This window comes from Triturus cristatus, chromosome 1_2 (genome assembly GCF_964204655.1).
Source record: "Triturus cristatus chromosome 1_2, aTriCri1.1, whole genome shotgun sequence".
NCBI classification, from domain to species: Eukaryota; Metazoa; Chordata; class Amphibia; order Caudata; family Salamandridae; genus Triturus; species Triturus cristatus.
Genome location: NC_140580.1, coordinates 373121418 through 373193506, shown reverse-complemented (window position 1 = coordinate 373193506; position 72089 = coordinate 373121418).

Genomic DNA, 72089 nt, shown 5'->3' with positions numbered 1-72089 from the left:
CTTGTGATAATCACTCGGTCCAATCTACTATTCATCTAGTTTTATTTTGTAAATTGTATATGGGGTTAAGGAAGGTGTGGCTAGTACCACTTTTAAAAGTTCTGGAATTGAGGCAATATCGCCTGGCATTAATTAAACACCAGTTTTTAGAAAATGAGCACACAGCCTGGAGGATATCTATGTTTTTGAAGAAAGTGCTGTATCAAAGGAAGAGTATAGTGATCTAAGGAGTGAGACTGTTTGGGCGCATTGTCTTTTTAATATCGCCTCATTTTAATTATGCTGGATTTTATATCAAACTTTAAGAAGTTTCATGTTTATTTTATATTTATCTTTGTGTAAATTTTTGAGTAACAGCATTGTGTGTTTTATGTGCTTTTATGATTGTAAAAAAAAAAAGCAATCGAATAAAGCTTTCCCTGACCTGACTATGTAAGTGGATGTATAGGTGAGTAAATGGGTGTGTGAATGGTTTTAGGAGTGTGTGACTGAGTGTGTCAGTCAATGTCTGGCTATATGAGTGGTGGGTACATAAGACCTTTTTTGGGAGAGTAACTGGGTGAGTAAGTGTCCGCTTGACTTTGTGAGTGGGTGCAAATTACATACTATTACATTTCATACTGTAAGCAAGCACCCACATCTAATTTCTAACGCCTTCATTCATACTGGTTTAATAAAATAACTATATTTTCAGTATAGCAATTCCTCTTCCTCCTTTGCCACTCACTTACTTTTAATTAATGTTGTCATCTAAGCTCCCTTCTAGTTTGCCTTTTACTGTAGTGTCTAGAACCTACACATTTTTTTCAGCTTATATACACTAACAGTTTTTATTTTAAACATACTTTTTTATAGTACAAACTAATTAACATGCCTGTAAAATCTCTTTGCTGTTGTCCAAACATCTGTTTCCCACTGCAAATCTCAAGTCAGAACTATGGCATTCCTCTTCCACTCAGTAGAAAAGCACCTAAAATGGCTACCCTTCCCAATGTGCTCTTACTTATACTCCTGTACTTAGCAAATCACAAACTTCCTTTCATCTTTGATTTTTGTTATAACACTCCTAAATGCTCACTATTTTATAAGCCTTTCTATGTTTCCTAAAAAGAAGCCCAATTTGGTAGGCTTTTCACCAGTGGTGGTTCCTCAGTTTAGGCGTTGGGGTGTGGCCCCAATTATTATTTTGCCACAGGGATCCGTCCACCGCAGCACTCATAATAAAATAGGTTTCAGCCCGCGGCGGCACACCGGTGCGGCAGCAGGCATGCCATGTGATGTCACTTGGGGGAGGAGGTGTTAGAGCAACTGAACTAAGTAAAGTTGCGACATTCCCCGCCTGGGCCAGTGCAGCGAAATGCACATGTCAAGTTGGCCGGGTGCCTTTCCCTGGCCAGCCTGATATGCGCAGTCTTGAGGGTCTCTGAGTCTCGCCTGTGCAAATTGAGGAGGGGGGCATGGGTAGAAGCCGCAGCCCCACGGCCTCCTAAGGAGCAGTGAGGTCTCCTGCCCTAGGCCAATCCAAGCGCTGCTTTAGCAGTGCCTGTATTGGCTGCTTTAGTCTCTAGGCAGTGGCAGTCTCCAGAACATGGCAGAGCCTGTGTGACTCACTGGGCTGGGCATGTCCAGGAGCATGGGGGCATTTTGATCAATCACTGCATGGCTTTATTGTAAAGCCGTGCAGGGATTTGCTGCCCAGCCCTGCCCTGCCTCCTCAAGCCCAGCCCCGCCGCTCTCTGCTCCAGGTGTGCTCCCCTCCCCTCCATGCGTGATGCGTGCCATTTGCACACACAGGAGAAGGTAGTGGCCGAGAGAGAGAGAGAGAGAGTCAGGACTCAGGAGCACTTGCGCTCCGCCTGACCTCCTCGTTGCCCTGGGACTTGGAGGCCTAGTACTTTCAGCAGAGCAGCTCAGGCCACTAGGCTAGTGCAAACGCTGCTGCATGTGAGCTCGCTGAGCTGCCAGTGCCATCGAAGTCGGTCTAACTCGTGGAAAAAGGATCGATCGATTCGACACACAGTGAGTACTGCTACTGAGTGACCTGACCAGTAAGACCACTACTACTACACTAATAATAGCTGTGTCGAGCCTGCCACCTGCCATGTGTGCAAAAAAATCAAAATGGTCAAAATGGTGTGCTGCATATTTACTCTAGTTTTAGTGCTTGCAACTGAATCACTAAGTATACTATATATATGTGGCCCCAGAGCAGAGCACAGTAAGCAGCTGCTGCTGACTTTAGTTTGGAGAGGTGAGACTGCTGCGTCACGTCACTGCACTGGTTGAGGGCCAGGCCCTGGCCTGGGCCTGCATAATGGAGACGTGAGAGTGCTGTTTCACGTCACTGGGTTGAGGGTCTGGGCCTGCATTCATCGACGGCGCGGCTGAGACCTGAGTGAGTCAGTTGCCCAATTTAACTAAGTGAAAATACCCAATTAGTCCGAGTCGGCACTCGGCAGTCTGTGTTCTGCACTTCTGACGCAGCACCACAGTCATGGCAGTAATGATGGCCAGGGCAGATTTACAAACTCGACAACAACCTGCCTGCGTGAGCCTCTGCCACTGCCAGAGACTTTATCACCTATCCAACTTTCCTGCTTTCCACTGCGCTTCAAACTTATTGTCGGTGATTTTTAATAATGATTGCATCCTAGTTAGTTAATTATTTGAGGGTCCTGCCTCCAGTGAGGAATAGTAGTTAAATCTAGCATCGTCGGTCGAACACAGGCGAGCACTGAGGATCGGAGCGCACTGGCAGTAAGCGCTAAGTGCTATACTTTTAATGAAACGAAGGCACCCATTTGCTTTGTGCAACTGTCCTGGCTTCAATTGTTCTAATTGTCTCCTCTGACCATCAGAGGCAATTGGAACAATTAAAGGACAGTTGCACAGAGCAAATGTGCGCTTTCGCTTCATCAAAAGCAGTTCTTCAAGTTCTGCATTGCCTTCTCGGTTCGCGTTCCCACTCTATATAAATACTAAGTCTAACACTCTTTGAAGTGCAGTCTAGAGTGACTCAATCTGCACTTCAAAGAGCGTTAGTGTTTATAGAGCGAGAACCCAAACTGGTGCCGGGGCAGTATGGTTCTCAGCATTGTATCTTGAAGTCTGTTATGAAGCTCTGTGGTTGTACTGAATAAGCAGCTACCAGGTTGTTGTTATATGACATCCCTTTATTAATGTAATAACTGCACTTTCACAATTGCTTTATTAACCTTCTTGCTTCTCAAATTTGCTTGAACATGCACCATTTACCCTCTCTTTTTTCAAAATTCTCTTGGGGGAGAACCCCCCCGAACCCCCCTTTAATTGTTCAGGCTCGCTGCGCTTGTTCGCCACGGTGCTCTCCCACAAAGTTCACGCCCACCACTTTCAAATGTCACCAGCCACCACTGCTTTTGCCGACCTACTGCGGCGCTCATTGCGGCCCCTTCTGTGAATCAAGGGTCGAGTCACGGATCCATATGGAATCCCTTAAAAGCATTCAACAATCTGCTGTTAATGCTATTAATTTATATTTCATTTTGTCAAACATTGTCAATCACAAGACATACACTACCGACAATATTGGTACACTAGTCTGCTTTTCACTTTCACACTGCAGTCTCTTTTGTTCCCTTCCCCCACACTCTTTTAGCCTTGTTTCCATAGTAACTATGTTTATTTTTCTAAAGCAAATCACAGAGGTAATTACTTTTTTTCTTAAAGTCACTACCTAATTTTAGTTCCCTACACACTAACCATCTAATCAATATGTTATTTTATATTTTACTTACTGCCCTCCATATTAGCTGCCTTTTCTCTTCAAAACTGCTTCATTCTGCTGAATCCTTTTCCTTTGTGCTACTCCTGCCAGTCTCCAAAATAGTCATAGTCTGGATTGTGGGCCATAGTTTTGTGTTTGGGGCCAGAGCGAGTGCTAGAAGAGTAGCATTGGCAGGTGCCTAGGTTTATCAAATGTAGACATTACTTGGGTTGGACAGGGAGGGTTAAAGCGGCATCAATTTGGTTGAAAGCATTGCAGATTGCCAAAATCCAGACCTCAGAATTGTGCACTGTGGTGGCAATAACCTAGGCACAATTACTGAGGTAGGACAGGAAATCCTAATGAAGGATACCTTTGGTAAATTAAAGACACTTTTCCCAGATACTGCCTTGGTGTTCTACAGCGTTTGCCAAAGACAGATGTGGCAGTGGTCAACCCATTTTGTACGCCGATAGAGAAAACCAGGAAACATGTTGAAAACGCAATTTCTGAATTTCTCCAAGACCACAACATGGGCTCTATATACCATAACAACTTACGCTTCGACATGGACAGAATATATCAAAAAGACGGAGTCCATTTCACAGACACAGGCAACAGGGTGTTCCTCATAAACTTAAAAGACTACATCCTGTTTTATGTGTAATTATCATCGACGCGCCATAAACACAAAGGCTCTTTTAGAGCCAACCGTTTTCCCAAACACTGTTTGTTTTTGTTTTCAAATCCTTTTTTCAAATTTCTCACTCAGATCCACCATTGATCCTCTACCAAATAAGGGGTCTCCTGGCTATGTTGCAGGCGGATCCACAATGGATCTGTGGATCTGTTCCCAAACAAAAGCACATTCAATACAAAACAACAACACATTTAATCCAGTCGATGAGTGGGTGGGTATGTGAGTGGGTATGTAAGTGGGCATATTAGTGTGTGAGTGGGTGTGTGGGTGTGTAAGTAGGCATGTGAGTGGGTGTGTGAGTGCATGTGTAGATCTGTAGTATGTGTGTGAGTGGTTCTCTGAGTCTCTAAGTGGATGTATTGGTGACTGTATAGGTGTGCGAGTGGCTGTATGGATATGAGGCTGGGTGTGTCAGTGTCTGAGTGACTGGTTCTCTGAGCTAGTGTGTGAGTACCTGTATGGGTGTGTGTTGGTATGTAGTGGCCGTGTGGGTCTCTTAGTGATGAGTGAGTGGCTGAATGGTTATGTGAATGGGCATGTCAGTGGTTCCGCTGTATGGGTGTGTGAGTGGATGTGTAAGTAGCTATGTTTCTTTTGGAAAAGCATTTTTTGACTTGCTTATGTCCTTGGCGTCAGTTGACAAATCTTCACAAACTTTTCTAACAAAAAAGCCCTAGTGATTCTTATCGTGCATGGAAAATTTCGGGGTGATTCGTCTAGTGGGGCCAGAGAAAAATAGGGGGTCAAAAAAGTGCCTTTTCCGTGTTAATTCCCATGGAAATGTTAGTCGCCACTACAGCTCAAACCGCTGGGAAGAATTGCACCAAATGTTGAAGAAAAGTAGCTCTTGGTCCAGAAAGAACCTTATATGTTATTTGGTGTAAATCCTTTTAGTAGTATCCTTTTAGTAGTTTTGAGATATTAAATTAAATGTATATTTGAAGGGACGTTGATCCTCCAAAGACCAAACAGTACCCATGCTGAAATGTGAATGGCTGCCAATACTTCAACCAGGAAGGCTTCAGCCGAGTCCCCACAAAAAAGTTTTTAAAAATGAGAAAGGGGCAGGGCAGAAACACCCCGACCCCCAAGGCCTCTTAGAGGGGTCCCACAGGGATCCCACCTGGGGCAAAAAAAAAATTATTTTTAGGCTGGAGTCGCGCTGACCCACGGCTCCTCTACTATTGGTGGGCCAGGTCGCGGGGGCATGTGGGCTTACATAAAATTTAAAGGAGGGGCACGCGCCCCCCCTCCTTTGACATTATTATACCTCAGGGACCAACACCCACCTCGGGGCTTATATTGTGTAACAAGGGCTGCACAGATCTCCCATGCCCCGGGGACCATCACCTTCTTGGAGCTAAATTGTATGTAATGGGGACCCCTCGGACTCCCCAGGGACAACCATCTCCCTGTGGCCAAAATACTATTTTAAAAATGAGATGGGGCCATACCCACCAGGCCATATATGGCCCCAGTGACCACAACATCCCCGGGATCGGCCCGTGATATACTAAGGATGGGGGCTGCGTGGCCCACCTCCAAGAGTCATACATTGCCGTGGGGACCACCACCTCTCAGGGCTGGCTCCTGCTATGTCACCCAGGACATAGCTGTTTGCTGTGACTTGGTGGGAGCTTTGACAGCTCCCGCCAAATCACAGCAACCACTATGCTTCAGCAAGCGAGAGCTGAAAAATGCTCTTGCTTGCTGGAAGCAGAGCTTTCATCTGTTTCCCTGCCCACTGTCACACGGGCAGGGACACAGATGAAAGGATTGCTCCTGCATGGAGGGAGCGGCCTGTCAGCAGCTTCCTCCATGCAGGAGCAATGCCGACTCCTGCAGGAGGAGGGAAGCTGGCAGGGACCTCAGGTGCCTTAAGGCTCCTAGTGCTGTCCCATTGCACACTGGGTGCCCTGGGGCACCCAGGAGAGATGGCCAGGCCCTGGAGAATGGGGTCCCCGGGGCCAAAATCGGCCCGGGGAGGGTGCTGCATGGCTGACCTCCCTCATTTGTATATAGCCAGGCCAAGGGGAAGGGGTCCCCAGGGCCAAATTCAGCCCTGGGAAGGGGGACGCATGACCCCTCTCCCATTAAAAATAAATAAAATTAATTCTGGGCCCCGGGGTATGGGGTTCCTAGGGCTGAAAATGTCCCAGAGAGGGGGGTGGCCCCCTCCCCATATGTTTATGGCTGGGCCCGGGGGGATGGGGTGAGTGATGTATGGGTGAGTGAGTGGGTATGTGAGAGGCTTATGGGTGAGTGATGAGGTGTGTGAGTGGCTGTATGGGTAAGTGAGAGAGTGCATAAGTGGTGCACGGGTTGGTGCATGGGTGTGTGAGTGACTGTATGGGTGAGTGAATGTGAGAGTGGCTGTATGGGTGAATGTGTGCTTGTGTCAGTGACTGTAGGTGAGCGAGTACATGTTTTAGTATCTGTATGAGTGAGTGGAAGTGTGAGTAACTGTATGGGTGAGATAGTGACTGCATGATTGGCTGTATGGTTGAGTGAGTAGGTGTGTGAGTAGCTGTATGGCTGAGTGACACTGTGGCTATATGGGTGTATGAGTGACATGTTAGTGTCTGTATGTCTGTTTGCCTGGATGTATGAGTGATTGGATGTGTGAGTGGCTCTATGAATCAGTGAATGAGTGTGTGAGTACTTGTATGGTTCTGTCAATAGGTTTGTGAGTGGGTGTATGTGGGTTTGTGTAGGGGCATGAGAGGGTGTGTGAGTGGTTCAGTAGATGATGCCATCAGTGATGTCACTATCCACATCTAAATACAAGTCCTTGATTATAGAAGAAAAATCAACCAATTTTACACAAAAAATAGAACTGGCCAGAAACTCCATCAAAGAGCTATTTAATACAGTAAAAATCTTATCAAATCCGCTTACCTCTGACAACTCTAATAGGAATCAATCCTTCTGTGATACACTTGCATAACTTTTCAATCAAAAGTGTTAAGTGTCTTTTCGGCATTCCCTTCTGGGGCGCCATGATCAATCGGGGTCGCAAGTCAATGTCAGCTAAACGAAAAACCAGGTCTTCTACATAAATTTTCCCCACTCACCACCGAACAAGTACTCCCTCTGCTTCTTAGCACCAAATCAGGGTCACCAGACGACCCCTGCTCCCCCAAAACTCTTCATCAAATTGCAGAGGTAATCACTACTCATCTGACTCCCATCTTTAATGAAATTGCTCCTGCACACAGGTGCAGGAGCAATCCTATTGCCTGTTTCCCTTCACGCTTTACAATGGGCAAGGTAACAGACGAAAGCTCTGCTTCCAGCAAGCGACAGCATTTATCAGCTCTCTCTTGCTGAAAGCAGAATGCTTGCTGGGTCTTGGTGGGAGCTGTTAAAGCTTCTACCAAGTCACAGCAAACAGCTATGTCAAGGGGTTAGGCACCCTGGGACATAGCAGGAGCTGTCCCTAGGGGCTGGTGGTCCCCAGGGCCATGTATGGCTCTATGAGAGGGGCTTTGTGGCCCCCTCCTTTGTAGTTAAAAGGCCAGCCCCAGAGAGGTGGTGGTCCCCGGGGTTGTATTTGGCCCGGGTAGCGGTCCACACTCCCCCCTCTCATTTTAAAAATAGTATTTAAACCCCAGGAAGTGGTGCTCCCCGGAGCACGAAGATTTACGAGGCCCACCTCAATTTATTTAGAATTAGCCCGCTGTGAGGTTGTGGAGCCATGGATCCAGGGCGACTCCAACAGAACAATAAAACAAAAATGCTTTTTTGCTGTAGTCAGGGTGCCTGCAGAACCCCTCCAAGAGGTCTGTGGGATCAGGGTATTCCTACCCTGACCCCTTCTCTTTTTTAACATGTTTTTTTGGGACTTAGCTGAAGCCGGGTCCCACGATGGGTGCCAAAACTTCCTGCTTAAATTGTTGGCAGCCAATCACATTTCAGCACGGGGACTGTTGGATTTTTGGAGGATCCGCGTCCCTAGATATACAAATTTGGATTTTCTTTATTTCTTGACAACTACCTAATGGAATTACACCAAATAACAAAAAGTGTGATCTGTTGAACAAAATCTATCTTTCTGCCAAATTTAGTGTAGTTCAGTCCAGCGGTTCGGGCGATTAAAATCTCTATGGAAAATAATATGGGGAAAACATTTTTTTACCCCCCTTTTTTGCATGACCCTAACTTGATGGATCACCCTGAAACTTTCCATACACAATCACCGGGGCACTTTTTGGGGAAGTTTCATGAAGATCCATCAACCAATGCCAAAGATATAGGCAAAACTAGGTTCTAACTGTAACTACATACTGGCGACCACCAGTAGTGATGTATGTGTGTATATATATATATATATATTCACTGAAAAAACCATAGGTTTCAGGGGCGTTATAGTTAGCTGAACTTTTCACTCGTACAAAACCATAGAAATTCCCCCGTTATAGTTAGTTCAGCTAACTATAACTCGCGCGCCCGCAATGCACTGCTGTTGACGTCACATATTACATCACTCATGACATGGTCAGTGACATCACTCATGACATCACTGATGACATCTCAAATGACATCACTGATGACATCACTGATGACATCATCCAGTGAATGTGTGTTTTTCTGAAAATGACATATGTTTTATATATGTATATCTCAAGGTCGATGGAAGAATAAATGGGTATATAAGTGTCTAAATGGATGATTTGTTTTTGAAAAATTGATTGTATAACTGACTGATTAAGTGTATCTTAGTGAATACATGGCTTAGTGAGTAATGTTTAAATATGTAAATATCTGTATCAGTCTCTCACTTTGTGTATAAGTGGCTGCATGGGTTGGTGAGTAGCTACATGAGTGTCTATATAGGTTATTAGTTGGTTTTTTGAGTATCAGTATAAGTGTCTGATGTCTGTATGGTTCGGTGGGGGGTATTATGTAGTGCATAGGTGCATGAATGAGTGACTCACTGTTTGTATGTGTTGAAGACAGCATGTGTGCAGGACTGTATGGGTGGATGAGTGTGTGCATGGGTGTGTTAGTGAGTGAATGACTGTCTCAATAGTGTCTTTATGAGTAACTACATATGTTTTAAACTAGTATATGTGACTATTGGTGTATATAAGTGAGTATATGTGAGAGTGAGAGATTGAAAGAGTTCCTTTATGAATAAGTATGTGTTTCTATAAGTGATTGTTAAAAAGACTAAGTATGTGTAAGTTTCTGTAGAAGTAAGTGTGGTGGTGTGTGTATAACTGTATATGCAGGTAAACGGATGTTTGATTCTTTATTAGCATGAGTGACTATGTGTGTGAGTAACTTTATGGATGAGTGGCATTGTGTAACAGGATGTATAGGTGTATGAGTACATATGATGAGTGAGTACATGTATGAGTGACTGTATAGGACTGTTGGTGAATGAGTGGATGTGGATGTGGATCTTACAATTACTGAATAGGTTGTTGTAACTGGTATTGGTATGTCCATTGTTTTGAAAATTTTAATTTCTATTTTTGAATGTGTGTATCAAAGGTTATATTAGGGGGAGAGGAGGTCTGCCACTCTATCACAAGGATGATGTCATCAGTGATGTCATCAGTGATGTCATGAGTGATGTCACTGACCATGTCATGAGTGATGTAATATGTGACGTCATCAGCAGTGCATTGCGGGCGTGCAAGTTATAGTTAGCTGAACTAACTATAACGGGGGAATTTCTATGGTTTTGTACGAGTGAAAAGTCCAGCTAACTATAACGCCCCTGAAACCTATGGGTTTTTCAGTGAATTTCTAAGGTTTTTTAAATGCTAATTTCTAGCTATGCCTACAGAGATAGGACATGTGAAGAAAGAAGGAAAAACGCAGAGAAAGAAAAAAAAGAAATGCAGAAAGAAGCAACAGAAGTCCTCAAAGACGAAGAAAAGTGCAGGAAGAAGTATAACGTGCAGAAAGAACAAACAGAAGAGCAGAAACAAGCCTTGTTGCAAAATCATCCTGTACCCTCAACTTTTTCAGACGGATACTGGTGGTAACTGAGTCTGACTAACCAGTCCTAGAGCCAGTGCTATGTTAAAAGACACTCAGAATACAGTGAAAACACCTACATACACTAGGGAACACTATGCGTTGGGGTCCCCCTGTGATTAGCATGACCTCTTCTGTAAGCCCCTAGTATATAATAGGGCAGGGGATTAAAACTACCTCTTAAAACACACCACAGGGCGTGTTTGAACACGTCACCTCATGCCCCGTCCCCTCCCTTCCCCACTGTGTAAACACGCCCTGTAGCCGTTTTAAGTTGGGAGATTAAGTCTCCTTGAATCCTGAGGGTCCCTAGGGTCCAACTAGACCACTAGGTACCTCCAGTAAGCGCCACAGAGCTGCGTTGCAGAGAGGTGTAAAAAGTGGCACGGCCTGCACCACCTCTCTGAAACGCAGAGCAGTGGTGCTTACTGGAAGCACCTGGTGGGCTAGTTGGACCCCAGGGTCCCTCAGGATTGAAAGGGAATTATTCCCCCAACTTAAAAACGCGCCACAGGGCCTTTGGGCGTTCTGAGTTGGGAGATTAAGTCCCCTTGTATCCTAAGGGTCCCTAGGGTCAAACTAGCCCACTAGGTACTTCCAGTAAGCGCCACAGAGCTGCGTTGCATGGAGGTGTAAAAAGCGGCGTGGCCTCAGAACACCTGTCTGCAACGCAGCTCCCTGGCGCATACTGGAGATACCTGTTGGGCTAGTTGGCCCTCAGGGACCCTCAGTATTGAAGGGGAATTAATTCCTCAACTTACAACTGGCCAGGAGGCGTGTTTGCAGAGTGCTGCAAGGAGGGGGTGTGGCCTCCGGCGCGATGCCGGTCTTTTATTTATTTATTTTTAAGAAGGAGAGCTGTGTGGCCCCCTTTCTTTTTCCAAGTTATTAGCCCTGGGGACCCCATCCCCCAGAGCCTGCACCCTAATTTTTTTTGTTGAAAAAAATTAATTTGGCCCTCCCAAGGCCTTAATCGGCCCCGGGGACCCCAACCCCCAGGTCATGGCCTTTTTTTAATTTTTTTATTCTTTAGGAGGGGGGGCTGTGTTGCCCCCCTCCTCAGGCCACTTATGGCCCCGGGGACCCCATCCCCCGGGGCCGGCCTTTGTTTTTTATTTTTAAAAAATATATATATATTTATAGAAACACCTAGGACATGCTGGACAAACCGTATGTACCTATCACCATGACGATTTGCGTGATATTCATTAAAAGGCGACTATTCATACAATGAATCCAAGTAGAATGTATTCACACCGCTAGTGAAGCTCTGACATATCTGACACCCTACCGTGCCTAATCCCGGCGCCCCCGCTGGTGGGTACTCTCCAAGTAGACACCCTTGTCGTTTATTTATACAAACATGGGTAGCTATTGACGGGCACATTTAATACACATGCACACCAAGCCATTCAAAGGGGATTCGACAAAAATTCGACCAAACTATGCAAGAAACCCCCTCACGGTTAATAAAACACACATCCACCGCCGGATGTGTAATACTTTTTATTTTACTCTCTGGAAAGGAGACAAACCTCACTTGAGAGTCACAGCGTGCTCCTGGCTGAGCCCAATGCTGTGTTACACCCACCAGTGCCCGCCGAGTGCCACACACCTCTGTGTTGTATTCCACCAGCTAGTGCGTATGCTATGACACTCTCTAGCCCATGTGCACTGTAACACCACCCCGTGAATATGTCATGCCACACTTGCCTTCGCACGGGTTATATTGCCCCATCTAACGTGCCTTCCTCGATGCCTATGTTATAAAGCATAGCGCTATGCCATACATATTACAATCTGGGATCCATATCTTTGTCACAGTGCATATGCAATGTTACACTACACAGCACATATTTTATATTACAACTTTAGAGACTACTTAGGTTACACAACACTGCCCTGTGCATATTACACTCCAAGGCACATATCACATAGAAAGCGCTAGTGCCTGTGCTATCTCGCGCTCTCCAATGAATCTGTCATTGCGCACAATGTATTGCATATTATATTTCACGCCACGGTTCATCTTATATCACACTTTTTGGTGCATAGTTTATTCCATATACTATATCTAGTTTTCATTTTCAATCGTGCTCTCAGGACTATGTTCTATATAACACTGCGTCCACCTACCCTTTTCACAGGCATTACATTTTGCGATGGGGGGTGGAGGGTCAGGGGATGTTTCTGCCAAGTGAGCCCAGAGTCACAGTCCCAAACGTCCTCTTCTTTCTGAATAAAGGTGAGATTATGCTGCATACTTGTCCATATTTTAAGTAGTTCGCACAGACACACATTTTAAAAACAATAAAGTTCCTAATACCCACCTTCTATGAACAGTTAGCTTGCTGCCCCATCCACCTCCTCCCTATCCTCTGTTGTCTGAATCCATGGACTAGCCTCCTCCCTCCTGCCATGCATGGTCTGATGTGCTGCCACTGCCCTGCATTTGACATGATGTACCAGTCCACTCATCCTGCCCTCCATTGCCCAATTCTATGGCCCATCATTGACCTCCTGCTTAGCCTCTGTGCTTTGCTTGCTGCCCCTATTCTCCTTCCCCCTGCCCTCCGATGTCTTTGTGCATGCCCCTGCTTCATCCTTTTTGACCACCATGTTCCATGGACCTGCCACTCCTATCTACTCTGAGTGTTCTGTTGAGCTGCCACTCCCCTACCACCTGCCTAGCATTGTCAGATGACTGTAACCTCTCCCTGCCACCTCCACCCTGCCTGTCCACATGCCATGCCCCTATCCCCTTCCTCCTATCCTCCATGGTCCATTTTACTGCCACACCCTCCTGCCCTCCCTGGTCTGTTGTGCTGCAACTGCTCCTCCTGCCTGCCCCGCGCGGTCTGTTGTGAGGCCCCTTCCCCTGAACTCTCTTGTCTGTGCCCAGGTCCTGACCCTCCCTTCTATCCTCCATGGTCCTTTGTGCATGCCCCTGCACCCTCCTTCTTGCCCATCATAGCCATTGTGCTGCCACTAACCCTCCCGCTTGCCATGCATGGTCTTCTGTGCTGCCATGGCCCCTCCCACCTTCCCTGTGTGGTCAGCTAGCTGCTCCTGACCCCCTCCCACCTTCCCTCCATGTTCTGTGTGTATGCCATCATAGTCTCACTGTTGCTCTCCATGGTGTGTCTTGTTTCAAGTGCCCATCCTGCCTGACCTCCATGGTCATCTTGCTGCTCCTGCCCTGCCCCCTTGCCCCCAGCCCTCTGTTTCCATGTGCAGACCCCTATTCCCTCCCTCCTGGCTTGTCGGTTCCATTGTAATGCCCCTGATCCGTCCCTCCTACCCTTTATGGTCTGTTATGCTGCAGCTTTCTCTCCTGTCTGTCCATTATGGTCAGCTAGCTACCATTGCCTCTTTCCCCTCTGTTGTCTGTTGTCCATGTGCATGGTCCTGTCCCCTCCCTATTGCTTTCTATGGATTGTTGTGCTGCACTCCCGTCCCGCATGCCCTGTGTGGTGTATTGTGCTGCTGCAAACCCTGATGCCTGCCCTGTAAGGTCAGTTTGGTGCACCTCTCAATGTCCCTCCTGTCCTCTGTTATCCGAGTCCATGTCTCTACCCCAATTCCTCCTGCCTACCATGATCCAATGTACCATACTTGCGAACATTTTGAACTTGGTAAGAGGCAGATTTTGAAATAAAACTGGGGTATTGATTTTCCCCTTTGAGTTACATTGAAAAAGAGAAAATTGTAGACAGGAAACAGATCAAGTAAAGCCCATTTGAGTTTAAAAACATTGGACGTTTCCTGGCTGAAACGGGTCTGTTGGCATGTATGGTTGTATGACCACTGCCTCTTCCTTCTGCCCACAATGGTCTATTATATTGCCACAGCCTCTCTTGCCAGTCCTGTATTGTTGGTTTGTTGCCCCTGCCCCCCTTTCCACTGCCCTCCATAGTCTGTTTTGCTGCCACTGCCCTTCCTGCCTGCCTAGTGTGGTCAAATTGTTGCCTCTGCACTCTCCTACCTGCCTTCAATTTTCAGAGTCCGTGCCCCTGGCCTCTGCCTCTCAACAGTATCCCAATGAACAACTAGATTGCTAACATTCTATATTTATTACAAAAGTGTGGAATGCCTGAAGTCATCTTGATGTAATCAAAACTGTAATGCCTAGAGCATTTCCTTTAGAAATTACATATATGAGAGGGTCTTATTTGCATCAAAATTATGGTTAGTGCTCTAAAAAACTAAAATGAGGACATATTTTCTGAGTTTTCAAATAGCGACAAATAACTTTTAAATTATTTGTAATCTTAGTTTTTTTATCCAGTTGACCACTTGATCAAATGTTGCATCCAAGGGGAGAGGGTGTGGTGTTACTTCCAGAGCTGCAGACTTTGCAACTGGGGAACCAGGTTGGAGTTTCTGCTTCAGCTCAACATTCTGTGATTCTGGTCAAATCACTTAATCTCCCCAGGTCTACAACCAAAATGAATTTGATCTTGTGTGATGTAACCAATGTTCATGTAAACCACTCCAATACCTGACAAGTCTCCACTATATAAAACTGCAAATACACAAAAAATAAGTGTTTTGCACACTTCTGTCATTGGGCTACATTTGGGCTACAGCTGGGTGATATTTGGGCTACATTTGGGCTCTTTTGTCTCTGGTGGCCATTTTAGGAGATTTATTTGTTATGAAGTTTCCTAATTTCCTCATTTACTGCAGTCTCCTCAGTAGGAAATGCTTTCAGTTTTTTACTTTGATTCCATCAAGAAGGTATTCAGATATGTCACACATTTGACATAAATTCTGAATGTTAGCACTCTAGTTGCTCATTAGATCACTGTAGTAAAGCTACTGCTCACCACGGAAGTCTGGTACTAGTATTAGAAGTGCATGTTTCAGTCTGCATATCAGAATTTTTTAATGAAATAGAAGAGGATTTGAGAAGTCACTCAAAATGTGCCCTAATTTTTCTTTCTTCAGCACTAATCATAATTTCTATGGCAAAATGAACCCCCTCATTGTGTTCCTTTTTAAATTAAATGTTTTAAGTGATATCAGTTTATTCCAATCAAGATGGCTTCAGGTGTGCCATACTTTTGTCATAATTAAGACAGTAAGCGCTCTAGTTGTTCTTAAGAACACTCTGGGACATTCTGTCATTGGGCTATACTTGGGCTACATCTGGGTGATATTTGGGCTACATTTGGGCTATTTTGTCTCTGGTGGCCATCTTGGGAGATTTATTTGTTATGAAGTTTCCTAATTTCCTCATTTACTCCAGTCTCCTCAGTAGGAAATACTTTCATTTTTTTACTTTGATTCCATCAAGAAGGCATTCAGATGTGTCACACATTTTCCATAAATTCTGAATGTTAGCACTCTAGTTGCTCATTAGCTCACTGTAGTAAAGCTACTGCTCACCAGGCAAGTCTGCTGCTGGTATTCAAAGTGCATGTTTCAGTCTGCATGTCAGAATGTTTTTATGAACTAAAAGAGGATTTCAGAATTCAAAATGTGCCCTAGTTTTTCTTTCTGCAGCACTAATCATAATTTATATGGCAAAATGAACCCCCTCATTTTGTTCCTTTGTAAATTAAATGTTTTAAGTGTTACCACTTTATTCCAATCAAGATGGCTTCAGGTGTGCCATACTTTTGTCATAAGTAAGACTGTTAGCGCTCTAGTTGTTCTTTAGAGCACTCTGGGAACCTGCAGTAGAACACAAAGGAATCAACTGACAGTCTCTGCCCTTGTTGGATGTACATGTTTTACTGAGAATGTCAGACTTCATTCTTACATGACTGAGAAAGATAATGTGAATTTACAGAAAATATGCTCTCAGTTTAGCTTATAGATCACCTTCCAAACCTCTGTGGGAAAAGTATGACAAAATAGTTTTCTCTCAAACATGGTTCGTGATATCACAGCAGAAGGCTTTTTCACATGGTAAAATCACCTTAGAACACACCACAATTCCTAAAATGAGTATGGTACCATCAACAAATGATTTATAATGTAACTAAAGTCTTAAAACCTTCTATTAACTGCAATGCTTTTTAATGAGGTGCTATCATGTATATTGGTCCCAAGATGGCTGCCAACACTTCTTGGATGAAGTACTGACAGCCAATCAGATCTCACGATGAGATGTGTGGTTAGGCTCCGCCCAGATATGTATGTGATTTTACTTTTGATTTTCTCAGGAACTACTGAACAGATTGACACCATATATGCAAAAGGCACATGCCTGACCTGAGGACTACCTCTTTGCCAAATTTCAAGTAATTCTGTTCAGCCGTTCGGGCTGTACCTTGGACTAAAGGTCCCTATGGAAAATTGCATGGGGAAAACGCGTTTTGGGCCCCCCCTTTTTTCTCAGCCCCCGCTTGACGAATCCCCCCGAGACTTTCAGGGTAGGAGCGGAGCGGAGCGCCCCACCTATTTTGAAATTGTCGCGAGGATTTGTCAACCGGCGCCAAAGTTATTCCAAATAGAATGTTGCGGATTTCCTATGGAGACACGGTCCTAACTATAACTATCTACTGGCGACCGCCAGTAGATAATATATATATATATATTTCACTGAAAAAAACATAGGTTAATGTACCATTATGTTAGGTGAATTTCTCAGTGAGAAGATTGCGGGCTTTAACCAAACAAAACACAGAAATTCAACAGTTATAGTTACTGCACTAACTATAGCTTGCGCCCCCGCCAGCACTACTTATGACCTCAGATAAGACATCACTAATGACATGTTCTATGACGTAATTTATGACATCACTCATAACATTTCAAATGACATCAATGATGACAGCACTGATGGCATCATCCAATGAGTGTGCTAGTTTGTTTTATAGTTTACGTAGTGGCGAGTAGCTGTCATATTACTTTTCCAAATAATTTTGTACACCTCGGATTCAGCAAATGTAAGTGTTTACAAAATGCATGTGCTCCTAATGCACCATAGCTGTGTAGACGTACTGAACATATTATACATTTTTTATTCAAGAATAACTCTGTGCAAGTGACAGCTGACTTGTATTAATTATTCTTCAGACAAGTTTTTTGGTTCTACAGAAAATGTTTCATAGAAGACTGACTCTACCTGAAAGGAAGATATGCATGTGTGCTAGTTTTGCTGAAATAGATGAGCTATCTGTAAAGTTTTAACCAGCTAGGATGTTCTTTAGCACCTTCAGATTGCTGTTATTTTTAGCAAATAGTGTTTTTTTACAATTGTTTCATCGAGTGTACACTGTTCTTAGTAGTTATTTTTTAAATACTCTGTGGAGCATTTTTCATGAGAGTTTCACTGTCTGCAAATAGTATGATAGAGTAAACTCTTGTCATAGAAAAAACACTGTTTACAGTACATACTATGCGACTCTCTTTTTTTGTTGGAGTGAATTTGAAGTACAGCAAATTGGAAAATATTATAAATTATATAAACCAGAAAAAAGAGGGGGGGGACAAAGAGGAGCAGTTCTTATCCCTGGGGAGGATATGCAACAAATAAAGCTTAAAGTGTAAAAGCTTAAAGTCCAGGTTGCGTCATAAGTGACCAACTATCCTGAATAAAAGTAAAGAATATTACAGCAATACCTAATCATGACCACCCTGAGCCCAGCTCACCACCCCCTCAAAGGGTCCCAGATCCTCTTTAGCCTGGTTCTGTGTACATCATTATCTAGTAGAGACATTTCTAGAGAGCACTTATTCAAGGCTTTGTCGCACCAGAGCACAGGGTTAGGAGCCTCTCTTAATAGCCAATGTCTAGTCTGGACTAATCTTGCGAAAAAGATGGCAAAAAATATATCCCTGCAAGATGTGGTGAGGTAGCAGGAGAGTACCCTAATATTATCAGCTTAGGCCTCCATACAAACTTGACCTGAAAGATGTGTTCAAGCCTCCCCATAATATTCTAGCAGTACTTGCTTGTAGACAGATAAGCAGCAAATATGTACACAGCTTCCGCTCCCTTGGCCTCACATCGGAAACATTCCCGTCTTGTCTAATCTTCATAATATCAATGCAATAAGGCGTGAAATAGAAAACATTAATAAACTTGATGTGATGTACCTTGACCCAGTAGACATTAAGGACACTCAGCAAAGGAAAGCTAGTGCATGTAATGTCCTCAAGAGTCGCTCCTACCCCGAGGTGCCCACTCCACCTGTCAGCCCGCAGTTAAAACTGGTCAGCCCTCCGCTTGACCTCTGCCGAGGTGATCATTTTGTAGGCCAACCTGATACTCCCTTCGTGAGGGCTGCTCTTCAGAAGCTCCAGGAATGTACTCTGAGAACAGCAAATATCACCTGTCTGGAGACCGCCTAAAAAATATTGGAGCTGTAGATATCTAAAAAATCCCATTCAAGAAAGAGAGAACCTTTTCTGCCAAGTTTCCTATGGAAGAAGTATACCACCCTCATATAGTTGTCCAAGTGTGGGAAGTTTAGAGCACTCCCAGCACTCAAGAGAGCTATCATGAACAAACCGGGACATATAGGGTTATAGCCCAAATGGGTATATGTGTTGAAAAGAGTGGTCTGGACAATTCTTTTTGAGATAAGTACAGATCAAGTAGAACATCATCAAGGTCATGAACCAAGTCCTTTTAAAGTACACCGTATCAATAATGCCTGTGCCCGGCACAATAGCCTCCCCCACGGTAGATAATCCAAGAACATATGCCCCAGAAACCATGGTTCTCTACCAAGGACCTTAATTAGTTGTGACATAAAAGTGGCCAGATAGTAGACTCGTAAGCCTGGTAAGAAAAGACCATCTCTACCTTGCGATATTTGAAGTAACTGTATTAGCCCTAAGTTTCTTCAGATAACATTTTGCCAGCACACCTAGATTTTGCTAAAGAAGACTTTGTTATCTTTACCTCTTCAGGTTTCTACCCCTCTATCTTCATGAGGATGAGGTAGGATGATCATTTTGATAAGGTTATCCCTCCTAATCAGATGTTGTTGATTCCGCTTATTGAAAACGTCAACTGTCTGATTAAAGATTTGACAGCAATTAAACTTGATGATCTCCTCTATCTGTAATGACAATTCAGCATCTAGGTATGTTGCCAAGTGTACCCAGTGCCTGCATTGGACAGGAGCAGAGACATTTGTTAGGATCTGAGTTTTGTTGAGATTCAGCTTCTATCCTGATACGGTGCTCTCGATTCTACTGGGGATAGAGCTGCAGCTGGAGCAGGAGTAAAAATAGCGACGGCATCTGCATAGGCTAGAACTTTAAGCTCCAGATGATGTATTCTCAGAGGATGTATGGCCTCTGCCATTCTGAGAGCTTGGATATAAGGCTTGATGTAAAGAACAAAAAGCTGAGGTGAAAGAGGACAACCCCGTCAGGTGCCTCTAGTAATTGTTATGGGGTCTGAAAGAATACTTGAGCAGACAACCCAAGCTATAAGCCCTTCATACCATTGCTGAGCCTGAGATATAAACTGTGGGCTGAATCCCGAGGCGTTTGTAACTGCCCTGAGGAATGACCAGGAGATCCGGTCAAATGCTTTTTCAGCATCAAGCATTATCATTCTGACTGGGCCCCTATCCACGGGCCCAGCCTCCAAAGCAGTAATTGCCGTGTTGATATGTGCAGTTGTACCCCGTACGGGTATAAATCCATGCTGATCCTCATCAACCAAGCTAGAAATCGCTGAAGATAATCTGTTTGACAAGATCCGAGTTTGCATCTTGAAGTCAGCATTTATTAATTAGATGAGCTGATAATAGTCACATTTTGTGGGGTCTTTCCCGTTTTTAGGGAACATTAGGATATTAGTCTCACCCCAAGATCCAGGCACCTAACCTGAATATTTGAAGGAGCTCAAAAGATCACGCAGGACTGGTGTTAAAGAGCCTGAAAAACAGTGTAAAATTCAAGAGGGGTTTGATCTTGGTCAGCGACTTCACCCTTAGCCAATTGGCTCACTGCGGCCTCAACTTCAATCAAGGTTATTGCCTCTTCCAGACTTGACCGCTGTGACCTAGTCAGCTCATGATGGTGTTGTGCCTTGATGAACTGATTGATCACATCAATCGGAGCAACACAGTCCTCCCGATAAAGCATTTGATAGAACTGGCGCAATTCTTCCCTGAAGTGCTCATGATCAGTAACCTACTTTCCTTTGTCATTGACAATCTTCTGAATGGCATTAGTGCTAACTCTAGCCTTGACCTAAAAAGAAAGTAATTGGTCCATCTGCTCTTTGTTTTCGAAGCTAAGCAGTTGCTTTGACTGCATCCTCTTAATCGACCTATCCAATAACCTCACCCTAAGCGCAGCTTGAGAGATTAAAAGTTGTTCTGAGAGTGATGGAAACCTCTGCCAGTCTGGGTTAATTGCACACTGCAACATACTATGTTCAATAGAACTGAGAGATGAGTGGATTCGAGCCTCCACCTTGCCAGACTCCTTACACTGATACGGGGAGTAGTTTAAAGTGTGCCCCTCACAAAAAGCTTTAAGCGTACCCTATACCAAGTTAATTGGGACAGAGCCAAAGTTTAAATCTGGATAATGCTTCACATGATTATTCATAAATTGGATGTATTTGTCATCGAGAAGAAGTCTCTTATCAAAGGTCCAAGTACAAAGTCCATTAGCTTGGAAAGTTTGTTCAGCTCGGAAAAACAAAGATAATGAATTGTGATCCAATATTAGTCTTGGATTTACATGGATATTAAGATGTGGTAAGAGAAAATGGCTGGCAAAAAACTTATCAATCCATTAAAATGAATTATGGAGAGCAGAGTAGCAGGTAAATCCAAGCTCCCTGGGATGACAGCAGTGCCAAACATCGAAAAGGGTATAGGAGGCCTATAGTTGTTTCATGGTGTCCCCAAGATGGGGCTTCCTATTCGTAGCTGAGCTTGGTGCCCCGAGAAAAAATAGTCAATACCAGGGTGAAGAAAAACATTGAGATCGCCTCATAGTATCGCAGGCTCAGGCCATTGGTGTAGTTCAGCCAACAAGCAATCAAAGACCTTTGGGTCATCCCCATTAGGGCCATAAACTACACATATAGTAATTTGAACGTTCTCTCTAGCAATAAAAGCGATCACACATTGGCTGCTCAACTCTGACAATTCGTATCCCGCACGAAGAGAGCGATTCCCCACTGAGTGGAAGTAAAACTAGCGATACACAAGACATAGTAGTGCAGATCATGCTTGATTCACAATGTGGCAGGTTCCATGAGCGAGATGGTTGCACCAAGTGTTTGCAGGGCTGGAATGTGCTTGTGGAGCTGCCACAACCGAACAACTGTTCCATGATAGAAATCAGAACGTACAAAAACTCAACTTCACACAGTCTGAACAGTGACCTTGGGCAAGCCACCCGAAGGTTCTCCTGCCGCAGTATGAAATATCCAACGAAGATAAGTATGGCCCGTGGATAGCGAGCCAATACACCCATACTGGATGGATGAAATGGGAAGCAGTGAACCCTTTGGATCATGCTATAGAGCAGGAAATGACTCTCTGAAGAGACAAACAACTTACCCTCTGAGGTCATCCCCCTCAGCCACCTTGGGGATACCAAGAACCCTGATATTATTCCTTTGAGATCTATTCTCCAGGTCAAGGGTTTATCCAGATAAAAGCTGTCCATAGTAGGGAATTTGTTTTTGAACTGGCATTCACTATTTTGGTTTTCTGTCAACAATTTATAGATATTGAACACTGCAGTCAATGAGTGTTTCTCATATATCTGTGGTCGATTGTTAATTTGATCCATGCTACCTGTAAAGTGAATGCTACAGGGTCAATGTTGTATATATTGCTTGTTTTCAACATCCAAGTGAGTTGTTTGTGTGGTGGCAGTTGTAATGGCTGATTTTCTCCTGAACTACTTTATACTTACCATCATGTCTCTGTAACAGTAATTTATTGAGCAATATGTGTGAAAGTGAAGTTTGAATATGATATCAGTGGTGTCATAGATGATGTCATAGAACATGTCATGAGTGATGTCATATTTGAGGTCATAAGCAATGCATGGCAGGGTGCGAGTAATAGTTAGCGCTGCTACCTATGACTGGTGAATTTACAAACTCACCTCACTATAACGTTACTTTAATCGTTGGTTGAAGCCCATGGAACTCCTGTACAGCTAAAGAGAGACAATTGGCCTGCATTTTAAGATGACCATTGTTCAATACCTATGCATTTATACCTCAAATATTGATTCATTTCCTCTCACAGGCTACAGGGGCATCATTTCGCACAATCAGCCAAAAATACAAAGAAAACTGGGGTGAAGCAGAAGGTTGTATAGTTGAGTAGATCAATGACTGCAAGGCTAACTTGATGGTATGCTGATTCAGCATTGAGGGTGACAATCCCACCAATAGCCATGCCATTATGGCTCTTGATGCAAGAAGTGGTCAGGCTGTGTGTGTAGGCCAAGTGAGATACAAGCTTCAGCCTAATCCTTGTATTTCACAAAGACTATGAGACTATGAACATGAATGACTACTCATCTTGCCAATGTATACTAATTCTTGTCTCTTTGATTTTTTGTTGCTAATGAAATATTCTGCATACTGTGTCAATGCAGTCACACCATTAGACTATCTCAGCAGCTGGCTTAAATGAAAGTCTCATTGTGGCCACTCTCCTACAAAGGGGCCAAGAGGAATATTCTGCTTGCATGCCTCTCAGAAACTTCAGCCATAAAAATATTTTCTCAAAACATCTGTGTGGTTGAAGAGAGAAAAAGAGGAGCAGAGAGGTTGGGATTTAGAGGGTGAAATTTGAAAAGAAAAAAAAGAAAGCTCAGAGATGACTGGAGGAGGGTGTTTCCATTGAGTTTGTATGGGTGAAACGAGGTAGATGGGATTTAATTAAAGTTGGTAGCTTTTTTTAAGGGAAAAGGGAAGTAGGAAGAGGAGAGGAGAAAACCTGGAAATAGGGAATGGGAAGAGGAACGGGAGGTGGGGAGAGGAGGGGGAGTAGAGGAAATTGGGGTAGGGAAAGAGAACTGATGGGCATTGGCAAATCTGGGGATTGGAAGGAATGGGAGGGGTGAGAAGAGGAGAGAAGGGGTTGGTAAGGGACTGTAGGGGAAGAGAATGTAAAGAGAGGAGTGGGGAAGGGAAAAGAAAAGAAAAGTGAATGGTAGTGAATGAACTGGGAAGGAAGGGGAAAGGGAAGGAAAGACGAGGGATGGGGATGGGGAAGGGAAGGGAAGAGAAGGTGAGGGTGATGGAGAAGGGAAGACAAAGGAAGAGAAGAGAAGAGAAGAGAAGAGAAGAGAAGAGAAGAGAAGAGAAGAGAAGAGAAGAGAAGAGAAGAGAAGAGAAGAGAAGAGAAGAGAAGAGAAGAGAAGAGAAGAGAAGAGAAGAGAAGAGAAGAGAACTGGGAAAGCATAATGGAAGTAAAGGAGGTTGACAAGGTAATGGAATGGAAGAGAATGTGAAGGTCAAAGAAGTAGACAAGAAAGAGCAGGAGAGGGGAAAGGGAACGGTTAGAGAAGGTGAATGTAAGGTATGCAAAAGAGAGGATAAAGAGTAGATGTGGAAGGGTATATAATGAAATATAATGGAATGGTGAGGTAAGGGAAGGGAAGGAGATGTCAGGGAGATAGGTCTTCCTGGAGATGGAACCGAAGTGGGTAAAGGTGTAAGGGAGTCAAGACACGGTTAAGGAGAGAAAGGAATGAATTGGTTTAAAAACGTGAAATATAAGATTGAGAAGATAAGCATAGAGGAGTGGGGGGATGCGGGTTTCAACAATGGGGTGAAAGAATGAGGTAAAGAAATCTAATATTAAGGTAAATTGGAATTTCATGTTAGTTTTCAGCTTTGTTTCAAGTTCAGTTTTCGGTTCTGTTTGGTTTCAGGGAAGGGAAAGCGTTCGGAATTTCAAGTCAGTTTCAAGTTAGTTTTCTGTTTAGTATCTAATTTAGTTTAGCTTTCAGTCTAGTTTTCGTTTCCTTTACTCACTGTTGTATCCCGCATTGTTACTAGTATAACAACCAATCAGATTACTAAAAGGTCACTGTAATCTGATTGGTTAAACATGTTCGCGTCAGATGGAATGTAGGGGTGGTATTTATTCAACGTCATGTTATGGGCGTTACCTTTTCCCCGGGGCAAGCGTACGAGCCGGTTCCTATGAGTTCCGATGATTTCTCTTCAGCTGTACTGAATAAATATATAATATACAACGAGCTGTTGCGGTTCAAGAAGTCTTCCTTTGCGTCACACTACAAATGGCGACGAGTGCGGGATGCCGATCATTCATGAAGTATCGGGTGAAATTCGTGTGAAGAGGAAATCGTCAAAAGTTTATTTCAAGCAAGTTACGATAGCATGTTTAAAACTGCATGTTAATTGGTTGCTAATCGTCCTATATTCTACTATTTCGTAGCGATATTCTGCTGACTACTATTTCGTGGTGCGGCTACCTGATTCGTGTGAGGAAAACTGGAGTGTTGTTTTCTGCCTGCAGATTTACGCTTAAAGGCAAGTTTCTGCATACATTTATTTCGTGGAAATCTGCATAGAATTGAAGACGGCGTTTTTGTTTATTTTATCAGGCATCGTCTATAAAAGGAGTGTAGAGAAATCTTCATGAAGCGTGTGGGTAATCGTAACGGTATTCAACCGTCAGTTTCAACCGCCGCATTGCTCGTTGATGTTTGACAGTTCAACGTCAGCTGTTTCGTCAGTTTCAACCGCCGCATTGCTCGTTGACGTTTGACAGTTCAACGTCAGCTGTTCTTCAAGTAAGGTGACGCATGTAAACGCGTCGGTTTCACGTTACGTGACGCCATTTTTTTTATTTTTTTTTATTCTTTGTTTTGTTAGTAATTCAGAGTTTACGGCCAAAGTCCACAGGATTGACAGATACTATTTGAAGTGAGCTAAACGCTCAGAATTCATTTCTCAATTTAAGGAAAGAGAAATAGGATATACAGTTGAAATATATTTCTCTTGTGCAAGCAATGATATGAACTTATATTATAATACTATTCTAGTGTGACTAATACATAAATAATTTTTTCAAGATAATTTTATATTTTCCGAAAGTCAAGCTTGTTTTGTGAATAACATGGCAAACAATTCAAATATCAGTGCGCCGGCTGCATTTTTGAGTGAACCAGGAAAACCGGTTAGGAGGTGGAAAAATTGGTTCCGGGCATTTGAGAACTACCTGGTGGCCATTGATGGTAAAAAATATGAACCTGAAAGGAAAAAAGCAATTATGTTCGGTTTATTAGGGGCAGCAGGTCAAGAAATTTTTGACAGTTTGCCAGAATATGAGGCTCAACCTGGTCAATTTATTCCGCTTGATGAATTTCAGGAAGCAACTAAAAGATTGGAAAAGCAATTTGGGGAAGAACCAAATATTATGGTTGGCAGACATCGTTTTGCTATGCGCAAGCAATCTGAAAATGAAACAATAGAAGAATATATTGCGTGTTTAAGAGTTTTAGCAACTAAGTGTGACTTTAATGATATGGTTGATGTGTATATTCGCGACCAGTTTGTTTTCCATTGTTTTGAAAAGAAAATACAAGAAAGGTTATTGGCATGTAAAAACCCAACTTTAGAAGAAGCAATTGATATAGCAAAGGGCATTGAACGATCACTTGAAAGTTCGAAAGTATTATCTGCAGAAAATGGTACCAAAACTAGTGTGTATTATCTGCAGGACAATAAGAGAGTTTCAAATGTACCAGACAGAAGAAATAAGTTTGCGTCCAGTTCAGAAAATAACACATTTGTTTGTTTTAGGTGTGGTTCGAGAAATCATAAAGCAGATTACACAGGATGCCCAGCACAGGGGAAGAAGTGCACGAAGTGTTTCAAGGTAGGGCATTTTGCAGGTGTATGTAAGAATTTCAGGGTGCAAAAGTTTTCAAAAGTAAAAGTCAATGCAGTAGACGATTTTGAAGAGGATATGTGTTCCAACATTGTTCTAACTTTGGGAGATGATTACCAAACCATAAAAGGTCCTTTGGGTATTGCACACATTGGAAGTGTGGAATTAAATATAATGGCGGATTCTGGGTCTCCAATAACAATTGTTTCTGACCAAAAATATGAACAATATTGGCCAAATGTGGATCTTTTAGCTTCCGATGTGAACCCAAAGGCATTTGGAGAATTTGACATCAACATGCTGGGGTATTTTCATGACAATTTGGAGGTCAAAGGTAGATCTGTCACTACAAAGGTTTATGTTGCAGAGCGAGGTAGGAATATAGTTGGTTGGAGGGATTTAGCACGTTTGGGAATTATTTTGAAACCCTGTGCAAGTGATCCTATCGTATTAGATGATAATTGGGTGTGCTCAATTTCTAATTCCAGTTCAGTATCCTATCCAGAAAATGTAGGTATGGTGCTGAACAAGTATTCATCGTTATTTGAAGACAGAATAGGTTGTGTAACTGGATTTGAGCACAACATCAAAATTAAGAAGGGAGCCATTCCGATTAAACATAAGGTAAGATCAATTCCTTTGTCAGTAAAAACGGATTTAAGGAAAGTTTTAGATAAGTTAGTCAAAGAAGAGGTAATTGAGCAAACAGATTCAGCAGAATGGGTATCTGCAATTGTTTTAATTTAAAAAAAAAATGGCGAGGTGCGTTTGTGTGCTGACTTGAGGTCTTTGAATAAAAATATTGTGGTGGATTGTTATCCTTTGCCTAAGGTCCAAGAAATTTTAGCAGCAATTGATGGATCCAGATATTTTTCACTCATTGACCTCAAGTCGGCATATCATCAGGTCAAGTTGTCTGATAGTTCAAAAGATTTCACAACATTCATCACACCGTTGGGTGCGTATAGATTTAAAAGATTACCATTTGGTTTGGCTTCGTCGTCAAGCGTATTTCAAAAATTGATGGAGTGTATTTTGGAGGGTGTTGAAGGTGTACAGAAATTTCAAGATGATATACTCATTCATGCAAGCACCATTGAGGAGCATAATATCATTCTTGATTTAGTATTGAATATATTAAATGAAAGAGGAATGACAGTTTCAAAAGAGAAATGTAAGTTTTTGCAAACAGAAATTGAGTATTTAGGCCACGTAATTGGGGGAAATGGAATAAAACCAAAATTAGATTTAGTTAAAGCCATAAAAGATGCCCCTGTACCACATGACAAGGATGCTTTGAAGTCATTTTTGGGTTTAAGTGAATATTATTCTCGATTCCTGGAAAATTATTCAGAAGTGGTTAAACCATTGCGTATTCTTCTGCGCAAAGGAGAAAAGTTTTCATGGTCTGCAAGTCAAAATTGTGCTTTTGAAAAGGTCAAACAAGCAATTGTAAATGCACCTTCATTAAAACCTTATGATCCAGAAGGAATAAACATTATTACAGTTGAGTCGAGTTCAGTTGGAATCGGTGCAGTTTTCACACAAAAAGTGAAAGGTAGTTCACACACGATAGCTTTCATTTCAAGACGGTTACAGGAAGCAGAAGTGCATTATAGCACTATAGAAAGGGAAGCACTGGCATGTGTGTGGGCCGTAGAAAAGTTAAAAATGTATTTGTGGGGAAAGCAATTTGAATTAGTGACGGATCATAAGCCATTAACGTATTTGATGGATGGTTACGGTAGAGGAAATGGAAATTTGTCTGCCAGATTGGTAAGATTATTGGCTAAGCTTCAGGAATACACATTTACCATAAGTCATATTCCAGGTAAGAATAATGTGAGAGCAGACTGTTTGTCAAGGTTGCCATTGGATATTCCTGAACCAAGAGTGGATGAAAACACGGAATGGGTTGTTTCTTGTATAAAAGATGTTGAAAAGAATTTAAAAGTGGGAAATACAGCAGAGTGGTTGGAATACATTGAAAACGATCCAGTGTTGACAAAAGTTAAGAACTATATTGTAACCAATTGGCCACCAGTCAGGAATCTGACCTCAGATCTCAAAACATATTTTCAGGTAGCAAGTGAACTATGTATTGATAGTGGTTTTGTTTTAAGGGGTGACGCATTAGTGCCGCCAACAAAAATAAGAAAAAAGTTGATTGAACAGGCACACAAATGCCATTTGGGATCTACCATGACAAAAAAGCTATTGAAGGAGCATTATTGGTGGCCGGGGTTAGATACTGATGTCAACATATTTGTGGATAATTGTGCTATTTGCCTTAGATCAGACAAACATTGGAAGATGCGAGTGCAAGAAATGCAATTAGTACAAATACCTAGTGCACCATGGTTAAAAGTGGCAATTGATTTTGCCGGACCATTACATGTATTGGAAAATGTTTGCAAATTTTTAATTGTTATAAGTGATTATTATAGCAAATGGATTTATTTCAAATTTGTGTCTAAAATTGATTCTGAAGAAGTGATTACGTTTTTGGAATCTTGTTTTGCAATAGAAGGTTTACCAAAGATATTGGTATCAGACAATGGCAAACAATTGGTTTCAGAAAAAATGGTGATGTTTTTGAAACAAAATGAAATTGTGCAAGAAAAAACACCAAATTATTCACCTAAATCAAATGGTCAGGTTGAAAGGGTGAATCGATTCTTGAAGGAAAGTATACAGATGGCATTGGCAGCTGGTTACCCAGTACAGGAGTTCGTAAGGGAAAGAGTCAAAGCATATAATGCCACAACTAATAGTGTTACGGGTTATTCACCATTTTTTCTTATGAGAGGTAGACAGTGTATTACATCTATCTCACCAAACTTCGGTTTGCAAAAGGATGAGGCTTTGAAGAGAATTGAGGTGAAAGATTCTGAACTTAAGGTAAAGGATAAGATTGTAAGTCAACAACTGAAGTCCAAGGTTTACCATGATAAAGTACACAGAGCAGTTGTGAAAGACATCGTAATTGGTGACTGGGTTTTGCTCAAGAAACCATTTGTAAAATATAAAGGAGAGTCAAAATTTTATGAGCCACAAGAAGTTGTAGACGTGTCAAATAGTGCAGTGCTATTGCAAAATTTTGGATGGCGACACAAGTCAGATATAATTAAAATTAAAGACATGCAAAAAGATCTAATTAACAAAGAAGGAAGATGGGCTGCAGATAATGATCAAAGTAACGGGTGGTATGATTTTGGAGAAAAGGAGAAAGAGGTTCGATCAAATCAATGGAGGAAGGAAGAGCAGGAAGATTTAGACAGCGAGAATGATGTCAACCGTACTTTGATGCATCCAAGATCTGAAGTTGCGTCTGAGGTGGTTAGATGTGAAGCATCGCAAGGTGAAACACATTCTATGAGTGATGTGAATGTTAAAGATCAGAGCACCAGCAAGATGCCAACTTGTGAAGCATCGAGTAGTAGTCAAGAGGTGTACCCTAGCACATCATCTGGAAGAATTTCGCGCTTTCCAAGTATTTACAAAGACTATATTGTATATTGAAGCATTGGTGTTATAATGTAAAAGAAAGGTTATTATTCGTAACCAGTTTGATATTTAAATTGTTTATAAAAGGGAGATGTTGTATCCCGCATTGTTACTAGTATAACAACCAATCAGATTACTAAAAGGTCACTGTAATCTGATTGGTTAAACATGTTCGCGTCAGATGGAATGTAGGGGTGGTATTTATTCAACGTCATGTTATGGGCGTTACCTTTTCCCCGGGGCAAGCGTACGAGCCGGTTCCTATGAGTTCCGATGATTTCTCTTCCGCTGTACTGAATAAATATATAATATACAACGAGCTGTTGCGGTTCAAGAAGTCTTCCTTTGCGTCACACTACACTCACCTACCTTGTACCCTTAGACCCACCCCCTTCATTTCTGACTGGCGCATGCAGGTTTTGCCTCTCGCTGTCCATCCCCAGCTCCAGCCGCCATTGGTGGTCCTCTCCGTCCGGTGTTCCTGAGTGCAACATTGCAGCTGCCTAGTTACCAGCCTTTTATACAAAGAGTACGTCACAATGGAGACTTTTCAACGTCATCGTACATCGTGACTCTGTGGATGATGCCATTTGTTTTAGTTCGACAGGGGAGCAGGCATTACACGGGGTATCGTCCAATTTCGAGAGAAAATACAACTATGTTTTCACAGAAATTATCATACGATGACTCTGAAAGAAGTTCCTATCCTACCCGACATCCTTTTCCAACAGTGGTCTCTCCTTTTCCCTCTGCTGCGGCGAGGCCTCCCCTCTGCACGTACCCTGGGCCTCGTGACGTCACACTGGATTGCCTGTACATCATAGGAGTTCCACTCACAGGATTGATTCTGCTTCTGGCGTTGCAGGAGAGGCACGGACCTTTCACACGAATTTTAGATTGTGGGGTTTTCTCAGTCTTTGTTTAAAATAAATGGCATTTTCGTCATGCGGCTCATTGTCCACAGCTTACTTGCACAGCGCTCTTTCGATGTACCTATTAAATGATTTTTACTGGGCCATATCTCCGTGTCTGCCCTGTTGTCCAGTCATAACCTCACTCCTTTTTTTAAGAAGTGCAAATATTAATAAGAATGATAACTTTAAGAGCTGTCAAACGGCGATTAGGGTGAGTCTTTGAGTCTCACATCTGAGGCCTGTTGTTCGAATCCGGGGCAATGGTCACGGACTGTGACCCTGAGGCCGGGAACCGGTTCTAAAACAAAGGCATTCAGTAGGATTTCGATACTTTTTGCAAGCAGGGGGGTAAGCCCCTTTAATGCCTCGTATACCATGTGACTTGCAAAGGATGTTGGCGGCAAATACATTTGCAGGTCAGTGTCACTTTGGGGCTTTGCACTTTCGTTTTTTATCCGCTAACAATCCTACCAAAACAGTCTTGCTAAGGAGACAAACGTTTGGATATATTGCGCCTGTTATTTGTAAATTATTCATGGACTTGCTCTTATGTTATAATATCTGGAGACTGTGGAGAAATTACCAATGTCCGTTCTACGAGTTCCTGGAACAATATTTACAATTTTCTCTTTCTACAGTGTCAAATCAGTTGTACAGAAATATAATAAGACTGAAAAGAGCTATTCCACCCACCAGAAAATAGAAGCACTTACCCTCCTACTGCCCATCCCGGGACACTCATATCATACACAGATTCAGGCACCTCCCCATGCATGGAACTCCTCCTCAGTCCAAAACCTCAAGGCATACCTTACATCACCCCTGGCCCTTCCCACTTACGCCCCCTCTCTCAGACGTCTCCTGGTCCACCAACCTAAGGCATGACACCTCCATAATCAGACAATGAAGTCCTCGGACTTCATTCATAAATACAAACCCCCTCACCTCCTAGGAATGCAACCTCACATCCCAAGAACTCAGTTAACAGTAGAGGTAAGTTCTAGTCGGGAAGCCCTGCTGCACCTGAGATGATTGGTGTTATTTCAGTCACGTCCCTATTTATGAATCATAGGAAAAACAAGTATTGTCAAACTGATTGGCAAGTGTGTGCGGGTGTTTAAATGGTTGTCGGGGTGGGTGCGAGATTGTGTCAATCTTTGGATAAATGACTGATAGACACAGATAGATGAATTAATAGATGAGTGTATAGATGGATCAATGAGCACAGAAGTAAATTGAGTGACTGAGCGCAGGAATAGACGGCCGAATAAGTGTACGAACGGATGGCCAGGTAAAGGGGCGAGTTAGATGAACGAGTGAGTCCATCGACGGATAATTTGGTAGAGAATGGGAGGCTCAACAGCAAAAAAGTCCTTGAATGGTTTATAATGCTCTGGTACTAGAACCAACACTTGTTAAATCAATTCAATTTAATTCAAATAGCTTTATTCGACAGCATGTATCATAAAAGCTTCGGGTAAAAAATTTACGATAAAACAGTATTTGATAAAATCTACAATACAGTACAGATGGATGCAAAAAAAAAATCTTGACATAAAATGAAAAACAGCATATGAGATTAAAAAGAACATAAAACTAATTTCATAAAAGACTTAGACTTAGATCTAAAACGCTGTATACATAGAGTGGCATAATCCCTCACAATAGACAATGTGTAAAGTGCAAGTACTATCTATGTGATTAACAGTATTCAAAAATTGTAAAACATTCCAAAATGGTAAATGATTTTAATCACAAATAATGGGACATAAATGTCTATAATAGGGTCACACCTCGTTGGGCGCTAATCCTAATTTGCCAAGCTTGGCCTAAAAATGTGGCCACTCCACAAGAAAATAAGACACTGGGATCAGATTTTAAAATATGCATAGCAGACCGGTGATCATGGGTGCCCATGCCACTACAAATTGGTTTTAACCATTTGCTCCTAAATCATTCCATGTCATCTGGACAGTCCGTTTCAAATCCTTTCCTGACATTTAACAAATTGGTACATTCTGGGAGCTGTTTCAGTTGTTCTAGGCATACACAGAAAAAATGACTGGTTTTAGAAAAGCCCAGAACTGGAGAAGTTATTTTTGATCACATGGACACAAAAACACAAGCGGGCCAGGGAGTTCTTTTAAAGACCCACATGTACTAACTTCCTATATCTAATGTACAACACAAGAAGTACTCAAGGTCTGAACAATACAAACGGCACACTGTTATCAACTCTATTTTTGTGGTTCCATAGTAGTATGTCTTATTAAGTCGAGGACGCTCACCGAACCTCGGATGGCATGCTTCATCATAGGGTTCCTCCTCACACCATAAACAAGTTTGTGGTGTGGACTACAGCCCCCTTGCAGAGGAGGAGCTCTTTGGATGGGTAATCCCTATATGGGCGAGTGGTGTGGGTGCAGAGTGCAATAATGAGTGAAAAAGCGGCAAAACGACTCCTGGTGGAACTGAAAATATCTTAAGTACCCAAGGGTAGTGTTTAAAAGAATGGGGAGATTTTCCAACCAAATTCAACCCAGATAAGTGGGTGAATTTGACCCAAGGGCAATGCAATACTATAATAAATCGGAGCCCAAGTACTTATTGGCCTTCTCCTCTGAAAAGGACAGAAACGTAAATAGAGAAGCTCTGTATTAGGAATCCCTCAATGTTGTTGAGGTGTACAACTTGGAGGCCACCATGGCCATGTTCCGCTAAGATGTGACTCTAAAGGCAGGGCTAATCTTTCGACAAAACCTATAGCCTCTTCATCATCATCTGTTAAAGATTCTTCTAGGAAACGCATCATCATAGCTAGCAAAAGAAGCAGCAGGTAACATTGTTTAAGGTACTGTCATCCCTCTAGGAAGGTGGAGTTTTAAGTGGTGATGCTGGTTAGGCTTCACAATGCAATACTCTCATAATACCCCAAAGATGGTCCTTAGATTCAAAAAAATTAATCCTTAGCTCAGTCCTGGTCGAGTGGCAAAGAGCAGTCTGGTTTTCTAGTGAAACGTGTTAGATAAGTAATTGACATGACTTGAATGAAATCCAACACCAATTTATAAAAATAAAGCAGATTTCTATATAAATTTAGACACCAACATGAAGTCAATTGGATAAGTATAACCAGAGTTGAGGAGCTGGTTTTACCACTTACATAGTGCTGGTGAAGAAATGGGTGCAAAATGTCAACAATAATGCCACTGCTGATGTTGGATGAAGGTTTTGCGATGTTCCCTTAAGGTGCAGCATCTAGTAAAAGTGGTGGTTGCCAGACTGCCCACCAACAAGCCTTGGCAGCGGTGAGCTCAACAGAAAGTTATTTAGACGTCTGGAGGTTCAGGGCAAAATGATAACAGCCTCAAACTCGCTGGAGGTCAGGACTACATTTCCCACAATACACTAGACCATTTACTTTTGGGCGATCCCTCAGAGGTCCAGATGGCTAGCAATTCTTTGGTTCAAGTACATTGTTTTAACCTGTGGTGTGCAGGGAACTAGTGCCACTAGTCCAGGGAAGTCTGGAGCTTCCTTTGGCTCTCAAAGGGGTTCCTCTGTCTAGGGAAACTTGTCTTTGGTCTGGGACGAGTCACAGTCATGCAGTTCCAGGAAGGTTCCAATACAAGATGGGTGTGTTTACATAAACACACCCCATCTTGTTTTGGAACTATCATTAATGTGCTGTTGGGGCAGAGCAAAAACATGCCAGCACTCAAAACTTTGCCAAAAGAGCATCATTTAAAATAATTGACTAATAATATTGGTGTGCGTTCCATCACTTTCAGTAAGATATTCTCAGTTCCAGGAAGGCTGCCACAGGTGCAGAATATCACACCTTTGGTTTGTGCAGCTCTTGTTGTCACAGACTCCGGTCTCTTCTTGTGTCCTTTATTGCAAATCAGATCAGAACTGAGGTTCTAGTATCAGGAGCAGCCCTTAAATCCTAGATTTCGTCGTTAGGGGTTTGGGTGCAAGTGGCCAATGGACTACTGGTCCCCATGGCTGCTCCTCCCTGCAGATGACCACATATCAGGGTGTGTGTCATCTTTTCTATCCAGACCCATATATTCTCCCAATTTAAAAAATGGCAGAAACCTTTCTTGGCTGTCCAGACCAGGTAGCCCACCCTAACGGTGTGACTAGCCTTCTGGGGGTGTACACCTCCTGAATACATAATTGTCTCGCCTGCCCGGGTGCAATTGTGCCTGGGGGCAGGGGAAGGCTGTTTCCTGCTTTGGGAGACAGCCTGGTTGCATATCACAGACAGTGAAGACTTTGAACTTCACCGCCTTTATGTGACACTTCACTAGCCATCCTGTCATGGATGGAGGTGTGACCTCCTTCCCATCCATGTCTTTGGTTCTGACTCCTGAGAGAGTTCATACCTCCTGGCACGGTGTCAGATTCCTGTCTTAATGGCAGCAGCTGTGGATTGGCAGCCAGAGCACAGGAAAGGCTGTGGCAACCAGGTGGCCAAACTCTAATGTAGTAGCTGGGTGCATGTCACATCGTCCTGGACACAAGATTTATGTCAGGGGTGATGAGACACCAACATGACATATTTCGGCAGTACCATAATGGAGCTGGCGACCGCAAGTTTGCCCAGGTGCTAGCCCATGTTATCCTTTGGACCGTTTATCACTTATGCTAGCCTTTAATGGCATTGGGACTTATAGGCTTGCACTGATATATCCTCATCTTTAATATAATGCACCCTGCCTCCTGGGTAAGATCTCCGACCCTTGGTCTAGTTCCACTCTCTCCCCGCAGCTCTGCTGTGCCGTCTCTTGCCTCCAGACCCCGACCTCCTCCTTGAGAGGTTCAAGGCTGCTTTCCGCTCCTGCGCCTGCTGCCCGCTCCAACTGGAACCAGACTGTCTGCAACCACCATAACCTTTTCTCGGCCATTTTTTTCTTCATTTTTGCCTGTTTTGCCACTGTTATTGTGCCCATCTGTGTCTTGCTCTAATTCCACCACTGTTTTTATTTTCTCGTGCCTGCCTGTTCCTTTCCCATTCATCGCTGCTGCCCCTGCGGCCCCTCCCCCCCTGGAATTCACCCCGGGAATTCCCCCACTCCCACCTCCCAGCCTCTCCTCCCTCCCACCTCACCTACTTAATGGCAGCCGCTGCGCGGTTACACAGCGGACGAGCGTAGCGGGTGTGCTGCTGGTGTGCCGAAGGCTCGCCAAAGGCAAGCCCGTCTGCGCCCGCCCGTGACCCGACCGCGGCCAGCGCAGGAACCCTGGACCTCCCACTACCCATCTCTACAACACCACCACCCTCCTCGCACTCAACCCTGGAAGACTTAGAGAATGCCAACAGGCCTCGCCGAATACGACCCACGGCCAGTTCTCCTGCCTCCACTGCCACCAGACCCTCACCGCCACGCCGGCCTCCAACACCGCCGATGCCAGCACCAGCGATGCCCTAAAATGCATCTTAGTCAATGTACGCTCCGTACACAAACACGCCATGGAAATCTGGAACCCACTCAACTCTCTCTCGCCCAACATCGCCTTCTTCACAGAGACCTGGACCAACGCATCCTCCACCCCCAACATCAGCACCGCCATCCCATCTACAGACCCCCCCGGCCCCCGAACACCCTTCGCCACCACCATCACCGACTTCATCGCACCCAAGCCATCGCCTCAACAAACTACATACTCATTGGAGACCTGAACTTCCACCTCAACAACCCCAGCGACCCCAACTCCACTATCCTTCGTGACAACCTCGCCAGCATCGGACTTAAACAACTCATCAACACACCGACCCACAGAGCAGGAAACACCCTCGACCCCATCTTCGCGGCAGGAAACAGCATCTAATTCAGCCACACAACGCAGCCGCCATGGACCGACCACCACTGCGTACACTTCGCCATCAACAAACCCAAGGCACCCAAATCAGCCCCACACCCTCCACAAAGGAACTGGAGCAAGGTTACCAACGAGCAACTTAACTCCACCCAAACGAGCTCGCCCCGCTATGCAACCCCAACAGACAACGCCCCAGGAAAGCCTCCTGGTTCATCACCGCTCTCCAAGAAGCCAGACGCACCTGCAGACACCTGGAGGAGAACTGGAGAAACACCAAGATAACGGAAAACCACACCACCTACAAGGACGCCATGACGAACTACCACAACCAGATCAGAGCCACCAAGAGGAACTTCAACCACAACAAAATCCTGGCCAACTCCACCAACTCCAAGGAACTTTTCAGTGTCCTTCCAGAATTCACCAACCCACATAGCGAAGCCACAGACATCACCCCATCCTGAGATATCTGTGACAAGCTTGAAACCTATTTCCACCTCAAGATCAAAAACCTCTACAACAACTTCATCAACCATCCACCAGGTGCCACAGACGGCCCCCAGCCCCCCAGAAACACCAGCCAGCCCACCATGTCCAACTGGACACCAATCACGGCTGAAGACACTGCCTCGACCATGAAAGCATCCACTCGGGGGCCCCCACCTACCCCTGCTCCACTCGCATCTACCACAGAGCCACGGCTGCCATTGCACCCGAACTACAATGCACCAGCAACACCACCTTCAAAACAGGCACCTTCCCACACGACTGGAAGCGCGCAGAAGTTAGACCTTTGCTCAAGAAGCCCACTGCTGACCCCACCGACCTCAAGTACTATCAGCCCATCTCGCTCCTCCCCTTCGCAGCCAAAGTTGCAGCGAAAACAGTCAACAGGAAACTGACACGATTCATTGAAGAGAACACTGTCCTCGACCCGTCCGAATCCGGATTCCGAAGCATCCACAGCACAGGGACCGCCCTACTTGCCACCACAGATGACATCCGCACCCTTCGGGACCAGGGCAACCCCGCAGCCCTCATCCTACTAGACCTATCAGCGGCCTTCAACACCGTCTCCCACCGCACACTAGTCGCCAGACTACACGACGCAGGCATACAAGGAACAGCCCTGGACTGGATCCGATCATTCCTCACCGAAAGAAGCCAAAGGATCCGACTCCCACCCTTCCTCTCCGACCCCACGAAAATCACCTGCAGAGTCCCACAAGGTTCATCCCTGAGCCCCACCCTCTTCAACATCTACATGTCCCCCCTCTCAGCCATTGTCCGACAACACAGCCTCAACATCGTATCCTATGCCGACGACACCCAGCTCTTTCTCTCCCTCACCAAAGACCCCACCACTGCCAAACTCAACTTCCAGAAAGAAATGCAAGACATCGCAGTCTGGATGACCAACAGCTGCCTGAAGCTCAACGCTAAGAAGACAGAAGTACTCGTCCTCGGTACCACCCCTTCTGCATGGGATAGCACCTGGTGGCCGACTACCCTCGGAAGCCCACCTACCCCCTCAGACCACGCCAAGAACCTCAGCATCATACTCGATTCATCACTCACCATGAACCGACAGGTCAACGCCGTCACCTCCAGCTGCTTCAACACCCTCCGAATCCTCTGCAAGACCTTCAAGTGGATCCCCCTGAGTCAAGGAAGACAGTCACCCACGCACTCATCACCAGCAGACTGGACTATGGAAACGCACTCTACGCTGGCATCAACAAGTCCCTACTCCGCAAACTCTAGACAATACAGAACACCGCCGCCAGACTTGTCCTTGGCATCCCCCGACACGAAGACATCAGTCAACACCTACGAAGTCTCCAATGGCTCCCCGTGGAGAAAAGAGTCACTTTCAAAATCCTCACTCATGCCTACAAATGCCTATACAAGAACCCTTGTCTACTTTTGTAGACTTTTTCCTGCGTCCTTTGGTAAAAGAAATGCTGACTTTCCTTCAAGACACTAAAGATGTCCTCAGACTCCTACCAGAGATTCCTTTCGACGTCGAAACCGACCTGCTGGTAAGCTTCGATGTCGAATCACTCTACACATGCATTCCTCAAGAGGAGACATTAGAAGCCATAAGAGGTCTTCTAGACACTAAGGATCTTGTCACGATAACACCTATAAACTTCATCATGGAATACGCCAGATTGGTAATGAAGGAGAATTTTTTCAGGTTTGAGGATAACATCTACCTCCAAACCTCAGGAACATCGATGGGCAGCATTTTTGCGCCCAGCCTGGCGAATCTCTATGTTCATCTTTTTGAACAGAATACTGTACTTAATGATACCAACCCCTTCCGTGACAGGATTGTCATTTGGAAGAGGTACATTGACGACATCCTTGTAGTGTGGCATGGGAACGTCACCACTCTACTAGATTTCCATGACTGGCTCAATTCTCAAAATAATTTTCTGAGGTTCACAGTGACACATGACAAATCTAAATTGCCCTTCCTTGATATTGTCATCTACCCTACACATGGAACCCTTGGGAGTGAACTTTATAAGAAACCTCAGGCAAAAAACTCTCTCCTCAGTTTCCAAAGTCACCACCCCAAGTCTCTTAGACAGAATTTACCAGTCGGACAGTTCTTACGCATTCGTAGGAACTGTTCCACAAAAGAGACCTTTGAAATACACGCTAAAGCTTTATCCAAACAACTTAAAGCGAGAAATTACCCTACTCATTTGGTCAGGCAAGTGCGCAAAAGGGCGTCCAACAATAACAGAGACGCTCTCCTCGCGCCCCCTACACCTAAACCACCGCTCACAAGTCTGACATTTGTGAATACCTTTAGCACACTATCTAATAGTGTGCAGAAAATGGTACGCAAACATTGGCGCATTCTGAATCTGGGCGACGAGAAGATTCCCCTTCCCCTCTACTCTTTTAAGAGAGGGACCAGCCTAAGAGATAATCTTATACACACTAGACCCAAAATGAAAGTCAGCACAAATGTACCTACACTGTGGGATCTACCACTGGTACAAGGTCATTACCCTTGCGGTTCCTGCTCGGTATGCCCACAGACAGCACCTACCAAATCGGTAGATATTGGTTCCTCAAAACCTTGGATTCTGCGTAAACACACCAACTGTAATTCAGAGAAAGTCATCTATCTGATTACATGTCCTTGTTCACTGAAATATGTAGGGATGACCACACGAAAAATTAAAGTAAGAATCAGTGAACATAAGAGCACCATTAGGCGCAAAAAATAAGCGACCAGAATGACCAATCATTTTATGACACTAAACCATAAGCCAGAAGATCTGAAATGGCTTATTTTGGAACAACCATTTATTCCCCCGCATGTCACAAATGTCACTATGTTCCTTTTTCTTAAGGAACAGAAATGGGTGTTCAAACTCAAAAGTGACTGCCATGTATTAAATGACGATATTCCGTGGTCTTCGATTTAAAAACTTCATGATTTCACCCCTTATATTCATGTATGTTGACAGCCTGTATCATTACATGTCGAGCTAGATACCAGCTGGTTTCTTACCCTGAGAATGTTGTTTCGTGCCCTTTATTTACTGTCGCTTACTAGTCACTAATTTCATATCACACGCAACAACGTGATGAATCAAGATTAAACCGCCAGTCTTTTACAGACATTACATATTGGGGCAAAGAACAATATACAGCTTAAACCCTTCTCGCTATAAAATCCAATGAACGTGGATCAAGTTTGCCCCTTTTACAAGCAGATCTAGGTATGATAGACTACGCGAACCCGTCCTGTAGTCCTCTTTCTCCTTAAGGAGATACAGTTCCCAGAGTCTTAAGGGTTATGGCGTGACGCAATCGATCTGAGCCCGAAAACCGACGCACACTTGGTTTCCCGGGCAACCTAGACCACTCTTCACTTATACCAGGAGCTCACAACACGCCGGTTACCTCCCCTTCGAGCTCAGCATCGGCAAGAGGTACCGACGGATAGGTGAGCGCAATCATCATCACTTTACTTTACTATTTTGCTTAGTTCGGATCATGACCTGAGAACAAAATACTTTTCATGTTTGACGATAAACGGGTGAGATAATGAGCTTTCTTAACGCATTGGTATGCACTCATCCAACAGTTTGTGTAGCGCATGTACTCACTCTAATTGAGAGTTTACCTATCAGATATAACTGGAGGCTATACGAATGTCATTTCGAACTTACTGTTTCGTAATCGGAAGGCTTACGGTGATTTCCCGGCATGGTTTTAACTTCATGCGGTGCTTATGACAGTTTTTCTACGTAATAACCCACTAAAAGGGTTATACAAAGTTGAACCCTCTTATTATTTTTACAGAGCGGTGCCTCCACAACTTGAGCAGTTGCCAGGTGAGGTGAGGCGCACACCCACTACTAATTGGGTAAGTGCCGTGAACTTATTTAACAATTGTATTAATTAGGACAAATTTATAGTTGTCTAAGATACTTCAAGAGTATTAGCATACTTGATATTTTTCTCTGGATGCATTGTTTTTGACCTCACATAATCATGATATCGATGGTTATGCTTTGTTGTTGTGTGTTTATTTTGTTTTTATTCGTGTAGGTCAATGAAATAAAACTACTCCCCACGGATCCTCTTGGCCCATAAATCGGGTTCAGGTTGTATTTCAATCTTTTCTAATTTTCTGGTTACTTTGGCACTAATTACTTATGCAGTAGCTTTTTTGGTCCTGACGAAAGCTAGGATTAATCATATCCGACAGCTGAAACATGTAGACCATTTCCATCACAGTTATTTGTTGAAACTGTTGTAGCACTGTTTTTAATCATTGCCATCAAGGTAGCGTTCTAATAAAGTTTCTTTTGTGCCTTGATAGACAATTTTTAAACAGCACTTGCTCACTAGCACTCTTCTTTTGCACTGCAGTCATCATCCTCAACAACTACTACCAAAACATCTTTATTTCATCACCATTTAAACATGATACCACCAAGAGGTCGGGGACACTTATGAGACCAATATCTACAATCTCCAAGTAGAAGATGGTTCTCAATTAAGTCCCGGTTTCCCAGATGATGAAGCCAACCACGTCTTGTGGATGATGGGAACCATATTCACACACATATGAACTCACATCCTCACTTAGCATTACCATCACACCATTGTAGGTCTCTAACGTTACTAGACTCATAGTTTTCTTTGTGCATTATATACAACAACGGACCCAAATATCTCAACGACAGAATCAACTTCCACGTACCCAAAAGAAACCTCCGATCTTCCAACCTCGCACTGGCCGAAACCCCACTCATCCACAGAGCCAGAGCAGGCGGAAGATCCTTCTCTCACATTACAGCCAAGACCTGGAACGAGCTACCGGCAGACATCAGACGCGCCCCTCCCTGAACACCTTCAGGAAGACCCTCAAGACCTGGCACTTCGGCTAAACAGGTCTGCGGACCCCCCGCCCCTCAGCGCCTTGAGACCCTCACGGGTGAGTAGCGCACTTACAATTCCCTGATTGATTGGGCTCAGTAGGCCTTCTTTAGGGCTGACTAGCATATATTAAAAATAGTGCATTGACTTTGCCACACATGGTGAGGACAAAGTTGAGTTCAAACAGTTTGCACTGCTCCTGCAGTCTGCAATGGCAGAACTGCTGTCCTCAGTTTACTTTGGTCACTCAGGGTGGCAAGAACAGTGCTTCAGGCCCTGGTGACCCCTTTAACATCCATACCATGGGTAACACTGGTACCATGTACTGGGGACTTATAAGGGGGTAAAAGTCTTTACCAATTGGGGTTGTCAATTCACATGTATCAGTGTTAGAAAGAGAGAGAGTGAGCATTGGCACTGGGGCAGGCTTCAGTGCACTATCAGAGTGAAAAGCCAGCATCCAGTATTCCAAATGGGGGCAAAACGTGAGGGGATACCTGCAAAAAGGCCTGTTTTCTTACACACCCTGACACTGTCTGTGTGATAGACTCAAAGAGAGAGAATACTCAGCTTCCATTGCAAAAGCATCAGTGACGGGGCTTTAGAAGAGGCTTCATATTTCTTTTGCAATCAAAACATTTACCGAATTGTATTATTCAAACAGGTGTTAAAGCATTTCAAATGGCACCTCATCTATGACAGAATGAACAGGGGAAGTTGTTATTTTACTGCAGAGGTTCAAGAAGATTACAGGTTTTTAAAAAATGTATGAAAAAAGTACAAATCTAGTAAAAGTAGAAGGCCATTTTTGAAGAAAAAAAAACGAATGACCCCACCATGGGTGCTTTCTCCAATGGTGAGTGGTAATTTTTATTTTTTTGCCGTCCCTCATTCAAGCATGTACTTGACAGTGAATGATGGTTAAAAAAAAGCCCATCTGACCGCCCACTCTAAATAGGGTGGATGGTCACATAGATTCCCTCCGATTTGTCCCTACTCCGTCGAGTCATTGGAGGAAGGTTTACGCTGGCAGAATAAATGTTACTCGTCAGCGTAGACCTGGCAGTCTACCCACCTCTAAATCAGGTGGGCACACCAACATTTTGGTGCAGAGGGCACTCTATCATGTTGCCTGGCATGGTAGTATTGGTGGGAAAGTCACCAAAAAGGAAAAGGTCCCCCTTTGATTCTGATTCCAAGTCTGAGATACGGGTGAAAAACAGTGAAGCAAGAAACAAAATCCCAACAAGCCTGTATTTCTTCTTTTGTGCCTAAATGGTGCTGTGTGTTCTGACCCGGAAAACACTACCCAATATAGATGCTTCGCACAAAAATATCTCTTTACCACAATGCCTCGACAGGAGCCTACGCACTAGCACAGCATTTGTCTTCAATTGTTTCCACGGACATCTGTTCCTCGCGAAGAAAGACTCGGGCAATAGGAGTCCAAAAGACTCTATTACATAAATAAAACTCTATATCTGAAGGCGGGACATTCTAATATAAGGATTATATGCAGACAGCTGGATAAGTACCATTGGAATGGAGGCGCACATGACTTATGTACAAAAGGGGCTCTTACACTTCAAGTGGGACAGCAGTATTCCCCATCTCGGCCACCCTTAGAAGCATTCTCAGTTTGTGTGGTCCTAAATACGGTGTTGGGATGAAAGCAATTTCCACACCGAAACGTGTTGACCGTTTTTAGAAGTGGTTCCAGCCCAGACTACAACGGCTGACACAGAACACCTTTCCCGTTGTATTATTTGTTCTGTGTATGTGCTGAGGTGCTAGGATGTGGTATGCATGAATGGTCTGATAGGTGCACTTGATGTATGTATGAGTGAGTGCAGGGTGGGGTGAACCCACTGTTTATATGAGAGTAGTGTATTTATAGATGGTATTAAGTAAACCAAAAAAATATAAAATAAAAATATGTTTGTACAAAGAATGTATATTCTGCAGTGTTTTCCGGGTCAAAACAGACAGCACTCTTTAGGCACAAAAGAAGAAATACAAGTCAAGTGGGATTTTGTTTCTTGCTTCACAGTATAGATGGGAAAGCACTGAAGTCAAACTGTTAATGGCAGGACTATAAGCAAAGACACACATACAGTCTGTAGTAGGGCCGCTACTCACCTGTTTTCACCTGTTTTCAACTGAACTGTGTGTCCAATGGTCTCCATCAATGAATGTGCAAACTAAGCTTTGATGTTCCTATGCAGCTCTGGCATAGCAATAGTGAAGACAAGATGCTATCAATCTAATTCATAATAAACCAGAGCCAGAATGACTTCATGCCAGGAATTAATGCTTTCTTAAATCTACTCCCTTAGTTCAGAGTTGTAGACTGGTCTAGAAGGCAGAAGACTGAGCTCTGGGTTGCCTCTCTTGATGTTGAAAAAGCTTTTGACACCTTGAGTTGGACGTATTTGTTTGCGGCCCCATGACAAAAAGGGTTGGGGCTTGAGCTTAATCATCGGGGCAGTTTTTCTATGTGGAACGGATGGTACACATTGGTGGGATAATCTCTGGGGCAAACAGATCTGCCAGTGTACCATACAGGGGCGCCCTCTCTCACCTATTATTTTTGTACTGGCAGTAGAGCCTCTGATGTCTCTCCTGAGAATCAGGGGCATTGATTGGAGAATACCAGCAGGCAGACACTGGCATATAGTGTCTGTCTTTATATGCTGATGATACCCTGGTTTTCCTCTGCAATGACACCATTAACGCTGGCCACTTGACATCTCTTATGACTTTCGTGGGTGATTTTGGTAAACCGTCAGGGTTGAGAGTTAACTGGCACAAGTCCTGGTTGTTCCCCTTAGTTGGCTTACCATAGGAGAGTCAGGTTAGTTTCCCCACCAATGGTTTGAGACTAGAACTCAAACCATCAGGTATCTGGGGGTAAAAATTGATTACGGAGAGAGGGATTTGGTTGATTGCAATCTAGAAAAGGTGTTTGCATCCATATGACAGTCCCTGCCATTTTCAACTGCCCTGACGTTGTCAACCTAGGGGCACATAGCGGTTGCCAAAATGCTGGTACTACCAAGCCTATTTCATTTCTTTGCAGCTTTTCCAGTGGTGCTAAAGAGATCCTTCTTCAGTGAGCTGCAGGGGCTGCTCACCTCTTTGGTCTGGGGAAGGGATGCCATTAGCAGGCAATGAATAAACTATATGGGCCTCTAATGGAGGGTGGTTGACATTGACGGCCAGCTGGACACCCCCTATTACGAATTACAGTACGCAGCTGCACAGTTGCAGTGGAATATGAGGAGACTGACAGTGGCATCTGACCTGGAGGTGCAAGGTATAACGGCTCAGTTGGAAGGACTACCTACACTGGAGTCCTGGACTGGACTGGTTGATGAGCAGTGATGAAGGGAAGGAAATCATATTTTACTGAGAGTGGTGAGGTGCTGGAAGACCCATCTACAAAAAAGAACAGACGTCCTCCGTATGCACTGGAGCTGCCTTAGTGGTCTTTGCTGGGGTGTGGATGACTAGCCAAGTCAAGTCAAATGGTCTTTATTCGGATAAAAGATATCCATAAAAGTACAAGTCATCACCACCAATAAGATATAAAATACAGTCATAAAAACATAAAAACAATCATAAAAACAATCGATTTCATGACAATATTATTAATGACCTAGACAAAAGTGCAAAAGTGACATTAAGTACAAATGGGATCAATGTGCATAACAATAAACATCATCAACTATCACATTTTGTGCAAACGAGCAATCCAAGAATGAGTTATAATGTCTTTTGGATACAAATTATCATCACTAAATAAAGGCAGATGAAACTTGACCAGGTGATCTTGTCGGTGTCAAAAAGGTTGTGCAAACTAGCAATAAAGTGCTAACAATTTCCATATAAACACTATTCATATAACAGCCAAACTATATCGATGCACAGATGAGTAAACTATAAGCGATAAGTTGGATAATCAAAGACATCAAATAGAATACAATCTATAAGATATCCATCGATCTCCGTGAACGTACCGCAGATTGCAAAAATGAGCTTACTCTAAGAATCATCGCGTCGCTTCCTAACCGCAATATTTCATTATATGCCATTTTGTGATCAGTGATGGCATATGACTTAAAATGCGGAATCAAATACAGTTTAGTATATCTAATATAAAAATTACAAAAAAGCAGAAAATGTAAAGTTGTTTGTTTTTGTCCATTTCCACATGGGCAGAGCAAGTGCTCTAGATTTTTGTTAAAACCAAGTGGGAAGCAGAGTGAATATTTTATGCTCCCATCCCTAAGGCGAAAGAGCAGGCTCCTATTCCATCTTCCAATGTTTCTCTTAAGGTATTCCTGTAACATGTCTTTTTTGTACCCAGAACAGGACGAGATAGAAATATATCTGGTTATTGATGGTTTATGGAGCTCTGAGTGTTCTCTTTCCCTTCGGGAAGAGTCATATAATGCCTCTCTCATGGTCTTCATATTTATGCCCTCTATGTTTAGACGGGCGAAAAAGATATGTTCCATTTCTATGCTAGCTAAACTGTTCTTAACCGCATTAAGCCAAGGTATCAAAATGCCCCTATCACATTTAAGGCAGTCAATAATTATTTCCTGTGTTAAAATTGCAGCCGGAACAAAGCTGGCCGAGATTTAATAAAGTCCTCGACATAATACAGATTTAGCTCTTTATGGCATATGTAAGTGGGCGATGAGATTTGTGCCCCCAAAACCTTTCTACAGAATCTATTTTCTTTTGTTTGAATGCCACTACAATTTGTATACCCCCACACCTCGGCGCCATATGTTGCGGTAGGTAGGCATTGTGATTTATAGATCTGTATTAGGGGCATCATAACCTCGGCCCTCTTTGGCTGTCGTAAGCTAATAATGGAATTGACTGCCTTGGCAAGTTTGTTTCTACCATATGCTGCATGTGCTGACCATGTGCCGAAGTCTGAAAAAGTCAAACCCAGGTACGGAAAAGTGCTAGTACTTTTTAGGGTATTGTTTCCCGTTGCTATGTGATTAATGCGATATTTGTTGGGTCCACAGGACATAATGTATGACTTTTTAAAATTGGTGCACAGATCCAGACCAGCCATAAAGGAAACGAAGCCCCTAATTAAAGTGCGAAGTGCTTTAGGTGTGCGGCCCATCAGGACCGCATCGTCTGCGTATAGGAGTACTGGAAGTAATTTCCCATTAATTTTCGGCACATCGCATGTGAATTTAGACAGGGATTTATTTAATTCATTTATATAAAGGATAAAAAGTAGGGGGGCCAGGACACAACCTTGTCTCACCCCCCTGCCAATTAAAATATCCCCGGAGACCTCACCTTCGTTATTTATCCTAACACGAGCTTTTAGGTCTCTGTGCAGATGTGCCAGAAAATAGACGAGAGTCTCGTCTAATCCATAGTTTAAAAGAATCTCCCATAGTTTTGATCGGTTTACAAAGTCAAACGCTGACGATAAATCCATAAAGCCCAAGTACAGAGGCATTTTTTTGGCTACAGTGTATTTGCCTAATATGAGGTTTAGATTCAAACATTGTTCAACAGTCCCCACATTGCTCCTAAATCCCAACTGACAAGGATGCAAAATTTGATTTTCCTCTGCCCAAAACCTGATTCCATTGAAGAGTACTCTACCCAAAATCTTCAGTGTATTATCTATTAAAGATATGGGACGGTAACAACTGGGGTTTAATCTATCGTCCTTCTTAAAGATAGGTTTGATAATACTAGTTGACCAGGTTTCTGGGATTATAGTATTGGACAGATTGTTAAAAACGTTGCAGAGCAAAGGGGACCAGAAATCAGGTTCAGATTTAATGAGATCAATTGATAAACCATCATGGCCTGGGGCTTTATTCCCTGCACTTTGATTAATTGCATCTTCTACTTCTGAAATGGATATGGCGACCTTAGTGGCTGGGCGGGAAAAGTCAATAGATGTTACTGGGGCTGAATATATTTTTGCAAAATGCTCCTCCCATATCTTGCTAGGTATATTACAGTTAATGGGAGTTAGGTTGGATCCCATGGACCGTAGGGCTTTTACCTCGCCCCAAAACCCAGTTACATCTTTAAGTGCGGCAGTGCATGCAAGTGAATCCCACCTCTCCTTCAGGATTTCATCGGTACGTAGTTTAATTGCTACTTTATAACGTCCTCTCAAGGCCGTAACCAAAGTCGTGTCCCTGGGTTTTTGGGCCAATGCCCTGCGAAGGTCCCGGTTAGCCCGTGAGCAGGTCCCATTAAACCATCTGTTATTCTTGCTTTGTTGCCTAATGGGTTTAGAAATTTCGTGTTTAATGCCAATGCATAATCCAGTAAAGGCCTCGATAATCTCTATGTCGTGGCTTTCGCTAGACAGACACGTTTCCACAATTAGAGGATAGGATTTTATGATCCGAGCGAGTAAAGCCTTATTATCTATGCCCTTCCATATTACTTTGAGTTTGTCAGTGGATGCGACCAAATCCCTTGCCCCTATTTCTTTTCGTTTAATAGAATTATTAGCAAATTTAATGATTGTCATGATTGGGTTATGGTCGCTATGGCTGGTTGATAAGACTTCAGCCTTAACTAGACAATTCTCGAGGGCCGATGATATAAAAACGTAATCGATGGTTGATGAACAACCACGGCCTCTAAAGGTGGGCAGTTGGTCTCTATCGGGTATTCCACCAGCTTTATCCATGACATTAGTTAAATCCCTAGAGGATAAATAATTGGACAATTCTTCCCCTCTTTTACAGGGAATTACAGGGGGAGATATGGCTGTGGTGTTGTGTGTTCTTTTGTGCAAATGTGCATTAAAATCACCCCCTAGACAGATTTCATCTAATTTGCCAAGCCCATTTCCTTCTAGCATATTGTCAATAAATTCAAATAAGGTGATAAAATTCCTATTTGGCAGCGATCTAAAATCAATATTATAAAAGTTTATGAAACATATTGTGATCCCATTCGAGTACATTGTAGCCTGAAAGTGACTGTCATTTGTTTCCAAAGGTTTAATGCTACTTGCTGCAGTGATCTTTATCCATGTGGATAGGCCCCCGCTAGGTCGACCGGCTTCAGGGCTAGAGGCAGTACTATTAAAACAAGCAAAACCTTCAAGTAACAGACTACTAGTACTCCATGTCTCCTGAAACATTAAAACATCGAAGGCACTGACCATTGTGGTCCACTCTACAATGTTCATTTTAGATTTTAGGCCGGCAACATTCCAGCTTAGTATTTTTAGATGTTGATCTGAGGGCATAGGTTCACAGGTAACAGTACAGGGAGAGGGACGCTCAGCCAAACAAGCTATTCGAGAGTTCTCGATAAGGCTAGATTTGATCGGGATCTGATTAGCTGTTGATGCCTCCCGAGGCTGTGCTACAATGTTTAAGAATTTACTTGAAAGTCAATCCTGTCCTTCTAAATCGGTCAAGACGTCAAACCGGTTGTGTACAGGATATATCGGGGTGACAGGATGATGGGTTCTTTGGGGTGGTCTATAAAAGAAACCCAATGGTAAAGAGGTTATAGCCGTTGCAATGCTAGGATGAATGATGTTACATTTTAATATACTTTTTACCAGGAAAGGATACCTAAAATTCATAACTATACAGTTGCCCGTGATATTTTTAATCAAGGGTCCAACCCAACCCACCCGTCTCACCATCAAGATTTCGTTTGCAATTTCCATACCCGTCCCCTTAAACTTAGATAGCCAATCGATGCACTTGTTCTTGAGTTGGTCCCAAGACTCACTTTGGTTTTCGTGCAGGGGTGGTACTCCGGCTAAGATTAAAACATAAGGACATGCTTCTGGCGGCAAGTTAAGTACCGCGTCTGCATGTTTTTTAGTCCGGGTAAAGGGAGTAGGTTCATGATTAGTGTGTGACATTAGATTTATGGATGCTATCTCAGGGGGGATGGGAGGGGCTACTGTTGGGAGTGGGGTGTGGCGAGGAGGTTTATTGGTCATGGGTGCTTTTGGCAAGGGTGATGTTCCAACCATATTACTCATTATAGGATTACGGGGCAAGCTCTCATTATTACCATTACATTTTGCACATGTGTTAACTACACTTGGTATGGTGCATGTGCCACTTCCCCCTTGGGTACCCTTATTAATAGCCTCCATATCTTTTAATAACCGTTCACCCCTAATTTGATCAATGATAGTAGTCCCTTTCCTTTTGGTGTCTTCTTTCTTGACTAGGCTCTCCAATCTATCCAGACGTTTAAAAATAAGATTAAACTGTTTATCCATTAGACTTTTCAGTTGTTTAAAAGTGGAATCCACAATAGTATCAATTAAGTTCTCATTTGATCTTCCCGGCATACTATTTGCAAATGTTGACTCAGTTTGTGTGCACAAGGAAATAGTTTCTGCTATAGAGGTGGTTAAATCCACTGTGCTAATAGTTGGGCCATGTGAATGTATGCTTGCGTTAGCTGACCCCCTATTTGCTATGGTTTTCCCTCGTAACCACATGCTCTGAGGGGTTGGTTGAATTTTGTTATTGCGAGGGGGTTGTTTCCTCTTGGCTGTAGGCACTTTGGTATTGCCGCACTTCCTTTTCCCCCCAGTAGTCTTGGAATTTGGAGCCGGGTTGGCAGTGTGGGGGACGACTTCAGTTGCTTGCTGAGAGTCAGCTGTTTCGACAATAGTAGTAACTTTCTTATTAGCCCCTAAAGTCCCAGTTAAACTCTCCTGATAAATGGGGTTAGTAACGATTATTTTCGGTGTTAACGGCACAGGGGTTATAGGATCATCATTATCAGGGCCATGAGGTGAAGACAATGTGATTTGTCCCAAAGATAGTCTCCGTTCCGTGTCTTCGATTTCAGACGTAACCAACATGAAAGCATTTTCTAGCATGTTTTCTAGAGACGACGAGATGATGGGAGAATTTCTGGGACCCTGGGCAGATGAAATAACAGATCGTTTCCCCATATTTGACAAAATGCACTCACCTCACTTCACTTCGTAGGGGGAAAGTGTGACCACACCCACACAATATAGCAAGGGGCTGATTTTATAATGAGGAATCCTCGTGGGCGTCAAATGGTGTCGCTGACATGAATAAATATTATAATCTTAGCAGCCGTGTCCACAATTAGTCCCGATTACGTGCGCATCACTGTAGCTTTAAGTCTAGCAAGCATATGTTGGACTGCGAATCAAGGGGGGTGGCCCAGCCCTGCCACTGACTGCCCCTGACGGCCACAGACGGCCCGCCTTTAGCCCGGGCTTAGCCCGGCGCGACCCGCGCGCAATCCCGCGAAGTGGGACCTGTCGCGGTTTTATGGCGCCTCCGGGCGCGAGGACAGCGATGTGGGGAGCAGGGCAGGCTGGGGGATGTGGTTTCCTTCCTCTCGGCAGCAGCGAGGGCAACGCTCAGGTCAGGTGCCCCCTGTAGCAACGACAGCAAAGCCCCCGCTCCGCCGGACCTGTCGCGGTTTTATGGCGCCTCCGGGCGCGAGGACAGCGATGTGGGGAGCAGGGCAGGCTGGGGGATGTGGTTTCCTTCCTCTCGGCAGCAGCGATGGCAACGCTCAGGTCAGGTGCCCCCTGTAGCAACGACAGCAAAGCCCCCGCTCCGCCGGACCTGTCGCGGTTTTATGGCGCCTCCGGGCGCGAGGACAGCGATGTGGGGAGCAGGGCAGGCTGGGGGATGTGGTTTCCTTCCTCTCGGCAGCAGCGACGGCAACGCTCAGGTCAGGTGCCCCGAGACAAAAACGATAGATCCCAAATGACTAGCCAAGTAATACCGCTCTACTATTTGGGTTAAATAGGCAGTGGCTTGTCTTCGCTCACGTACGCCAAACTTCATTCACACACATTTCACCGCATGTTGCTCCATACCGCTGGATGACTAGCAGCAGTAGATAACGTGCGACCTTGAACGGAGGCAGGCATCCTCCGGATGTGGGATGATTTACTCTTAGAGGGGATGTTGAGATAATCTGATGACCTAGAGGAGGTTTACAATGTAGGTTCAGGAAAATTTCTATGGTATAATGCCCGAATACAACAAGCACAGAAAAAGGGGTGCAGGGCATGAGGTGCTGGGTACGTCACTGACTCTACAGGCTTTGCTGATACATGCTAGTGCTAGAAAGGCTATCACTTGTCCTTACATTGTTACAGCAGCTGGGGAACCAGATGCAGGGCCTGAAGGAGTTTACGGTGAGATGGATGCCTGTACAAGCAGGACTTATACACAGGGAGGGACGGTGGATCAATATTATGGTCAATTATGCTTGAGGTGTTGGATTTTTCCTTGATCTTGCTTCCTATTGTTTCTTCATGCGGCCTACTCGCCTCACTGGCTTAAACATATTCACAGTGGAGTCATGGTGGGTTTTCTTGGCATTATTTTGGCATTCTCCCACCTATCGGCCAAAGCTTGGAGCAATCTTCCCCTGCCCCTCAGGACCGCCTCATCACTCCAGGAATTCAGGAAAGGACATAAGACCTGGCTGTTCGAATAAACAGATCACCACCTAGAAACCAGCAACCAAAGTGCCTTGAAACCTTCGCGGGTGATTTGTGGCACTCTATAAAATTTGTTTGGTTATGCTCATTTTGTTTAGTGGTTCTTATTTCTTAGATGTGTTATGCTCCCTTTAAACTCCTGAAAAGTACATATAAGAAAGCATGGGCAGTCTTTCACATGTTGCTCTGGAAAACATTGACTTAAATTTTAATGTTAATATGAATACTATGACTATATCTTAAACGTTAAAAATAAAGAGCCACTGTGAATAAAAAAAATATGTCAAGGGATTTTAAGTCAGCTTGTGAATACATTAATACAGTTTTTTCATAAGTAAGCTCCTCTTCTGCCATTTGCAGTGTGACTTCATATTATGGTTTCAGTGCTGTTTCCTGTATTCACCCATGGGTTTGTAGGGTCTTGTTCTGTTTACTTTCTGTATGTTTATTTTAGACTACAGAGCGGTCACTCGGGAGGGTTCCAACAGAGTTGGTTGGCCTGATTGAGGTGTTGGTGGTGGGTTTCATGGCTTCCTAACAAAACATCCTGAATCCCCCCGGTGGCCCCAGTGTGGTGCCTTCTCTGCATAGTTCCTCCACCAGAGTACTGAGAGGAAGAACGGGAGGTTGTCTCAGAGAGCAATGATGATAGCGCATGGATCTAGCACGCCCTGAGTCTTGCAGCCCATAAGTACTGGTGGGCCCCATACACCACACTCTATGTGTCTCCCAAAGAGAGGATATGATGTCAACCTGTACCACATTGATGGCTGGCCTGGGGCAGTGGGGAGTTTATTGTTAGCTGCTGGTTTATAGGAATCATGTTTTATGGGTCAGGAGTTTCAGGATCAGGGAAAAAGGTCCTTCATGGTCTACTTGCACACAAGAAGACATGGGAAGACAACCTGACAGACTTCAGTATTACTGATGCAGCCCAATTTACAATGAAGACCCATTAGTGAAATTTTCATAAATACATTTCTATTATGAAAACTGCATATCTTGCCCTATGATCAGTCTGATAGTCATCCGTTCAGTATTCACGCTCAACCAGAGTTTCTGCAGTCATAGCACTTTTTGGAAGAAGATGAACCTACCATATTCAAAAACTGCCTCCACTCCAGGATCTCCAGTACAACCAAACCCCAGCAGACAAGCAGGAAAATCACTGAGAAATAAGTGGAAATATATGTTCATGTTCAATGCCTAAAACACGCCGAAATCATAGTAGTCACATAGGAATAATAACATAAAATGTAAGAAATATAACTGGCCATTTGCACACCTTTAACACGCAAAACCCCAGCAGGCACACATGACAGAAAAAAATAAGGAAATATTTGTAGCTACCACTGAGGCCCACAACGCACCCAAAACGCACGTAGACACACAAGAAACATGGTAGACAAGTCAAGGAAAGTATCCGTGGCTACCAAGGCTCTAAAACACCCAGAACACAGAGAAATAAAAGATTGTGAAACTAATGATTAAATCCCTTCTACAGGCATTTCATGGGCAGACGTGCTTACAGATCTTTCATTAATAAATATGCTACGAAAAAAAGAAATAACATTGTACTACCTGACCCTTACATCTCAAGTTTCAGCCCATTAAACCGAAATAGTTACAATGAGCAAGAAGTGCCTGATTTTTTTTAAAAATAGAGTTGCTGTAGGTAACTAGCCTCCCAATTAACAACGGACAGGGAGCCACCGAGCACAGGAAGAACACATTAACGCTGCTTCTGCAAATGTACAATATCTGCTGCTCTCTAGGGTCAATTTTCCGGGTAATAATCAATTTTCCGGGTAAAAATAAGTTACTCAACTTTTGCGATATTTACAGGTCACAAAAATGTTTTCCAATGTCCATTTTTCAAAATAAAATCCGCAAAAGTTTGCAAAGAAAGAAAACTGCTGAGAGATAAAATGGGGTGCATATTTGTCTAGTTTCACAGTTATGAGGAAAGCACAAGGGCGCACATCTGACTACAGAGCAAAATGGTTTCCCTTTTTATTTTTTTGTCAAACTTTACATTTGCAGGAACATATAAACTGGCAAAAATGTACAGAGAGTAGTCACACAGGTAATGTTTGCACATCCGGTGTCAGTGGAAAAGTTTTTCATTTTCTCTGTGTGCAAAATATATTCATGGTAAACCAGTAGGTGAGTAGGGGATCTCTACTCTAGGAAAAGCAAAGCAGGATGCTTTGTAATCTGCACTTCTTCTCAAGCCGGGTAGTCAAAGAAATCATTTTACCCAGAAGAACTGCCTCAATATCGTCGCTTACCCTCTGCCGAAGACAATTAGCTACAAAGCCCACTTTTGCGGCGGTGGCACCTGCTGCAACAATATTTGTTGGCATTGCCCCACTGTGAGAAAGTGCCCACTTTCTGCATGGTTGCCCCCACTTTTTGCTGAATTGCTGAAGTACTTTGACTGAGTGTGCCCTGAGCTCCTGCTAATCAGGTACCCAGGGCTTACGTACTTTCCCTAAAACTGCATTGAAGCCTAAACCCACTTGGCATCTCTGGCCACAGATCAGTCCCTAGTAAATGATACCACAGGTACCAGGGTACTGTGACCAGAGAAGGCCTCTACGGGCTGCAGCACTTATTGTGCCACCCTTAGAGGTTGTGTACCACTACACTCACTGCCTTTGCAGGCTGCGTGTCTTGGTGCAGAACAAAGTGAAGAGTCGAAATGTCACACATCCCTGTGTTACGTCAACAAAGGAGAGAGGGGGGCCCAGGAGCCTGTTTAGGTCCAGTGTCCGTGCTCCACAAAATATGTGGAGCATGGACACATCCCTGTGTGCCATGCCTACAACCCACTGCCCTGCCATAGATCAGCCACCCCTTTAGCTGGGTGCACTATACCTGTGGTGAGGGTACAGGTGCATGAGCCCTGTACCCCTACAGTGTCTTAGTCCATTCTTAGACATTGTAAGTGCAGTGCTGCCATTAAGAGTATATGGTGCTGGGAGTTTGTCATTACGTACTCCACAGCACCATAATGGCTACACTGAAAACTGAGAAGTTTGGTATCAACTTCTCAGCACATTAAACCCACACTGATGCCAGTGTGGGATTTAATGAAAAATGCACACAAAGGGCATCTTAGAGATGCCCCCTGAAAACAAACCCACCTCTGGTGTCCTGCATGAGTGGCTGCTTTCAGCTGCCACCACCAGACATGTTTCTGGACCCCTGGGTCGAGAGCCTGCTGCTCTCTGAGGCCTTAAACAATGCACATCCTGGGATTAGGTGCCTAATTTCCTCTCTCAGGATGGGCAGGGTTCACAAAGGGGAAGTTTCAAAGGCTTGCCGCCTTTGTGAGCTTCCCCAGGCCACTTGCTGCTCTCAGCAACTGGTCCCCACTGGTTTCAACCCCCACTTTGGGTGGGATAACCAGCAGGAAAAACAAGTGAGGGAAAGAGGTGTGCCCACCTCTGCCAACTCCACCCCTCAGGTGGGGGAGGCGAGGTGCAGCACAACTCTCAGTCCACGCCATCTTGAAGATGGTGGACTCAGCCAACCAGGGACAGGCTCATGGCCCCCTCCCACTGGAGGGTGGCATAATAGGGGGTGTACCCACCCCAGGGAAGGGACCCATTGGTCCCTGCCTTCTACCTACCTGTAACACCCCTAAATCTAGTATTTAGGGGCAGACCTGAACCTTGCTTCCTCAGATCCAGACAAGAAACAAGGAGAAAAGAAGAAGAAGGACCGAACAGCCGTGCAGCAGCTAACAAAAGGAAGACGCCCATTGACTTGGCCCCAGCCCTACCAGTCTATCTCCCCCTCGAACCTACTCCTGCGAAATCCCAGTGTGTCCTGCAGCCAACAACCTCAAAAACACTGGAGGACCTGCCTGCCTTCACTTCCAAAGACTGCTTCTCCCGTGAACACCAGATTTGTTCAACTGCAACCTCTGGTAGCAGCCGGAGACCGCGAATCCGCCCCACTCTGCACCCGCCATCCACGGCCTGAGCTAGGGTGGGCAAACACCATGAAGAGGTCATGCCGGCAATACTGAACAGAGATCTGGTGACCCCTGACCTGCCTCAAGCCTCCAGCCAATGCCTGCAGCCTAAATCCAGAAGGCCCCCATAACCGCGACCAGGAGCTGGTAAGAAGATCCAACCCCAAAAGGCACCCCTGCACCCGAGGCCCAACGACCTTGTGTTTCCGAACCGACGGTGCCTAACCAACCCCTAACTTCCCAACTTACCTCTCAAAGTGGTGGCAGCACCCAGAAGTCCTTAGTCTCCCTGCCTGCAGTGCTTTTGCAAACCGGAGTTTGTTCATTGGAAACAACAAGACATCCGACCTCGAAACAGCACCCTGCACCCGGCCGCCCTATTGCCGCTGAAGGTGCCCCTTTGGTGCTAATTTGTTTTCCCATTTGCTCTGATCCAAAGTCCAGGAGCTTTGCTCCCACAACCCAGTGGCCCGCTTGCCAGCAGGCACCAACCGCAGGCCCCCTATCCCCCATTGGATAACATTGGGCCTCAACACTGCACCCGGCCGCCCTAGTGCCGCTGAGGGTGTAACAAGAGTGCATCACTGACCCTGGGGGACCCCTGAGTCTACCCCCAGAGCCTCAACTCCAAAGACCAATTACTTACCTCCAAACCAATAACCCTATTTTCCTCCATAGGATAACATTGACTGTTTTTCTGTGAAGAGTTTTCAAGTGTGGAGTTTGAGAAACTAAAGAAATTCTTTAGAATTGCATAATCTAACAAAAACGATTTTAGTTACCTGTTTTCAAGAAATGTCTCAGAGTAGTATCTAGGTATATTACTCTGTGTAAACCTAGTAATCTCAAAAGTTACTTACCTGCTATTTTACTAAAAAGCCTATTCAAGTCTATGTGCTGTATTTACTAAGTATTGCATTTCTCTGCATCCATACTGTAAATCAAACCAAAGTGCATATACAATTATCATTCAAACTGTATTTCAATTGCATTACTACTGTATAGTACTTATTGCTTACCTGTGCCAGGCTTGCTTGGTTCTAGAAAATAAAATAACTAAAAGAATATGTTTATACAAAAACAATTGGTCTGAAGTTCAGTCTTTGAGTGTGTGAATTAATTTGCTGACTGACTGTGTGTACAACAAATGCTTAACACTGTCCTCCGATACTGCCTTACTGCTCGACCACACTACCACAAATAGAGAGTAAGGTTCTATCTAACTTTACCTCTGCCTTCCTTTGGGGTCCACTGGACTCTGTGCACACTATACCTCACTTTGGTATAGTATATACAGAGCCAGCTTCCTACACCCACCAGTTACATCCTTCATCACAGATTCCCCCCAATGGTGCCCAGAATCTCTCCTTAGCCCCCCTCTCGTATTTATTTATTTATTTAAAAGAGCTTCTCATCGCAATGCAGACTGTCAGAGGTCTTTACATTACACAGTAGCGGCTGGTGTCCCTTAACAATAGTAGGGCAGCAACAAAACAAAAACAAAAAAACACTTACCTGACTCTCGGCACCCAGACTCCCCTGTAACCAATCCCAATGCTGCTCTCACCATGAGAGCAGCATTGGGATTGGGAGGAGCGCACTGGTTTTGCACTCCATCGGGAGCTGGGAGCCTCTGCCTGCTGGTCTCTCCACCCAGCGAGGCAGCTGAGTCGGAAAGAAGTCAGTGCGCCCGACGGTTTGGCCATCCTAAGAGGGCCGGCCGAATCATTATGCGACTGACAGCAGTGCCAGACACTCCCCCTCCCCCTGCTGCAGTGTTGTGGCCCCAATCACAAGACTTGGACCGACAAAAGATAAAACGATAATCATTTTATTTTCCATCTGCCTCTGCGGGCAGGGAGGCGACGATCCTCCGTCATAACGCAGGAGCCGCCACTGACATCATAAATGTTATTCAGAGACAAGGAGTTATATTAGTGTTTAAATCAATGGATAGAAATTGTTACTTAAGACAATGAGGACTACAAGGTGTAGGAGTCCCAAGTCATCCATACTGGTATGCATTATTTGTTGATAGTGCTTGGTCTGTAGAAAAGGAGGGGCAGATTAACTGTTATTTTAAAATGTGTAGTAACCAAAGTTTCTGTGCTTGCTCGCGTGAAAAGAAGAGCGAGCAAAACAGCACCATATTTACTATGATATGCTGCTCTTGCTCTATCCTCTAGTACCGGTGTATCTTAGGTTACCTTGCACCAATGCACGCACCGTTGCACCATAGTTAGTGCAAGTGTGTTTGTGTTATTATAAGACTAGGTTTTATACTGGAAGGGTACTCTTCCAGCAAAATATTCTATGCTTTGATCAAGTTTACCAGTTTACCACTTTATATGTGTGCTGTACGGGTGCAGCCCACACGCAAAGATGAAAAAGTTATGAGAAAACCAATATTTTCTCCAACTATATGCCTACCTTGAGGAGACTTAATTTTTTTATGCCAATCCCATTCTACCAATGTTAGTAGATAAGGATTAACATCAAAATCCATGAGTGGCTGCTTGGGAATGTCCATTTACCACCCATGGTATGACTCCTTGATGTAAAGTAGCACTTAGAACTAATATGTGTTACTTTAGGGCTACTTTCCAATGTTTGATGATTGTTACTATGAACTCCAAGTAACAAAAGGATCTCTGTAAACAAAACAATAATCCACTGAGCTATCAACATACAATACTATTCTGTGATCTGCATGTCCCATGTTGTACTTTGCAGCAGGCCCATTTACCATCTATGCTACTATATCATGAGACAAAACTGCGACTTCCCCTCAAGTACATTAACCTACATAGTTATCATGCACTTCTGAAATCCCTGAAAAATGCCACACTCAAAGGTCTCTGCTGGGTGATCTTATCTCAATTCAGCCAGTCATTGCAGGGGGTGCCCCCTTGACCTTGGTGGCAAGTGTGATGGCACCAGTCGTATAGGTCTAAAGCTGGCCCTGACATCTGGTGGCTGTTGGACTTGGCCCTTTCTGCAGGGTCATCCAAAAACTTATTGCCTTTACTCCTCCTATTATTGCTGAATTTGTTTTTGTTGGATTTTAGGACTCAGCACACTTTACCACTGCTAATCAGTGCTAAAGTGTTTGTGCTCCCTCTTTGAAACATGATAGAATTGGCTTATATCCAATTGGCATATTTAATTTACTTTTACGTTTCTAGTAAAGTGGCACTACCTGTGCACAGGGTCTGTAAATTGGATGCTACTAGTGGGCCTGCAGCACTGATTGTACCACCCATTTAAGTAGATCTTTAAACAGGGCATATAAGTCTCCCCTAGCGTAGGCCCTGGACAGCCTGGAGAGCAGGGGGCAGTGTATTTAAAAAGCTGAACATGTAGTTTTAAGTTTTACATGCCCTGGTATTGAAACACTCTGCTGTACTGATGGAAGGACTGCCACTCTGCTGGACTACTTCCCAGCTGTACTACTGCATTGCTATTCAGCTGCCATTCCTGAGTCAGAGGGATTGGACCTGCATCTGAACCCACAACTCCCAGATTAACCCCAAAGGCTAGTCTTACTGGCCTCCTGTTCAGAGCCACAAGGACATAATAGGCTCACAATCACATGAAATAGCACCCAGGTCTAGCTGGAGCACGCCACTGACCCCAAAGTCATGGTCCCTTGATCTTGGAGAGGTTGGATTTAAGTTTTTGGGCTATTCTCCACTGGGAATGGGCCCATTGGCACTGTAACCTTGTCACTTGCACAACCCGCCAACGCAAAGATCCATCAACTTGAATCATTGCACTACAACATTGACTGCTCGGAGGGAACACCATCTCATGACAATAATTGGATCTTTGCACTACAGAGAAGACCCTCCACAACGCCAGACTTGCTCTTCACGCTACATCGACGACTGTCCGCAAAGCTTCTCTGCTCCACGTGGCTTACCTCCAATGTGAACGGGACTCTTTGCTTTGGATGGAGAAGGTAACTTTTCAGCTGAACTGACCTTGTCTCTGTATCTGACCTATGCTCCATCGTAATTGGCCTGAACTTGTGACTTTCTCCCGGTCTTGCAAGACCAGATAGCCGCGAGTGGTGCTATGGCTTTTTGGTGCTATTTTCACTTACATTTTTAAAAGTGCATTTCTTCATTTCTACTGATTGCATTTTTGTTGTTTTAGTATGAATTAATTTATTACATTTTGCTCTACTTTTCTAAATGGGTGTGGGACTTTTCTTGTGTTGTTGTAGGATCCAAATTTTAGAATATGATTAGCACAGTGTAACTAAAACTAACTTATTCGACTCAGCCCTGTAAGAAGGCCCTTTCTGCATCCATTTAGTAAGTACGGCGGAAAGGGCCGAAAACAGAACCGCGGCCATCTTGGCCCTCAGCTCTCTCATCTAAAGGAGCTACAATCACGTGGTTCCCTGAGCCCATATTTTCCTCGTTCAGCAGACCCTAGTTTTAGAAGACAGGCTGAATTGTATTTACGACCGAGAAGCAAGGTCACATCTGCCAAAAGGGAGTACCAAGCAAATTCCTTCTGAACCTGGGACGAGAAGGGAGTCACCCGGTCGACCTTCTATTCTTAAAGATAGTAGCCCTTTTTGTATCATTGAAACTAGATATAGGATGAGCTCATTAGGAGCGCCTAGACTGGCTGCTACTTTTCCACTTATAAGGCTTTGTATGTTGCACTGTAACGTATAAAAGTATGAGTTTGACAAGGAGCCAGCAGTCTTCCTCGGCACACCCCTTGGGTGAGGATCGACGAGGCTCCTCTATGTAGAGTTTTCTGTCTGGCCAATAAACGCTTGAACCTTCTACGTTGCCAACTGCTCGTTATTTGACTTACATTGCGGGCCACCGGTAAGTGTGGCCCTTGGGATGAAAACTTGGATACAACAGTTGGCGACCACGAAGGGACCCCGTGATAGGGTCCGGCCTCCCCCGTAATCGGGCGGTAGGTCCGAGGGCGTTTCGGTCGGGTGGGCGGAGAACGAGCTCAAGGGTTCTGCTCCGCGCGCTCGAGCGGGAAGCCCTCTGCTGCTAGTCACCCTTCACCGGGGTCCTACGGGCTCAACTCAGGAAACGGACCGGGTTGGTCGAGAGGAGTTGGCAGCGAAGAACGGATATTCGTACCAGGGTGCACCCGGTCAGTAGAATTTTGATTTGAAGCACTGGCTACAAGCAGTGCCCGTTTTGGTTTTGAAACACGCGAGGTGGGGCGTGTAGTGGTATTTGAAGCACAGGCTCTAGGGCGGTGCATTGATTTTGAAGTAGGCACTGAGAAGCGGTGTCACTGTTGGTTTGAAGCCCGATTGGTATGGCTGGGCATTGATTTGAAAAGTACATGTACATATGGTATGGTTTGAGGGGGCCCCTTTTCTGACCCGATGAACCGCGCGCGGAATATAGCCTGATTGCACCTGGGAGACTCACGACCCAAGCCGGGTAGCCGCAAGACATATCCTCGGTGAGGCACAGACCTCCCCGGGACAGGCCTCAGTGGTGAACCGAAAAGGCAGTGAGAGGATCCATGGTGTAGTCAGGGATGTCTATTGTTGGAGATGCTACCGATTAGTGTGGGACTGGCTCACTGACTAGGTGGAAAATGTTGTAACCTCTTGGTTGTGGTTTATGTCATTTGTGTTTGTATTGAACTAATTACCATGCCCTGTTTTAGTAAGTTGAATTGTTTCAGCTGTTGCTGTCGGACGGGTGACTCTCGGCTAGCTGAGAGTCAGCCTGCCCCGCCAGAAGGCAGTCCCAGCCACTATATGTATGTGAAGCATGGAATTACCCCTTTATTGTTTTGTACTCTGTGGCATAAATATACTAAAAGTAACGAAGAATTGCAATGGCCAAAGACTGGCTCGTTTGACGAGAAAAAGATTGCTTTCTTGCAGGAACAACTGTTCTCCAGACGCAGCCGCCAGGCTATGTTTGATGCCCTGGGTTCGTGGCTGAAAGAATCCAAGCAGCGCCGGATAAGGGAGGAGAAGCGATCTAGGGCTAAGGCAGGACAGAGTGTGACTCAGAAGGCCATAGCTTATGATAGGTCTCGAGCAGAGAAGGGAATAGACTGTATGAACCGTGAATTTCGATTGAAGGTAGATAAGAGCTATGTGACTCGGCCCAATGCTGAAGATGAGATAGAGGACTTATTGGATATACGGCCACCACCTCCTTATGTGCCGCAACGGCTGTATCCGGAGGTGACTGGAGTCTCGGCCCCAACCACGGCCGCACCCTTAGGAACCTCGGGGGCCTCAGCCCCTCCGGCTCCCCCCAGCCCTCCTCCTCCGACAGAGCTCTCCCGACTGTCCACATCTGTGTCGGAGGTGATTACTATGTTACCAGCCCTGTTAACTGCTGCAGCAGCTGGGACAACACAGCTGCCACCCGGGTCAATGACTTCTCCTTCTGCCTTGCCCTCCTCCTCCGCGAGTACTACGCCAGTAGCAGCTGTCACCACTCCGACACGTCCGGTTCCTTTGGCTGAGGGTAAGAGGTTGTTTACTCGTTCGGCCTTGGGAACCGAAGAAAAGGACGCTATTGCGGTGCAGGCATCCCAATGGATGCGGCAACCCATTTATTTATTATCAGATATTTGGAGCACCATGAGGGATTACGAGCCGGTAATGCAACAGCATACATTAGAACATATGGCAAACCGCCTTATATCATTATGGGAACAAACACACACGGAGGGAAGGGCCCCGGCCATATTATACGATATTGCCACACAAGCCCATAAATCCCGCCTTACCCCCGAAGAAGTGTATGGGAATGTGCAGACCCTGGTGGCGTATAGAACCCGCCTGCAGTCCACTAATCCTACGGGGCTATCCCAGTACCCTATGCGAGAAGTACACCCCATCTACCATCCCGAGATCACGGAAGTGGTAGATGCCCATGGGGTAGTTACTCGTCCCAGAGTGGAGGCGCGTTTCCAGGAGCAATGGGTGTACACTCCCTGGAAACGTAGTGAGGTGTTGTCACTAAAAAGTCAGTTACCAGATCCCAGGAAGAATCCCACCGCGTATTACAAAGAGCTTACTGAGGCAGCTTCCTCCGCAGTAATGACGTTGGCAGACATCGAGGTATTCTTTGCGCTCTTAGTACCGGTGGACATTTGGCGCCAGGTGCATGATCAAGACCATACCACCGAGTTTGGGGGGACCTGGGAACAGCTACGGGAATGGGATAGAGACCGTAAACCAGGGAATAAGCCCCGGGCGGAAATATTGGCCCTTCCGGATAGGATAATCAATTATATGCATTCACTGATCCCTCCCCGAAAAGTGGACTGGGATAAGTTAACGGCCTGTAAGCAGAAGAAGGATGAGAGTGTATCTGATTTCTTTACGAGATTTGAGGGAGTTTTCATTGACTTCAGTGGACAGGACCTAGCCACTGAAGGGGGGGTACGGTTGTTCGTGAATCGATTCGTGACCAATCTGTTGCCAGAGGTGTCGGCTCGATTACAGGCTGCCGAAAGCACCTGGACAACCACCACCCCGTCAACAATATTGAGTATGGCTCAATATTATGAACATCGGGAGAATGAAAGTAGGGACAAGACAGAAAAGAAGTCGAAGGATTTGAAGACTCGAGTATTGTTACAGCAAGTAGAGAGAGGACGGGGAAGAGGTAGAGGGTCACAGAATTTTGCTTCGAGAGGGGCGGGTCCGCCGCAGACGATGGGACGGACAGATTTGGGCATAAATCAATGTGCCTTCTGTAAACAGGAGGGGCATTGGCGAGCCCAGTGTCCGCTACTGTATGAACAGAACAGTGCTCCGAGAGGACGGGGAAGGGGACGTTTCTCTGGACAGCGAGGGGGATCTACGAGATCAGAGCATTCGGCGACAGGTGAGATAGGTCAGAACTGTTTTGATCACGGTCAGGGACGACAGTATTATAATGACGATTATGTGGCAGGCGAAGGATCAGGTTATTCTCAAGCATAGGACAGCCAAAGACAGAGTCAGGGGCAGGTGTCGATTCCAATTGATCAAGCTGGACCTTACGTTCATGCACGATTACTGAATGCATCAGGTAAGTTTCTAGTTGACACTGGGGCTATAAACAGTTCCGTTTCACGTGCCCTAGTCCCGGGGGCTGCTCTGTCTGGCCAGAATAATGTGTCTGTGGGGTTTTCTGGAACTCCGGTGGTAAGCCCCATCTCAGAACCGCTTCCCCTTACCCTGGGGCCGGTATCGATAGACTCACCTTTTCTTTTGACCTCCCAGTGTGGAGAGAACCTTTTAGGCACGGACCTATTGAAAAGATTACATGCTCACATCTATTGTTCCCCAGAGGGGGTCTACCTGACCATAAAAGACCCTTCTCCCCTCTCTGCACAATGCTTCTCTAAAACAGAACCTTTACCACCAGAACTGGCGAACGTTCCGGAAACCCTCTGGGCGACCGGAGACACTGATGTGGGCCATTTACGAATAACCCCAGTATCGATTACCTTAAAACAGGACGCCCAGTTGCCAAAGATTCCCCAGTATAAAATTGCCCCTGCTGGGGAACGGGCTCTAATGGCTATCATTCACGATTTGATAAAGACTGGAGTAGTGGAAGAAACGGCCTCTAATACATGTAATAGCCCTATTCTTCCGATTCTTAAACGAGCCCCGACACAACGACTCCTGATTATGCTGATACCTATCGATTCGTGATTGACCTTCGAGAAATCAATAAGATCGTGGTACCCCAGTACCCTGTGGTACCTGATATTAACTCCGTCCTGACAATGATTCCTCCAACGGCACAATTTTTCTCAGTTATTGATTTAAAAAACACTTTCTTTAGTATCCCTATACATCCAGACAGCCGCTATCTTTTCGGCTTCTCATTGGGGGGCCGTAGCTTCAGATTCTGTCGCGCCCCCCAGGGATTTACAGAAAGCCCCAGTATCTATAGCCAGGCACTGAAAAGGATACTGGACACCTTGAGTTTGCCGCCAGGTAATGTATTACTCCAGTATGTCGATGATCTCCTGGTGGCCTCTGATACTGAGGAAGGCTGCCGGACGGCAACAGTGGAGTTGCTGCAACATTTGGCAAAACATGGTAACAAGGTATCACTGTCGAAGTTCCAATATTGTCGACCGGAGGTGACCTATCTCGGTCATCTCCTGTCGAAGGAGGGAAGGCGATTGACCCCGGAACGTATTGCATCCATTACTAACATGTCTGTTCCTCGCACGCAACGTGATGTCCGTGCTTTGCTTGGCATAACCTCTTACTGTCGCCAGTGGATTCCTAACTACTCTCTCATCACTAAACCTTTCTTGTATTTAATCACCAAAGATGTGCATGAACCCCTACCTTGGACTGATGAGTGTCAAATGGCTTTCCTTTCTCTAAAGACTGCTTTATGTTCTGCTCCTGTGCTGGGCACCCCAGACTACCGGAAGCCTTTTGTGCTCTATGTGCATGAGGTGGACGGTTGTTCGCTTTCAATGTTAACACAGGACTTTGGAGGTAAGCAAAGACCCTGTGCATATTTCTCAGCGGTTTTGGACAACGTCGCCAGAGCACTTCCCAGCTGCCTGAGAGCCACGGCCGCAGTAGCGATGGCGATCAGGCAATCGGAAGGGCTAGTCCTAAATACGGATCTCACAGTGATGGTACCACACGCTGTGGACGTATTGTTAAACAGAACTCAGACGCAGCACTTAACCAGTGCGCGTCTTACGGGGTACGAATTGACCCTGTTTGCACCTCACATAATCATTAAAAGATGTATGACTTTGAATCCTGCCACGTTGCTACCCCTCCCCCCGGGAGAAAGTGGCCAGTATGTACATGATTGCATATTCCGGACTGAAGAAGAGACAAAGGGCCGGATAGATCTAACAGACACCCCCTTATCGGAACCCCAAGAGAATTGTATGTTGATGGCTCATGTTTTAAATTGCCCAACGGTAATACGGTTGCGGCCTATGCAATTACCACCTTGCGGACCGTGGTAGAGGCGGCTAAAGTACCATATCTTTCCGCCCAAGCGGCTGAATTAATCGCACTACTTAGAGCGTGTGAGTTGGGAAAGGGACTGAGGTTGAATGTCTACACCGATAGCCAGTACGCCTTCGGCGTGGCCCATAGTTTTGGGAGGTTGTGGGCAGAACGAGGGTTTCTTACGTCTCATGGTGACAAGATAAAGAATGGACAATTGGTCGAACGACTGCTGGCCGCATTACCTTTGCCAGAAGGCCTCGCCATTGTAAAATGTAGTGCCCATAAGGCTGTAACTGATGATGTTGGGAGGGTTAACGCTTTTGCAGACAAGATTGCTAAGGAAACGGCCCAGTCAGATACCCCCTCCATGTTTGTAGTTAGTCAGTGCAGAAGGATGGTAGAAGCAGACCTTTTTCGAAACACTGTAGATAGTGTGAGAGAGTTGGAAAAAGAAGCCACCCCAGAGGAGCTACAGTATTGGCAGGAGCAGGTGGGGCGGTTAGACGAGAATGGGTGTTGGACGGATTTATCAGAAAAATGCAGATGGCTGCTACCGAATGCATTCGTGAATGCGGTGGTGGCCATGGCACATGGTCCCGCTCACATCGGGGTCCGAGGCATGTGTGCAATGTTGGACCCTGTATGGTACAACGTTAATATCCAGAAAACGGCTAGAAATCTGGTCCAGCATTGTATGTTTTGCCTCCAGCATAACCCGGGGGGGTAGTACCCCTGTGTTATCAGGGAGTTTTGCCCCACCTACCTTGCCTTTCGAGGTACTCCAAATGGATTATATACAACTGGAACGGGTTAACAACCTTAAATATGTTCTGGTGGTAATCTGTACCTTCAGTAAATGGGTGGAAGCATACCCCACTAGAGAAAACACAGCCATAGCAACTGCCAGAGCCCTAATAAAGGAGTTCTTTCCCCGATACGGGTTACCACGAGTAATCTGGAGTGATAATGGGACCCATTTTAATGCCAACTTAGTTCAGCATGTATGTAAAGGTTTGGCAATTCGACAGAAGTTCCACGCCGCAAGGCACCCACAATCAGCAGGCCTAGTTGAGAAATACAATGGGATCCTGAAGCTAAAATTAGCTAAACTACAGGACACGACTGGCCTGAAATGGCCCGATCTTCTGCCCTCGGCCCTATTGTCTGTAAGAACCACCCCACATTCTCGGAGTGGGATTTCCCCTTACGAGGTGGTTTTTGGGAGACCAGCCAATGTATGGGGGTGCCCCGGCCTAAGTCGTTTAGGGATATTGAGTACCCTATGCTGGCCGACTACCTTTATGCTTTAACTAAAGATCTCCGTTCTATCCACCAACAGATTTCAGCAGTACTGCAGCCTCTGCCGGAGGGCCCCGGACACAGCATCGAACCAGGTCAGTGGGTCCTAATTCGGAACTTCCAGCGAAAGTCGAGCTTGGAACCCCGCTGGACCCAGCCATATCAAGTGCTTCTGGCCACGAGGACGGCAGTAAAGGTCGAAGGGAGGCAGCATTGGATTCATGTTTCCCATCTGAAGCGTGTCCCGCTTCCTTTGCCCGAGGATTGCCAGGACCAAGAGGAGAACGAACGGCACAGAGGTGAGCACGACGCCGAAGAACCGCCCTCCCCCGAAGCCCACGGAGAAACAGAAGGGCAGGGGGAGAGGGCCACGAGTTCGGGGTCAGCTGTGGCAAATAAGGCCCTGCCTGGGGATCAAACGCGTGACCAGGAGGGCCACACACCTTGTTCTTTCTCTGATCCCACTGTGCCCATTTTGTTCATAAATCCTGAAACCCCTGGTCACACTCGATACCACCTGCGGCCCCGCAAGCGGAATGAGATCCCCCGGTCCGGCTTACCATAAAAGGTGAAGCCCGAGTTAAGGGACCTAGGGGATCATATGAACACTGGACTGAACTCGTGGAGGACGTAGAACTATAAGTGATAGCCCTGTTCAGAAAGAAGATAGAGACATTGATAGCAAGAGGGGCCCAGGTAATCCTCCTCTTCGACCAGAGTTGCGTCAAGTGCAGCTCCCACGCGAGAAGTTTTTGCACCCTTGATTTTTTATTTTTTTTATTTTGATACTTCTACTGTTTTGGAATGCTAAGAGTCTGCCTGTGAGGCTCTAACTCGGACACAGGAAAGAAGCACCCTCCGGCAGAATGGACTGCGTGTAGTTTTTCTTCTGGTTTTCATTGTTTCCCGAGCTTAGAACCGGACTTTTAGTGAGAATGTATCCCTTTGCTCGCTTCGCCCTTGAAGAAGAACGTCCCATAATTCCCCGCCCTAGATATGCACATTTATCAATGTTTTCCACATGGAGTTTGCGTGCTAAAATTGTGTTTATTTCTATAATAGCTGTGTCATTTCTATTATGTTTAGGATTGTTCATTTATTTAGAATTCCGCCACCCAGTCCATACCTTGGTGTTAACTACCCCCACTCCTCAGGAACACCATTTTCAGACTTTGGCCCCCCACAAAGAAAGGCATCGCCAGACTTATGTACATAATGCCTTCATCGAAATGTTGCATCAGACTCACAGTTCCACGAATGTCACCGATTGCTGGGTATGTGGCCTCCTCCCTTCAGTAATGCATAAACATGATTTGTTTATATCAATGCCGTTGTCACATCTAGGGAGCTGTGAGGCTTGGTTTAGATTGTTGTCTATGATATATGAGCATTATACTGTAGATGCGCATAGATTCTCGGAGAAAGATTATGACTTAATCCTGGCCTACATAGAGAAGCATCAGGGATTCACTCCCAATGCAGAAGGCACTGATGGCACTCTAGATCCAACAGCCTGCATGAATGTGTACATGGACCATGAGAATGATACTTGGTTAAGGGATGAGGTATTAGATTTTGTATCCTTCAATTTCACCGAGTACTTTAGATATTTTCAGGAACGCAATGTCTCTGAAGACAAGGTTATACCTGTCCCTGTATTAAATACGTCATCCTCTTTTTGTGTCCAGGGTTCCGGCCACTTGTTCGTAGGATTTAGCAGATGTAAAACACTTATCGATTGCGGACTTTTAGTAGTCCTCCCATTTTGACTCCCCCGAACATATATTTTGTGTGTGGGGAGAATGCTTACACCTGGCTCCCCAGGGGATGGTCAGGCAGGTGTTATCTGTCCTTCCTCTATCCTCCTGTGTATATTGCCCCCTCAGATTACCATAAATCTCATTCATTGAATAAAAGAAGTCTGTTATCCCGATCAATTGATAATGATGTCACTGATCAAACAGATATCCCGGCCCAACATTTCGTAGACATTATGAAAGGGGTCCTACCTATATGGGGCCCTATCCTCACTAGTAAGGAAATCAGAAGGCTGTCCAGGGTGGTGGAGGGAGTAGTCAATACCACGGCCGGGATATTGACTAATATCACTGTTGAGCTTCAGGCGACCCGGCTTGTGTCCCTTCAAAATCGTCTTGTTTTAGACGTCATACTGGCTGACCGCGGAGGAGCATGCCGGGTGATCGGGAGCTCCTGTTGCGTGTATATACCTGACTCCGCCCCTTCGGTTCATTTAGCCATTCAGAAACTCCACCGACTGGCATCAGAAATCCATACCGAGACTGGTACCTGGTCCCTGTCAACTTGGTTCTGGGACCTTCTGACCACCTGGGGGTGGAAACTATTCATGGTTCTGTTGGGTATTGTGGGTTTCCTATTTACCTGCTGCATTTGTATCCAGTGCGGCCCTGCCTGTTGTTCCTATTGTGCCACCCAATTTCGCTCTGCACTACATAAATCCCCACCTACCCAAGCTCATGCCCAGATGACCCAGAAAGAAATTCATGATCTAATGCAGATAGATGAGGGTATCTTTGAGGATTAGTCATACTTGTTTTTTATGTCATTTTAGCTACACTATGCTAAAAGGGCCGTTCTGTAGGATCCAAATTTTAGAATATGATTAGCACAGTGTAACTAAAACTAACTTATTCGACTCAGCCCTGTAAGAAGGCCCTTTCTGCATCCATTTAGTAAGTACGGCGGAAAGGGCCGAAAACAGAACCGCGGCCATCTTGGCCCTCAGCTCTCTCATCTAAAGGAGCTACAATCACGTGGTTCCCTGAGCCCATATTTTCCTCATTCAGCAGACCCTAGTTTTAGAAGACAGGCTGAATTGTATTTACGACCGAGAAGCAAGGTCACATCTGCCAAAAGGGAGTACCAAGCAAATTCCTTCTGAACCTGGGACGAGAAGGGAGTCACCCGGTCGACCTTCTATTCTTAAAGATAGTAGCCCTTTTTGTATCATTGAAACTAGATATAGGATGAGCTCATTAGGAGCGCCTAGACTGGCTGGTACTTTTCCACTTATAAGGCTTTGTATGTTGCACTGTAACGTATAAAAGTATGAGTTTGACAAGGAGCCAGCAGTCTTCCTCGGCACACCCCTTGGGTGAGGATCGACGAGGCTCCTCTATGTAGAGTTTTCTGTCTGGCCAATAAACGCTTGAACCTTCTACGTTGCCAACTGCTCGTTGACTTACATTGCGGGCCACCGGTAAGTGTGGCCCTTGGGATGAAAACTTGGATACAACATTGTGTTTGCACTTTATTACTGTTTGAAGTGCTGCATGAATACTTTACACATTGTCTCTAAATTAGGCCTGAGTTTTCTGGGCCAAGCTACCAGAAGGCTGAGCACAAGTTAATATGGGGTTTGCTTGTACCTCACCCTGACAAGGTTTGTGATTGCTGCTTGAGTATTGTTTCACCCCCTTCCACCAGTAACCCAATTACTCACAGTAGCTAGAAGCGACACCAGGCACTGTTAATCTTCTAATGCACTGCAGCACAACTTTAATGGAATGCATGGGGCAAACTGGGACAATTTGCCATTTTGAATACAGGGCTGTATCATGATGGGCATTGCCGGTGCAGCGCAGAGTCGAGCATCTGTTTTTATGTGAATGCAGTGTATACAGTGAATTCAGTTAATCTGATATTTACTCTGAATTAGTGCTTTATTTACAGGCAGGACAATTCAGAGACAGAAAAAGGTCAAACTTGCTTATTGTTTCTAAGTTGCACTGTCTGAATATAAAGCACTATCTCAAAGAAATATCAGGCTTAACAAATCTACTTTACGCACTGTAAGCACATATAAACAAGTGCTCAGCTCTGTGCTGAGCCAGCAAAGCCCATCATGATATGGCCCATTACACGCCGCCCTCAGGGCAACTGCAAACTTGTGGCTGTCCTGTGCGCAGTGCAAAAGTCAAAGGCAGAGCTGCTATTTAAAAGCAGCTACTCCCCCTTTAATGGGGCAGGCCGCACTCAGCCTGCACTTCAGATGGGAGCCACAGATCCCGCCAAGGCGGCTGCAGCAGCAAGTAACTACACCCATCTCTGGAGAGTCTGGGGGTCAAGGAGCCATCCTTCCCTCCTTTTCAGAGTGTATCTTGGTCAGCTGGAGTACACTGACTCTGCACCACCTCTTTGTGGCACACAGACAGTTTGATCTCTGATGGCTTCTTTGCCACTGTACCCCGATCATTAATACAGCTCAGGCGCAGAGGTAAGATGTTTCCCTCATTTGCATGGGGAAATGATCCCAGGCAAATGAGGGAAGACCCCCCCTTACGATAACATCTGCGATATATGTGCATCATTGTTACCTGTATTACAGAATGGGCCACACAAGCGTCTGCAGCACATCCTGGAATACCACA